Source organism: Dendrobates tinctorius, unplaced genomic scaffold (genome assembly GCF_039654945.1).
Source record: "Dendrobates tinctorius isolate UK_male_01 unplaced genomic scaffold, ASM3965494v1 ptg000455l, whole genome shotgun sequence".
NCBI lineage: Eukaryota > Metazoa > Chordata > Amphibia > Anura > Dendrobatidae > Dendrobates > Dendrobates tinctorius.
The window spans coordinates 1,398,492-1,470,580 of NW_027362117.1; the positions used below are offsets into that span (position 1 = coordinate 1,398,492).

Below are 72,089 nucleotides of genomic sequence, written 5' to 3' on the forward strand. Positions count from 1 at the left end.
GACAGACACAGGAGGGGGCAGATTGTGACAGTGAGACACAGGAGGGGGCAGAATGGACACGGGGCAGAATATGACAGTGAGGCACGAGGGCAGACTGTGACAGTAAGACACGGGGGGGCAGAATGTGACAGACAAAGGAGGGGGCAGAATGTAACAGTAAGGCACAGGAGGGGCAGAATGGACACAGGGCAGAATGTGACAGAAAGACACAGGAGGGGGCAGGATGGGAGACACATGTTGCAGGATCATGGGGCAGGATGGATTCGATGGAGACAGATGGAGAGATCATATAGGGCACAATGGAAATTCATGAGGGCGGGACCGGAGAACATATGGCTGAAGCCAGGAATGAGACACACGGGGGGCCAGGATGGGGAATATTATTACCATAGGGGCTAATTAAGGGATATTATTACTGCAGTGATGTATTTATTTCATTTTTTGAGTATACTGTTTTAAAGGGAATCTGTCACCCCTTTTTTCGAATGAGCTGCCAGCACCACCATTAGGGGCGATGTGAAGAACTTGTGGCATCGTTCCCAAGAAGAAGACTCATGGCTGTACTACCTCAAAAGGTGTGTCTACTCAATACAGAGCAAAGGGTCTGAATACTTATGACCATGTGATATTTCAGTTTTTCTTTTTTCATAAATTTGCAAAAATGTCTACATTTCTGCTTGTTTTTTTCAGTCAAGATTGGGGCGCAGAGTGTACATTAATGAGAAAAAAATGAACTTTTTTGAATTTACCAAATGAATGAAACAAAGAGTGAAAAATTTAAAGTGGTCTGAATACTTTCCATACCCACTGTATAAATATGTATATAGTATCATGGTCTCACTGCCACATATATATTATTAGCCAATAATATGAAAAAAAAAACCAATAAGGATAAAACCTGATCCTGATACCCAGCACAATAGCCTCCGTCTCTTATGCCGACTTCTATGGCGGGTCTGCCGAGGCAGTACGATGCAATGACATAGGTTTGTTGACATCTCATAAACCGTAGGTCTACAGCAGTCTGCTGCTTATGAGACGGATAGTGATCGAGAAAGATTGAACTGTATCAGCGTCATGTTGAAGCTGACACAGATCAGTGTGGTGGTTGCCAGCGATCCAGGGCTCCGGACAAGTAATTTTGGGTCTGGAGCCCTGAATCTTTGATGCTAGGGACGCCCCAGATCCTCACCGACACGTTGTGAGAAGCGTCTGGTTGTTTCCTATCTGTTAAGGGAACAGTTATGCGAATTGCTCATGAAATCCTTCTTGCCGGCATCTTGGAGAACAAAAAAATGAAGATTGTTTGACATATAACCTTTATTGGCACAATATTGGGACTGACAGCCAATTATTGTTGATCTTGCAAAATTTCGAGAGTTGGAAAGACTGGGAAGATTCATATGTCCCATAGATACCGCAACCAGTGATTGATGAGCCTTTCCAGTGAGTGGCTGTTGATATTCTCTGGACACTTGCAATATCTGGCAGCTCTGGCAAACACTTTATTCTCACATTTGTCGACCATTGCTACGCGATATCCAGAATCTGTGGTGTTGTCTTCCATATGAGCTGATAAGGTGGTCGATGATATACTGACTATATTTTCTCTTGAGGGGTTTCTGAGGGAGATGTTGACTGACCAGGAGACCAAATTCATGTCTAATCAGATGAAAAGTCTCTGCATTAAAATACAACTGCAGCATCTTGTAGCCAGTTCCTGTCATTCTCAGACCATCGGGCCATGGGAATATTTTAATAGAATTCTAAAATAAATGCAACCTGGCTCATAAGAATGTGATCCAGGTCCAAACCAACCAGATACTCTGGTTTGACAGTAATTCCAGATGGAAGGTCTATGAAGTGGGGCAGAAGGTTTGGGTGTTGGTTCCTATCTGCAGAACAAGTTACAGGCGGATTGGGAGGGTCCCTACACTATGAACATGCATTTAAATTATGCTAACTATGTTGTGACCCTGGATAATCAGGGAGGCCTGTGTCTTTCCCATCTGTAGTATGCCTGAGGAGGGGGAGGGCGTCATTGTTGGACTTGGTGACTGCTGGCACTCAGAGTACAGTCCCTGGAGTCAGCAAATTTTAACCCTCAACGATCCCACAGTCAGAGGCGGAAGGTAGAGAAGTGCTTGGAAGATGGCAAGTAAGCTAATATCCCATGCACCATCAAAAAATTTGAAAATGACAACATTAGAAAAATTTTTCCATTCACTTGATTGACACTACACAAAAAGCATAAGCTCTAAGCAATCTTATTACAGAAACTCAGAACCAATGGTAGTATTACTGGGACCACATTACTGGTGAGCTCGAGCTTCAAAGCTAAGCAAATGGTCCTTTGTGGCCTGGCTGGACGTTGCCTATTTACTGTAGGGGTGGGGGGGAACAAAGGATATTTAATATGCAATGTGCTCGCTCCTAATTAGCCCACGGTCCAGTTACAGACTTGCGATTTCAATATTACAATCTACTCCGTTCTGGAAACGTGAGCCCCGGACCAGGCATATAAAATATGGACAACACAATGGAAAGGTCTTTGCATGTGGGGGTCAACCTGAGCTGGATGTGATCCGTAAACCCTTTCTCCTTCCCTCAAGGAAACAGAAGAAAAACTTTAGACGGAAACATTAGATATTTCTGTTGCCACTCCTTTTTTATTTCATAACTGTTTTGCATATTTGTACATCGCTTTATTTTTCTCTTTTTATACCTTTTCTTGTAAGTTCTTCATTTGTTATATTACAGCTTAAAACTTTAATAAGTTTGGTCCTTGTTTCCTCTAAAGAATCCCAAGCCTTTCAGAGTGTGTGACCTTTTGACTGTCAGAGTGTAATACATAATTTGGGAACTAATCACCCCGTGTGATTGATGAGTGGTGGCGCGTGCTGTGTATCTGGGGTGTGTAGATTGTGTCAGGATGTGGTTTATTCTCACTTTGAAGCCTATGACATATGACAGAGATTGAGTGCAAGACTGAGCCGAGAGGAGATAAATTAACTCTTGAAGTCACACCCCATGTCACGTGCTAAAAAGTGTGTATGTGACATTAAGCAATAAGCCAATAAATGTGCCCCAAATTATTCATCCAGCACGAGCCACTGTGATAAATTTGGTGTATTTACTGACTAGTTTAATGTTATGCTGTTTTTATACTAGAAATGATCAGTAAATCTGAAATGGTCCTCACTTATACTCTTATTTAAGGAAATCTGTCAGCAGGTTTTTGCAATGTAATCTGACATCAGCATAATGTAGGGTCAGAGAGCCTGATTCCAGCAATGTATCACTTTGTTTACTGGGTGCAGCAGTTGTGATAAAATCACAGTTTTCTCATCTGCGGATCTAGCAGAACTCAAATGTTGAGCTCTGTATGACCCCCCCACACACACCACAGCTTTCTGTGTACATTGTATAGTGATATTGAGCTGCTAATCAGTGCTGAGGGTTTTATTGGACTAGGAGGCACAAGGCCAGTTGTCCTGTAGTGATAATCTCCTGCTGATAAAACACTGAAATAAGCCCAGAAATCTAAGATCACATAGCAAAACCCTGCTGGCAGATTCCCTTTAAAAAAAGGATAATTCCAGGAAGGGAAGTGCTGATCATGATGGTGGTGATGATGATAGTACTGTGATGGTAATGGTATTGCTGCTGCTGATAGTTTTGTGAGCTGCTGCTGGTGGTGTGCTGCTGCTGGTGGTGGTATGCTGCTGCTGGTAGCGGTTGTGATGTCACGAGTGACTGGATACACCGCCTCCAGCAGGGCGAATTTCTATAACACCCGTGAACCTGGATACACCGCCTCCAGCAGGGCGAATTTCTATAACACCCGTGAACCTGGATACACCGCCTCCAGCAGGGCGAATTTAAACAGAGTTAAGGGAAACACCAGGGAAACCGTTAAAATGGAGGGCCCTGCAATATGGAGCGGGGACGTGGAGACTTCCTGCACTCCCCTGAGTCAGTGTCCCTACACTCCTGACGATCCCTAGGCAGGTTTCTTCACCTGGTGACGAGCTGGATACCTCAAATCCCAAGCTCGCCCTGCACCTATCCCTTTCTAGTGACTTGGACGGTGCAGAAACTAATCCCACCACTGCACTAATACACACACAAGGAAAGTAACAAACAGGGAAAAACACCACTTAGCTTTGCTCTGTTGCTATTGCTCCCAGCAACAGAGTATAACACAAAAGTTCAGCTTTACCCCTGAAGCTCGACACCTGAATTCAGCTTCCGCCTGAAGCTATTACACCAGAGCTCCCCTGAGCTGCCAGGAACTCCTCTCTGTAGTTCCTTCCTTCACCAGACTTGGTTGGAAATGAGCAATATCACCAACAGTGAGTGAGACCACCTGCTACTCCTTTATAGGTAGCAGCCAAGGAATCACACCTGCTTCATTATCACATGCAATAACACTAGCGGCCACCGGGGGCAACTAAACTAAAGTAACCAGAGTGCAATGACCCTAACGGCCACCGGGGGCAAAACTAGAGATAAAACAACCACAGTGTAATGACCCTAATGGCCACCGGGGGCAAAACTAACTTTAAGCAAACAGCTTAAAGGAAAAAAAAAGGTTACTTGTGAAAAATCTGTCATAATCCAACCTGGATCATGACAGTGGTGTGCTGATGCTGATGGTGGTTAGCTCATGATGATGGTGGACTGATATTGATGATGTTTTTCCTCTTGCTCTGTACCTGTATAGACATCAGTAATGTCTCTTCCTTTCCATTTTTGAGCTCAGTGCGATTTGTTTTCTTATCGCTCTTCTTTGTCTCTTGAACCTGATAAACATTTTATTGGAACACAGAAAAAACGCAGTATAACAAACGTGTAAAAATACTGTTGTAAAAAATATGTAACCGTAAATAGCAAGTACCAGTAAAAAAATGACAACAAAAACAGGGTATTTAGTTGATACGTTGTTTGCAAAAAATGTATACTAAGCCACTTGCTATTTACTGTTACGTATTTTTTACAACAGAGTATTTTTACACGTTTGTTATACTGCGTTTTTTCTGTGTTTCAGTCTTTGGGTGGTGTGAACACTGTCCTACCGACTTGTTCATTTTTTGTGCATTATTATTATTATTTATTATTATAGTACCATTTATTCCATGGCGCTTTACATGTGAGGAGGGGTGTACATAATACATACAAGTACAGTAATCTAAGGGTATGTGCACACGCTGCGGATCTGCAGCGGATTTGGCCGCTGCGGATCCGCAGCAGTTTTTGTGGCGGTGTACAGTAGCATTCTAACCTATGTAAAAAAAAAACGCTGGGCAGACGCAGCGGAATATTCCGTGGTTTCCAAACCGCAGAAAGAATTGACATGTCAATTCTTTCTGCGGATTCCCATCTCCATTGTGGAGATGAAAAATCGCAGAGCAAAACCGCAGGCTAATCCGCAGGTAAAACCGCAGGTCTTTTGACCTGCAGATTTACCTGCAGATTTTACAAAATCCGCGCTGCCAAATCCGCAGAGCATTCCGCAGCGTGTGCACATACCCTTAAACAATACAAGTCACGACTGGTCCAGGATGAGAGAGGACCCTGCCCGCGAGGGCTCACAATCTACAAGGGATGGGTGAGGATACAGTAGGCGAGGGTAGAGCTGGTCGTGCAGCGGTTTGGTGGATCGGTGTTTGATATCACAGACTTGACCCTATCTTGGATTGCATCATTCCTAACAGACCGGACATTCAGCGTCTCCCACACCACCTCCTCACCGCGCCCCCTATCCATCGGAGTCCCGCAAGGTTCAGTCCTAGGGCCCCTGCTCTTCTCCATTTACACCTTCGGCCTCAGACAGCTCATAGAATCTCATGGCTTTCAGTATCACCTCTATGCTGATGACACACAGATCTACATCTCTGGACCAGATATCACCTCTCTACTAAACAGAATCCCTCAATGTCTGTCCGCTATTTCGTCCTTCTGCTCCGCTAGATTTCTAAAACTCAGTATGGACAAAACAGAATTAAACATCTTTCCCCCATCTCATGCGAGCCCCCCAACGGACCTATCCATTAAAGTAAACGGCTGCCCAGTCCCACAAGCTCGCTGCCTCGAGGTTATCCTTGACACTGATCTCTCTTTCAAACCCCATATCCAAGCCCTTTCCACTTCATGCCGACTTCAACTCAAAAATATTTCACGGATCCGTACATTCCTCAACCAAGAATCTGCAAAAACCCTAGTCCATGCCCTCATCATCTCCCGCCTTGACTACTGCAACCTCCTGCTCTGTGGCCTCCCCTCTAACAATCTTGCACCCCTCCAGTCTATTCTAAACTGCTGCCCGACTAATCCACCTGTCCCCCCGCTATTCCCCGGCCTCCTCCCTCTGTCAATCCCTGCACTGGCTCCCCATTACCCAAAGACTCCAGTTCAAAACCCTAACCATGACATACAAAGCCATCCACAACCTGAGTCCTCCATACATCTGTGACCTCGTCTCCCAGTACTTACCTGCACGCAACCTCCGATCCTCACAAGATCTACTTCTGTACTCCCCTCTTATTTCCCACAATCGCATACAAGATTTCTCCTGCGCATCCCCCCTACTCTGGAACGCTCTACCACAACATATCAGACTCTCTCCTACCATGGAACCTTCAAAAAGAATCTGAAGAACTACCTCTTCCGACAAGCCTACAACCTGCAGTAACCTGATGAGAGGGTCTGTAGCAATAGGGAATGGTCCACTGTGTCAAAGGCAGAGGACAGGTCCAGGAGGAGGAGGACAGTAGTGTCGCTTGGCCTTGGCGGCTAGTAGGTTATTGGTGACCTTAGGGCAGTTTGAGTGGAGTGGCGTGGCCGGAAGCCACATTGTAAGTGGTCAAGGAGGGAGCAAGAAGAGAGGTGGCAGGACAGTTCAAGATGGACGTGTTGTTCCAGTAGTTTTGAGGCATAGGGGAGAAGTGATATAGGGCGATAGCTAGATACAGAGGATGGGTCAAGAGAGGGCTTTTTGAGGATAGGTGTGTTGAGGCATGTTTAAAGTTTGAGGGGAAAACACCAGTTGTTAGTAATGGGTTGAAGAGGTGGGTTAGGGTTGGGATGAAGACTGTGGTGAGGTTTGGGATGAAGTGGGATGGGATCGGGTCAAGAGCACAGGTAGTGAGATGTGATCTTGAGAGTAGAGTGGAGAGATGGCTCATGTGCATTTTTAATCTATTAGTTTCTTGCTTTTGCAAGCTTTGGGAGATCCCCACCCCTCTCTTGTGAGCCATGCACATAAAAAGCTGTCTTTCACAGCGTATCCACATCAAGCATTGCCTTTATGAATCCTGCTCATGTAGGTACTATTCACATGATCAGGTTTTAAATACTTTGGTTAGGGACTGCTCTAAGATGGGTATACCTTGACGTTGGTGGAGTGGCTTAGTATACATTTTTTACAAAAAACGTATCAACTAAATATCCTGTTTTTGTTATTTTTTTTTTACTGGCACTTGATATTTACTGTTACATATTTTTTACAACAGAGTATTTTTACACGTTTGTTATGCTGCGTTTTTTCTGTGTTTCAGTCTTTGGGTGGTGTGAACACTGTCCTACCGACTTGTTCATTTTTTGTACATGACTCGTGTGTTTTTAAACATTTTATTGGGTAGAAATGTCGGGAACTTTGCACTGTAGACAGCGTACATAGTGACGTTGGGTAAATAAGAAAACATTTTAGGATGTAGAAGAAGTAAAACTTGAGGCACTCAACACATTATAAAATCTTCTCTATTAATATTAAAAGTAGATACATTTAAAGTGCACCTGTCACCTGTTTTGGCCGCTATAAGATGCGGCCGCTGCCTTTTAAGTCTTATCTAAAGCATTCTATAATGCTGTATATCTGCCCCTGGTTTGACCTGTAAGATAAGAAAGTAAGTTTTATTATACTCAACCGGGGGGGAGGCGGTCCAGTCTGATGGGTATCGCAGGTCCGGGTCCGGTGCCTCCCATCTTCTGCGACGCCGTCCTCCTCCTTGCTTCTTGGCCCCCGGCATTGCACTACTGCGTGGGTGTACCTATCTGTCCTGTTGATGGCAGAGGAAAGTCCTGCAGTGCGCAGGTACCAGGAAAGGTCAGAGAGGCCCAGCGCCTGCGCACTGCAGTACTTTCCTCTGTCCTCAACAGAGCAGATAAGTACGCCTGCACAGGAGCGCAATTCTGGGAGACATGAAGCAAGCAGGAGGATGGCTTCACAAGAAGATGGGAGGCGCCGGACCCAGACCTGCGACACCCATCGGACCCAACTGCATCGGACCGCCCCCCAGGTGAGTATAATGAAAGTTATTTTCTTATCTCTCAGGCAGGACCGGAGACTTATCTACAGCATTATAGAACGCTGTATATAAGTCCTGACAGGCAGAAGCCGCATCTTATAGCGGCCAAAACAGGTGACAGGTGTTCTTTAAGCGTAAAGAGGTGAGACACTTTGCAAACGACGGCCGTGTTTATGGTCTTTACCAAGGGGAGCAGCGAGAGTAAAAGAAGAGCAAAAACTGACATTTTTGTCCTGGAGACAAGTCCCTGAAACTAAAAAAAAAAAGACGCCCCTGATGGCGTACATATACTGTGTAGTATACTTTTAGTTGTTTGTATTTGCAAATCTATCACTACAAACGGCAGAAAATTGACTTTTATTCACAGGACAACAAGAGTGACATTCAATGGTAAGACTCACATAATGAAGAAGATTCATTATATCCAGCTTACAACCATCACATGTAGCCCTGTCCTCACTGTCTCCTGCAAGATCATCACCTGCTGCTGAAATACTCTGTGCAGCTGGCACCCCAGCTAATTCCACTTTGTAGCCCTCAGGCTGTAACCTTCCTGTAGATCAGCACACTGCTTTCCTGACTCTTCACTTGTTGCTGCAGTCTTATTGGATGTTAGTTGCTCCTCAAATTCCCATTATATAGAACACAGATGAAAAAAAAAATCAGTAATTTATATAAGAAGGTTATTGATCACTCTGGTTTCTTGCTATGGTAGGGTCTGGGAGATTCCCAATGCTTGTCGTGTTGGTGCCACATGATTACTGCACCTCTCTGCGATTTGCTCCCATCAGGATCCCTGCTGTCTATCCAGTGACGGCTTCACTGAGCTCCTGATCTTCTGCTGCTTCTTCTTTTTTCTGACACTTGCAAAGAACAGCGATAACAAATATAAGGGTGAAACCAAGGCCGACCATCTGCAAGAGAGAAGAAAAGGCTCAGATGCCGAGATAGAAAAGTGCAGAGAATAACAATGACCAGTCACCCAGAGATCAGCAAATCTCTGCAAATTCATATTTGTCAGATTTGTAAATTTTTTCCAGGAAATTTGATTTGCAGCAAATCAAAAATACTTCAAAGCTTACTACCGTATGCAAATACGTATATTGTACATTTTGTTTTGAGGTTAAATAAATAATAAAAAAAAAACACTTCAAAGCCTCTGGTTACCCTGTAAAGACACGTGTGTGTGATTGACATGCACCAGCGCTACAATCACTCTGATTCAGACTGGCTGGCTATGTGTTTTCCCTGCCCCGGCCTCACACAGTCTCTCCTATCGATTAATGCTGTATACTCTATTTCTCCCTCACTAATCTTCTTTGTTGTGCTGTCACACTATATGTATTTTTCAGTGCTTTTTGTCTTTCTTTTCGTATCTCTATTTCTGAGCTGTGAAGTCCTCTCACTATCCAGGTTCGCTCAACATTGTCTGCTGCATTCCCTGCGTTATTTATATTGACATCCACCAATCAGCCGTAACATTAGAACCTTGTGCAGTGAATAACACTATTAATAATAATATTATTATTATCCGGTTATGACAGCACCTGTCAGCGAGGGCAGGGATATATGCTCGGCAGTGATGAGTTTAAAAGGGGAATAATGGATAAAGGTAAGGATCTGAGAGCTACCACGAGTGCCATATAGTAAACATGACTCGGACAGAGCATCTAAAAACCAGAGCAAAAACGTCTTGTGTGGTGTTCCCAGTATACCAGTATACGGTGAGTCTTGTGGGATGTTCCCGGTATACAGTGGGTCTTGTGGGGTGTTCCCGGTATACGGTGGGTCTTGTGGGGTGTTCCTGGTTTACGGTGGGTCTTGTGTGGTGTTCCCAGTATACAGGTATACGGTGAGTCTTGTGGGGTGTTCCCAGTATACTGTGGGTCTTGTGGGATGTTCCCAGTATACAGTGGGTCTTGTAGGGTGTTCCCGGTATACGGTGGGTCTTGTGGGGTGTTCCTGGTTTACGGTGGGTCTTGTGTGGTGTTCCCAGTATACAGGTATACGGTGAGTCTTGTGGGGTGTTCCCAGTATACTGTGGGTCTTGTGGGATGTTCCCAGTATACAGTGGGTCTTGTGGGGTGTTCCCGGTATACAGTGGGTCTTGTGGGGTGTTCCTGGTTTACGGTGGGTCTTGTGGGGTGTTCCCAGTATACGGCAGATCTTGTGGGGTGTTCCTGGTTTACGGCGGGTCTTGTGGGGTGTTCCCGGTATATGGTGGGTCTTGTGATGTATTCCCTGTTATTGCAGGGTATTGTAGGGTGTCATCAGTATACGCTGGGTTTTGTGGGGTGTTGCTGTTATATGGTGGGGCTTGTATATTGTCATCATTATATGGTGGGTCTTGTGGGATGTTCCTGGAAAAAGACTGTTCCTGTTGGGGTTTCACCTTTCAAAAGTGATCCAAGCAAGGACACATGGGTAATCAGTGAGAGGGATACAGGCACCCAAGGCTGACTGATGTATGGAGAGTGACAGAAAAAACTGACGGCACATCCTAGTCTGAATAGGTGCATACCAAAAAACAACTTGCATATCAAAATAAGGAAATGGTTGCACTCAATTTCATTTAGGCATATCAAATATGAAATATATGAAATGTGAATAGCATAATGGCTTTTGGAATTTAGAAAAAACATATGAGATACTTAGCACAAAATGTGGCCAAAAGATGTGAGCCCATTCACCAACGTCAAGGTGATCTCATTGAACGGGTCCCTGTTCTAACTGCCTAATGTGAACTACTGGCTAATAACAAGATAAAGCCTATATTCATAGGAGAACAGGGATCCTTTCAATGAGATCACCTTGACGTTGGTGAATGGGGAGTGACAGCTGTCCGGTCTGATCCCACAGAAAAGCAACTGTAGCTCTATTACTGATAAATTGTCACGGGGCAGGTGTGGGAAAACAGGTGACGAGGAACATGGGCTCCTGAACTGCCCCTCAGGCTAAGGGGGTGCCCTGACTTTCCTTAACTTGGGGGTACACTTGATGTAGTGAGGCCGACCTGTCCCTATCTCCTGTTTAGCCCTGAGCTAAACCCCCTCCCCAGGAGGTGATAATGGAAATAGGTGAACTGCACCAGTATAACAAAAGGAAAGATACGACAGACACCTCAGGGTTAAATCAACTAAAAAACAAAACTTAGCTTTCTCTGCTGTAATGCACCGAACAGCAGAGTAAGGCACCAGATGAAGGTAATAGCTGAAGTTCCCTGCACTCAGCCAGCTCCTGACTCCAGCTTGGTTGGTCTCCAAAGAGGAAGAGTATCACCAACAGTTAGCTGAAGCATAAGGTGACCTTTTAAAGGAAGGTGGGAGTGGTCACCACCTGCATCAGCAAAACTCACCTAGCAATGCAATGTAATTACGCCAGCGACCACCGGGGGAAAAAACTGATGTTAACCCCCGATGGCCGGAAAGGAAAAAAGTTTATATATGAGGATCCAGATCTGACATCGATCCAAAAATGGATCGTGACCTAAATGTTCTGCTGGGTGTGATAGAGCGGTGTGAGATCATGTGTCCTGCAACACTACAAACACACAGGACACATCTCTGTTTGATCCGTGGCTGGCCTCAACTATGTGCAACCAGGGGGCTTGCACAGGGCTACGGCCACTGGACATCAGAGGGGGGCGCAGCAGGGAGAGATCACTTAACTTGCTGCTCGGCACTGGGCTTCAGGCAGCAGGTGCTTGGGGATACAGTCCCCTTATTCTGTGCTTTCTGTCCTGTCTTTCTGGCCATCTGCTGAAGCTGCTGCCAATCACCCAGTGCTCTCCTGGAGCCCCAGGGCGGAAAAGTCTTCCACTTAGGTGAGAATAATGCGTAGTGTATAAAGTGTAGTATAGTCTATTATGTGCAATCTGTGTCATGTCTAGCATGTAATATAATATAGAACATTACACTCTGTACATAACATACACATATCTATAGATAAATATATTACTCCCTATACGTGTGTGTGTGTCATGTATACAGTGTAATATGATATATTATACCCTACCGAATGCATGACGCACACATCTATTATCCTATCTATCTATCTAAAAAGAGATTTTATAACAGCACCATTTAAATTACTTACAGGTGGGTGCCAAGCCTCCAGACAAATATCCAGTTTGTTTCAAAGCAATAAAACAATAAAAGGCAGCTGTCATGGGTGTGTCAGATGCTGCAAACAGTCGCCCTGCATCTGGCTGCAGAAGGTCTCTGCGTTTGGCATTGTAGACACCTTCTTAATCCTTTTGAATTTTGGACCCAGTGGCAACCTCCCTCCAGCTCTAATTGACAAACCTGGACCTGGGTGTTTATAGACTGTCTTCTATAGGGAGTCACCAGTCAGATTCACATTTACCCTTGTGAAGGCTTGGAGTTTTAGCAGTCGGCTTACTTCCTCTCTGGTGCTAGTGGAGGTTTTTTGGTGTTACCTTGCTGGAGTCTGGTCAAGTTGAGTTTCTCCCCTGGTTTGTCTCTCCTTTTGTCTTTAGTGTACAGTGGGGATTGACGAGTGCTGATTCCCCCCTAGCTCTAGGGAATCTAGGGCTTAAGATTCCTGCTCGGCAATTGGTGTGGAACCAGTATAGGGGCGGAAGGGTAGGCAGGGTGCTATTAGATCTGCCTACGGGTCTCCACTCCCCCATTCCCTAGCGTTTGGGCTTCTTTCCCCTTATCCCTTCATGTTGCAATAAGTCTTCCCACACTGTGCGTTACAACAGCACTCCAAGCAAGACAAATAAATTGGGAACAAAAACTTTATTGAGCCCAAATGGCAGCGTTTCGGTTCATAGAACCTTCCTCAAGCCATCTACCTACCTACCTATCTATATTTCTATCTCTTATCTTTTATTTATTATCCATCTATTATCTAGCTATCTATCAATCATCTATTAGACTGGTTTCACACTTGTGTTTTTTAACGCTGCACCTCGTGCGCTATCGTGCGCATGCGCATTGCTCCCCTATATTTAACATGGGTGCGCATGGTCTAGCGCATGCACGTGTTCGTATGTGTTTTCGTGCACATGCGTTTTTTGTAGTGCACGCCGGACGCAACCTGTTGCATTTTTGGTCCGTCCGACCTGTCTCAAAAAAACGCATGCGCACGGAATGCGCAAAAAAACAGCATTACAGTCTATGGGAATGCACGCGTGCGCTAGGACATGCGCATGCATGCGTTTAAAATCGCATGCGTTTTTTGCGTTAACATGGTGACAAACTGGTTAAATCGCATGCACAAAAAAACAGCAAAAGCATGCAAAACACATGATGCGTTTTTTGCATGCGTTTGGTATGCGCACGAGGCGCAGCCCCAAAAAAACGCTAGTGTGAAACTAGCCATAGCTATATTTTATCTATAATAATAATGATTTTTATTTTTATAGCACCAACATATACCACAGCACTTTACATTTCAGAGGGGACTTGTACAGAAAATAAAGACATTCACCAGTTACAGGAGCAGTGAGGGTCCCGCTATAATCTATGATGAAATGGAGGAGACACAAAAGGGTGAATGGTAAAATGTGCTCATATTGTACAATGCAGCCAGAGTATACTAACTAGGGTCTGCACTTAATCTGCACGAACCAGTCACCAGCCAGTCTGTGTACAGACACATAGGGCTATTAAGTGCATAGAGGATGAGAACAGATGCTATGAAGGTCATGATTTTGAAGAAAATTTTGCATGTGCCAAACGGGAATAGTAAGATAAGTGAGGTGGGGCGATAGGCCAGTCTAAAGATATGCACTTTTAGGCCATGTTTAAAACTGTGGGTATTGGAGATTAATCAAAGTGTCCTGGGTAATGTATTCCAGAGAATTGGCGCAGCATGCTAGAAGTCTTGAAGATGAGAATGCGAGGTTCGGATTATTGAGGATTTTAGTTTTAAATCATTAGCCGAATGGAAGGCACAAGTAGGGTGGTAGATGAGACGTGGGAGATGTAGAGAGGTGCTGAATCGTGGAGAGGATGGGTAGGGTGGTAGACTGAGACATGGGAGGAGATGTAGAGTGGTGCTTAATCGTGGAGAACTTTGTGGGTGAGAGTGATAAGTTTATATTGAACTCTTGGATGGTCAGCCAGTGCAACCCCTGGCACAATGTGGAATTGCAATGGTTGGTGAGGAATATGATCCTGGCTGCTGCATTCAGGACAGATTGGAGAGGGGAGAATTTAGTAAGAGAGAGACTGATCAGTAAATATCAGTGAATAGTCCAGAAGAGAATGAATAAGAGCGTCAGGAAGAGTTTTTGCAGAGTCAAAGGTAAGAAAAGGTCTAATTCTAGAAATGTTTTTGAGGTGTAGGTGACGTGAGTAATTGACTGTGAGGAGTGAAGGAAATATCAGAATCGAGGGTGACAACAAGACAGCGGGAGTAATGGTGAAGCCACACGTGGAAATGCCGATATCGGGAATAGATAGATAAGTGAATGGAGGAAACACAAGGAGTTTGCGGCTGCTGGTGGTAGTATCAGGGTGCATAGCTGCTGGTGGTAATAGCAGGGTGCATGGCTGCTGGTGGTGGTAGTGTCAGGGTGCGCGGCTGCTGGTGGTGGTAGTGTCAGGGTGCGCGGCTGCTGGTGGTGGTAGTGTCAGGGTGCGCGGCTGCTGGTGGTTGTGGTAGTGTCAGGGTGCGCGGCTGGTGGTGGTGGTAGTGTCAGGGTGCGCGGCTGGTGGTGGTGGTAGTGTCAGGGTGCGTGGCTGCTGGTGGTGGTGGTAGTGTCAGGGTGCGCGGCTGGTGGTGGTGGTAGTGTCAGGGTGCGCAGCTGCTGGTGGTGGTGGTGTCAGGGTGCGCGGCTGCTGGTGGTGGTGGTAGTGTCAGGGTGCGCGGGTGGTGGTGGTAGTGTCAGGGTGCGCGGCTGCTGGTGGTGGTGGTAGTGTCAGGGTGCGCTGCTGCTGGTGGTAGTGTCAGAGTGCGCTGCTGGTGGTGGTAGTGTCAGGGTGCGCGGCTGCTGGTGGTGGTAGTGTCAGGGTGCGCGGCTGCTGGTGGTGGTGGTAGTGTCAGGGTGCGCGGCTGCTGGTGGTGGTAGTGTCAGGGTGCGCGGCTGCTGGTGGTGGTAGTGTCAGGGTGCGCGGCTGCTGGTGGTGGTGGTAGTGCCAGGGTGCGCGGCTGGTGGTGGTGGTAGTGTCAGGGTGCGTGGCTGCTGGTGGTGGTGGTAGTGTCAGGGTGTATGGCTGCTGGTGGTGGTGGTAGTGTCAGGGTGCGTGGCTGCTGGTGGTAGTGTCAGGGTGTATGGCTGCTGGTGGTAGTGTCAGGGTGCATGGCTGCTGGTGGTAGTGTCAGGGTGCACGGCTGCTGATGGTGGTAGTGTCAGGGTGCACGGCTGCTGGTGGTGGTAGTGTCAGGGTGCGCGGCTGCTGGTGGTTGTGGTAGTGTCAGGGTGCGCGGCTGGTGGTGGTAGTGTCAGGGTGCGCGGCTGCTGGTGGTGGTGGTGGTAGTGTCAGGGTGCGCGGCTGCTGGTGGTGGTGGTAGTGTCAGGGTGCGCGGGTGGTGGTGGTAGTGTCAGGGTGCGCTGCTGCTGGTGGTGGTGGTAGTGTCAGAGTGCGCGGCTGCTGGTGGTGGTAGTGTCAGGGTGCGCGGCTGCTGGTGGTGGTAGTGTCAGGGTGCGCGGCTGCTGGTGGTGGTAGTGTCAGGGTGCGCGGCTGCTGGTGGTGGTGGTAGTGTCAGGGTGCGTGGCTGCTGGTGGTGGTGGTAGTGTCAGGGTGTATGGCTGCTGGTGGTGGTGGTAGTGTCAGGGTGCGCGGCTGCTGGTGGTAGTGTCAGGGTGTATGGCTGCTGGTGGTGGTAGTGTCAGGGTGCGCGGCTGCTGGTGGTGGTAGTGTCAGGGTGTATGGCTGCTGGTGGTGGTGGTAGTGTCAGGGTGCGTGGCTGCTGGTGGTGGTGGTAGTGTCAGGGTGCGTGGCTGCTTTGCTTCTCTTTTCTAACGGGTGATATAGCTGTTTGAAAAACTTCAGTAAACAGAAGCCAAATTTTGTGTTTTCTTCTATCCTTATATGAAAATTAGTTGGATGATGTCATAAATGATATTTACATGAGAAAATTAGCAAACTCTAAACATGTAAATGCATCTCAGCCCATGGAGGATAACAATAGAAAGGTAACACCTGTATACAGAACACACAGTATCCCCAATAATCATCCGGCTGGTGCCACATTCTCATTGTGACATGATGTGACGCCGGGCCAGGCTGGCTAACCAAAAGAAGATCCAAGGATGCTGGGAGGTAAGAGGCGCTTCTCAGGTTAAGTATTCGACATACCTTCCAACCTATGCCGGAGAGAAAGCACGCTGTGGCATATTTTGACCTCACCCCTTAGCTACACTCCAAGCCACATGCATTTACCATATCTTAAAAAAAAAAAAAAACCCTTATTTTTTTTTTCATTTTTTTTTTAGACTTCACATAGAAACCTCTAGAAAAAAAAATAAAATGCACAGTTCAGCAGTGTCTTTAGACCACAGGGAGCGCAGTTCTAATGAAATCACATCCACTTTGCTTGGATGGATAAACAGCATAATTTATGTGCAAATAAAATCTGCATAAAAAAACTCGTGTGAACGCAGCCGAAATGTCCAAAGTGGAATTGATTTATGTAAACTCCATCTACTGTGTGTCTACAGACGCTGCTGAACGGTGCTGTTTTGGTGCATTTTTTCTCTATAAGCTTCTATATAGAGCCTGAAAAATGCATGTAAAAATGTTTTTAAGTGTAGAATCAAAATTTTCTGTACTATTAACAAAACGTTAAAAATGCAGCTTCACATCTGCACCAAAAATGCATCAAATAAAGGCAAAAAAGAAACTGCAAATACGCAATAATCAGATATATTGTTATGGTGTTGTGTGATGTGGACACCTGTAGAAAATGTGCAGAAAAAGTACAAAAATAGCAGTATTTACGCTACATGTAAACACAGCCTCAGTGTTACATTTTTTTACTTTTGTATAGTTTTAGTGGAGAAAACAAATCGGTCACGCCATTTTTTACGCTATTTACTAATCACTACAAATAATCTGATCGCTATGGTGTGTTGGTCACTGCGATTACAGGGATGCCAGATATGTCCATGTTATTTGCTGTTTTGTGATGTTTTGTTTTTTTTAAAGCAAATTAAAAATTACATTATTGTGATTGTTTTTCATCATTTTTTAGCAATTTTGTATTAAGAAAAAAAATCTGATTTCTATTTTTCTTCTAGAATACAGGGACAAAAGAAAAATACACTACCGTTCAAAATTTTGGGGTCACACAGACAATTTTGTGTTTTCCATGATACTTTTATTAATCAAATGAGTTGCCAAATGAAATCAAAATCTCGTCCAGACATTGACAAGGTTTGAAAAAAAAAAAAGATTTGAAATAATAATTTTCTCCTTCACACTTTGCTTTCGTCACAGAATGCTCCTTTGCAGCAATTCCAGCATTGCAGACCTTTGGCATTCTAGCAGTTAATTTGCTGAGGTAATCTGGAGAAATTTCCCCCCCATGCTTCCAGAAGCCCCTCCCACATGTCGGTTTGGCTTGATGGGCACTTTTTGCGTAACATACGGTCAAGCTGCTCCCACAACAGCTCAATGGGGTTGAGATCTGGTGACGGCGCTGGCCACTCCATTACAGATAGAATACCAGCTGCCTGCTCCTTCCCTAAATAGTTCTGGCATAATTTGGAGGTGTGCTTTGGGTCACTGTCCTGTTGTGGGATGAAACTGGCTCCAGTCAAGCGCTGTCCACAGGGTATGGCATGGCATTGCAAAATGGAGTGATAGCCTTCCTTATTCAAAATCCCTTTTACCTTGTACAAATCTCCCACTTTACCAGCACCAAAGCAACTCCAGACCATCACATTACCTCCACCATGCTTGACAGATGGCGTCAGGCACTCTTCCAGCATCTTTTCAGTTGTTCTATGTCTCACAAATGTTCTGTGTGATCCAAACACCTCACACTTGGGTTCATCTGTCCATAACACTTTTTTCCAATCTTCCTCTGTCCAATGTCTGTGTTCCTTTCTCCATATTAATCTTTTCCTTTTATTAGCCAGTCTCAGATATGGCTTTTTCTTTTCCACTCTGCCCTGAAGGCCAGCATCCCGGAGTCGCCTCTTCACTGTAGACGTTGACACTGGTGTTTTGCGTGTACTATTTAATGAAGCTGCCAGTTGAGGACCTGTGAGACGTCAATTTCTCAAACTGCAGACTCTAATATACTTGTCTTATTGCTCAGTTGGGCAGCGGGGCCTCCCACTTCTCTTTGTACTCTGGTTAGAGCCTGTTTGTGCTCTCCTCTGAAGGGAGTAGTACACACCGTTGTAGGAAATCTTCAGTTTCTTGGCAATTTCTCACATGGAATAGCCTTCATTTCTAAGAACGAGAGTAGACTGTCGAGTTTCACATGAAAGTTCTTTTTTTCTGGCCATTTTGAGAGTTTAATGGAACCAACAAATGTAATGCTCCAGATTCTCAACTAGCTCAAAGGAAGGTCAGGTTTATAGCTTCTCTAATCAGCCAAACTGTTTTCAGCTCTGCTGACATACTTGCACAAGGGTTTTCAGGGTATTCTTACCATCCATTAGCCTTCTTACACAGTTAGCAAACACAAAGCACCATAAGAACACTGGAGTGATGGTTGTTGGAAATGGGCTTCTATACGCCTATGAAGATATTGCCTTATATACCAGACGTATGCGGCTACAATAGTCATTTACCACATTAACAATATAAACAGTGTATTTCTGATTCATTTAATGTTAGCTTCATTGGAAAAAACTCTGCTTTTCTTTCAAAAATAAGGAAATTTCTAAGTGACTGTAAACTTTTGTATGGTAGTGTACATTGCTATGTGAAGATGCATCTCTTTGTACCAGTATGCCACAAACTGGATTGTGAAGTACAAAAAACTCTTCAGGTCAAAAAGATCTGTTTAATACAGCATGCAGTTTATATTGTGAAATTTCATGACAAATCTACCTTAATGAACATCTCCAGACTACAGAACTCTTAGGCTATGTGCACACGGTGCAGAATCACCTGCGGGTTTTTCCGTGCGGAACCGCAGGTAAAGTGACCTGCGGTTTCACACCTCTACTATGTTAAAGGTGTGAAACCGCTGCGGAAACCGCCCAAACAATTGACAACCGCAGCAAAACCACGCGGAAAAAACTGCACTGTGAGCACAGCGTTTTTGAAAACCTATAGGGTTTCATTGTACTGTACTTGGTCTGCGGAACTGCTGCATTTCCGCAGGGCCAAAACCGCTGTGGAAACGCAGCAGAATCCGCTACATGTTCACACAGCCTTATGGCCATAAAGAAATCTCTAACTGCTATTGAGAAAAGCGCTAGCAAAATGTCCTCCATAATAAAGTACTGAAAATAAAAAGAGCTCAACAAGTATCTAGTTTAAAGTAGTAAAACATCAGAGGAGTACATTCTCTGTAATCCCTGCCCACTTGTCAGTGTAATAGTGCGAGGTCAGAGAATCGCAGAGTTTGTGCTTTTATCACCCCTCAATCAAAGCATCTATAATAATAAATGCGCTAAGCAGCTTCCGGGTTGTAACAACTTCCGTCCAGTTGTAACTGGTGACGTCACGGCACACCTCTTGCCATTTTAACCCTCAACACACCACTCCTCTCACCTTTCACCATCTCCACTCACGTCCACTCACTCTTTCACTCCACATACGACCCTTTCTCTCACTCCGTCTCATACTCACGCCGTCATCGCCGCTGCTCCACGATACCCAACATCTTCCGCTGGCGCCATCCTGGATCCAGACGTTGTCCACGCCAGTAACATGTTCTTGTGGCGATGCCATCTTGAGTATCGTGAAATCCCGAGATACTCAAGATGGCATCTCAAGAACATGTCGCCGGCGTGGATGACGTCTGGATCCAGGATGGCGCCGGCCGAAGAAGATGTCGGGGATCGTGGAGCAGCGGCGATGACGGCGTCAGTATGAGAGACTGAGTGAGAGAAAGGGTCGTATAGGCCGGTGAGTCTGACTTCTATACCAGGAAAGATCTTTGAACAAATTATTAAACAACATGTATGTCAGTACCTGGATAAGAATGAAGTGATTAAACAGTCAGCATGGGTTTGTAACTAATAAGTCATGTCAGACTAGCTTAATTTCCTTCTATGACGGAATCACTGATTGGGTGGATCAAGGAAATGCTGTAGATATAGTATATCTTGACTTCAGCAAAGCATTTGACAAAGTATCTCATACAATCCTTATTGAAAAAATGACTAAGTATGGAATGGACAAGGCAACTGTTAGGTGGATTCATAACTGGCTTAGTGATCGGACCCAAAGAGTGGTCGTAAATGGCTGCACATCCAGTTGGAAGAATGTCTCAAGTGGGGTACCACAGGGCTCTGTCCTGGGCCCTGTATTGTTCAACATCTTTATCAACGATTTAGATGAAGGAATTGAGGGTAAACTGATTAAATTTACTGATGACACAAAGCTAGGAGGGATAGCTAATACTAGAGAAGAGAGAGAGAGGATTCAAAAAGATATAAATAAACTGGAGAAGTGGGCAGCAACTAACAGAATGGTTTTTAACGGAAAAATGCAAAGTACTACATCTGGGCAACAAAAATGAAAAAAGCATATATAGAATGGGAGGAATAGGGCTAAGCAACAGCACATGTGAAAAAGACTTGGGTATACTAATAGATCACAGACTGAATATGAGTCAACAGTGTGATGCAGCAGCAAAAAAGGCAAATGCAATTCTAGGATGTATTAACAGAAGCATACAGTCTACATCAAGTGAAGTCATTATTTCCCTCTACTCCTCTTTGGTCAGACCTCATCTGGAATATTGTGTCCAGTTTTGGGCACCACATTTTAAAAAAGACATCAACAAACTGGAGCAAGTTCAGAAAAGAGCGACCAGAATGGTGACCGGTCTGCAAACCCTGTCTTATGAGGAAAGGTTGCAGGATTTGGGAATGTTTAGTTTGCAAAAGAGAAGACTGAGAGGAGACTTAATAGCTGTCTACAAATATCTAAAGGGCTGTCACATTGTAGAAGGAGCAACTTTATTCTCATTTGCACAAGGAAAGACTAGAAGCAATGGGATGAAACTGAATGGGAGGAGACACAGATTAGATATTAGAAAAAACTTTTTGACAGAGTGATCAATGAGTGGAACAGGCTGCCACGAGAAGTGGTGATTTCTCCTTCAATGGAAGTCTTCAAACAGAGGCTGGACAGACATCTGACTGGGATGATTTAGCGAATCCTGCTTTGAGCAGGGGGTTGGACCAGATGGCCCAGGAGGTCCCTTCCATCTCTACGATTCTATGATTCTATGAGGAGTGAAAGAGTGAGTGGACGTGAGTGGAGGTGGTGAAAGGTGAGAGGAGTGTGTGTTGAAGGTTAACATGGCAAGAGGTGTGTCACTATCCTCCCGATGCGATAGCATCAGGCCTTAATCTAGTTCTAAAGATAATCCTTAACCCTAAGTCAGGGGCAATATGTTTCATAACGAGTTTAGGGGCATTGCGCCTGTCCAGCACAGGCTAGAAAATTGGCTATATTTTCCTCTTTTAAAAATTTCAATGCTCTAAAAGTGATCAGTTACCTTAATAGGAATGTAATAAGTGACAATACACATAATCAGGTGGAAAAAAAAATGTTTACTAACCAGAAAAGTAATATCTTTCAAAGTGCACACATTTTGCTACTTTCAAAAAAAACCTGACAGTTCTCTTCAAAAACTATTAGTAAACATAAAATTTAGATAAGCAAAATAAATTATAACATTGCTGAAATAGTACTGTACTCAAAATCACAATTCTATGTCTTGAACATCCTCTCACTCTCTCCATCTTGATCTGTATCAGACACATCTGGACATTCTTCCACATCATCTTCTGAATCAATGTCACTTTCTTTCCCTAATTCTTCTAGGTGTAAGGGGTCTGTCTCATCATTAAGCAGTATATTTTGCACTTGCTCAACATGAAGGGCATTTGACAAGTCAAATATTCTCCTCGCCATTTCAGAAGAAAAGCTGGAGCAAGAGAGAGAATATGTGTTAGGGCGCAATGTGCCTGAGAAGCACACTCTTATTTCTAACAAAACCTTCTATGACAAATCCACAAATTTAGCACTAGCTATTCATAAAACAAGCTAAATAAAAAATTGGAATGAATAAAAACAGCAAATACTAACCGTCAAAGGTGTGACGCATTCAGGGGCAATGAACCGGAGAAGCCAAAACACTGATATCTGATCTCCTGCAGCACAAGAGGCTTCTCAGGGTTCACACAGCCTTTAAAGTTAGGAAGGTACTGGGAGGAGGGTGTTTCCCAGACAAACCAATTAAAATAGAGAAATTAAACTAAGTGAGCTGCACCTGTCAGATGTTGCCCCTGACGGAGGGTTAAATTATATGTACACAAAAATGCAGGGCCGGCGTCAGCACCCAGCGTACCTGGGCAAATGCCGGGGCCCTGGCGAGACAAGGGGACCCACTCACGCAGTCTGGGAATCGATACCCCCGGCCGCCGCCACGCCCCCCCATGTACCGACCTCATCCTCACCCTGCCAGAGACCCCACCGGCCACCGCAGCCCAGATAAATCCCAGCAATGACAACGCTCCTGCTGGGCTTCTCTGCAGCACAGGACCTGCGATGAGGTCACATGATCAGGGCCCTCTGTGTATGCAGGACTTGTCTGTGCTGGTTGTCATGCTGCTGGATGAGGTAAAATTTATTATGTGTGGGGTCAGGAGGGGTTTACAGGGGGGATGTAGCAGAGCTGTGTGTGTATACGAGGTCGGGAGCGGAGGTATGGGGAGCAGAGCTGCTTGTGTACGAGGTGTATGGAGCGGAGCCACATGTACGAGGTGTGGGGAGCAGAGCCATGTGTGTACGAGGTGTACAGAGCGGAGCCGCGTATGTACAAGGTGAAGAGTGGAGCAGGGTATACAGAGCGGAGCCGCGTGTGTGTGAGGTGTGGGGAGCGGAGCCGAAAGTGTACTGAGCGGAGCTGTGCGTGTACGAGGTGTTAGATGGGGAGCATTCATACCTCTCAACCGTCCCAGGTCCAGCCGGACAGTCCCGATTTTGAGAGAGACTGCCCCAGCCGGGAGTTTACTTTTCCCATGGACACAGGAGTACACAGCGGAGCCCCGAGGAGCACTTTAAAACTCGCACGTGACTTTCTACCGGAAGTGTCGTGCTGGAAGCTGACCGGAAAAGGGGTAATTTTGGGAGGAGATTGTGACGGAACCATGGAGGCACTTCAGGGAATGCTTCAGATCCATCATCGTGTCCTCCGACAGCGTGAACAGCGGGATCGCCTTGGACTCGGGGATGGTGGCCATGTGAGCGGATCATGATATGTCCTGCATTGGGAGGCTCAGGTGGGAACTACAATGGGAGCCGGGCTGCTATGGTGTCTCTATAGAATCTTTCTTTCTCTCAGTTTCTCTCTCTGTTCTTTCTTTCTCTGTTCTTTCTCTCTAATCTTTTTTTTCCTTCTCTCTTTCTTTCCCCTTTTTACTTCTCTGTTCTTTCTTTCTCTCTGTTCTCTTTCTTTCTCTCTTTCTCCGTTCTTTCTCTTTCTTTCCTCTCTTTCTCTCTCTCTGTTCTTTTTCTCTCTCTGTTCTTTCTTTGCCATCTTTCTTTCCCATCTTTCTTTCTCTCTCTGTTCTTTCTTTCTCCCTCTGTTCTTTTTCTTTCTCTCTGGTCTTTCTTTCCCCTCTTTCTCTCTGTTCTTTCTTTCTTTCCCCTCTTTCTTTCTCTTTCTCTGTTCTTTCTTTTCCCTCTTTCTCTCTGTTCTTTCTTTCTCTTTCCCCTCTTTCTTTCTTTCTCTGTTCTTTTTCTCTCTCTTTCTTTTCTTTCTTTCTCTCTCTGTTCTTTGTTTCTGTTTTTTCTTTCTTTCCCCTCTTTCTTTTTTTCTCTCTGTTCTTTTTTTCTGTCCACTCTTTCTTTCTCTCATCTTTATTTCTCTCTGTTCTTCCCTCTGTTCTCTTTTCTCTCTCTGTTCTTCCTCTGTGTTCTTACTCTCGTTCTCTGTTCTTACTCTCGTTCTCTGTTCTTTCTTTCCCCTCTTTCTCTCTGTTCTTTCTTTCTCTCTCTCTTTGTTCTTCCTTTCTTTCTCTCTCTCTCTGTTCTTCCTTTCTTTCTCATCTTTCCTTCATACGCACACTACCTTCACATGAACGTGTTTTGCCACAGAGCATGTGTCTGTGTGGATCACGTGTGTCCGTGTGATCCACACGGAGACAAGTCCGTTTTTTGGCCAGCACCACGGATGCTACACGGCATGAATCGTGGTATGTGTTGAAGGGGGGGCCCACTGAGACTCTTTCGCCCGGGGCCCTCAAAAACCTGGAGCCGGCCCTGCAAAAATGGATGGTCACATGCATACAACTTGTCCTACAAGAACACACCCAATAAATTTCCGTTGATGGAAAGTAGTTGTTACAGTGTTACAAAGTTCTTCATAGTTCCTGGGACTCCATCTTATTGCTGGATCCTAGCGAGATCCTGTCTTACCTGAATGATCTGCAGGATGTGTTGGTTCACTCGTCGTGATCGCATCAGATTCAAATATACAATTAATGTATCTTCCATCAGTGATCAATATGAGGATCCAGAAGATGGGAACTCTGAGTCTCATTACAACCTTATAATGATCCTCGGAACAGCAGGAGCAGCACTTTATGCCACAGCATTTGCAGTCCATGCAATCCTGGTAGGTGCAGGGACCTTGTTCAATGTCTGAAATAATTCTTCTTGTTCCACACTGATTACAGCACCTGCAGGAACAGACAAAGATGCAGAGGATGACCGTGGTACCAAAAATAAACGTCAGACTGTACAAAATTTGAAGCCATTTGATATTGGGGCAGATAAACTCCGTTTCCATGAGTTTCTCTAAGCCAAGAAGTATCAAAGCAAGGAGAGGAGCTCCGGCCAGGTCAACGTTAGATTGGATGATCTTGACGAGGTCTTTTGGTTTCTGCATTTCATTAGGTAACGCTCAAACTTCTGTGCCTGAAACCATAATATGCCAAGGTTATAAAGTTTAGTTTCATTTTACTGAAGCTGATTGTTTCTTTATTGGGTGTAACAGACTGTACAAACACGAATACAAAGGAGTATCGGAGCAACTGGAACATAACAATACCATCCATTACAATTCTTTGTTTACCAGTGCCTTTCAGAATGAACATTCAAAGTGACCAGTGATAAAGTATCGATTATTCCACAAAACTGTAAAAAGATTTTTAGTTCAAGTAAATGAAAAGATCCAGCCCACCCTTTCCAAAATTAATCCAGTTAGTGGGGAAGCACAGAAAGCACGCAACTGCATGGCGGTTTAGGTAGATATGTCCAAGAAAGGTAAAAGACCCAGCTTCCAGTATATTTTAAAAAACACCAAATTTTATTTAATGCATTAAAAAAGCAAAAAAAAAATATACATACTTTGCAAAAGGTTGAAGCTAATACCCACCATAAAACGATATGCCCCCTGATGAAGAGGACGAAACGCGCTTCGGGGTGAGGGATGTGGCACAAGGCACTATATATGTGAGTTTTCATTGCATTTGTAAATGCGGTTACTGGGTCCTTGTAGTGGGGAAATATAACAAGAATACTTCATCATCTTTGGTGTGTAATAGCTATGGCTTGCCGGGCTTAAATACATCTATTGGAGATTTGATGAACTCTTTAACCCCTTATGGTCAATATTAAAGGGCCAGTACCGGTTAATTATATATTCATGATCATATATTTAAAGTGGTCTGTAGCCTCTTTTTGTCCTGCCACAGAGGTTATTTTAGCTTGTACTATTTTTTTCTGTTTGTGATGATTAAAAAATATTTTTTCCATGTGGAATAATAAAATAATTTTTTATATTTTGTTTAAACATTGTGCTTGTTTCTGTTCAACAAATAATTATATGGAACAGATGGGTTTGTTAATAATACTTTGCAAAAGGTTGAAGCTAATGCCCACCATAAAACCAATGTGTTTCGAACACTACAGCATTCTTAGTCCTGATATATGGGGAGTGAATGAAGTTTAGAGGTTTTATCCTGTCACTTGTTCACAAGAGGTCGATCCAGCACAGGTGGAACATGCATCATTAAGGCTGTATTCACACAACCGGAATTCCCGCGGATTTTATGCGTTTTTGCGGCATCTTTTCGCTGCGAAAACGTGGTGAAGACGCTGCACAAACACAAAATAAGCAAGTCATTGTATTCAATGGTATTCCGCACATGCTGTGCTAATGCTGCGATTTCTTTCCCCGACAAAATCGCATTACGGAAAAATAAGCAGCATGCTCATTCTTTGTGTGGAATCGCGGGAATTCCGCACACATAGGAATGCATTGTTCCGCTTACTTTCCGCATGTGGCTATGGCCACCATGCGCAAAGTAAGCGGAAAATGTGCCGATGGCACCCAGGGATTGGAGGAGAGGAGACTGTCCTCCAGGCCCTGGGTACCATATCCCTGTAAAAAAAGAATTAAAATAAAAAATGGTGTTCCCCCCCCCCGCAGCGTCGCCAGGCCTCAGCGATGCTCCTGCCAAATTCCGTTCCCAGCGATGCCTTGCGACAATGACCCCAGATGAACTCGCGGTCTCGGGAGACCGCTACATCATGAATGGTCATTGTTGCAAGGCATCGCTGGGAACGGGACCTGCCGGGAGCATCGCGAGGATCGGGGACACTGCGCGGGACGCCGGAAGGTGAGAAAAACACCTTTTTTTTAAAAAAATTTTTTAACTTTATATCTTTTTACTACTGATGCTGCATAGGCAGCCTCAATAGTAAAAAGTTGGTCACACTCGTCAAACACTATGTATGACGAGTGTGACCAACCTGTCAGTTTTCCAAGCGATGCTACATTCTGCAAGCTGATTACGCTTGCAAAACGCTAGTTAAAACGCGGGAAATACACAGGAATTACACATGCAGAATTCTAGCGTATTTCCCGCGGCAGGGGGCAAATTCCGCAACATGTGCACATAGCCTAAGTATACTGCTGACCACCTAGTGTAGTTAGCATATTCTTAGGAAGTAACATTGTTAATAACAAACAAAAAAGAATAAAACGCAAATATATAAATATACAAACAGGGAAATAAAGAATCAATAATAATACAAACATTTCCTTCCTTAGATTTAACCCCATAAGGAATCATGTATTTAAGTAGTAGAACAAAAAAAGCTTCCCTATCATTCCCAATTATCTCTTGAAAACATGGAGTAATGTATTCAATGGCATGAATAATAAAGTTTAATATGTTTCAATTAAGGACTGAAATAGAATGTTTTAGATGCATTTGATATAATGGATGCACAGTATGATAGAGATGTACTCTCACTCCGATTTTGGGTTTTCTCTTGTAGATTCTATATATTTTAAGTTGCATCCAATAATATCATAGAGAAAACTTAAAATACACAAAGACATCTCTGGTGTAGGGACAAATCAGCCTCACATTGAACATATGGGATTAATTATAACTGAGGAAAAGAGAAACTAATTCTAACTGAGAAAGTGAGAGTTTGCTGACACTTCAACCTTCATTGAAGTAGGGACCTTCTGCAGTGACTAGGTAATTACTGTGATGCTAGTCACTTCTCACGGTCAAGCTGTCTGTCAGAGTGGTCAAGGAGTCCAAGGTCTGAAGCCAGGAGGGTACATCATAAACAGAAGGAAGAGACAAAAGCGTAGTCAGGTAACGTTCCGAGGTCAGAGTACCGGGAGAGTAACGGACCAGAGCTGAAGGGGTTAAACAGGCGGATGGTCGGAACGAAGTCCAAGGTCAGGCAACAGATCAAGCATATAGAACTCAAGGCACAGGGAGCACAAATCTCACAGGTGAATGTATGTTTGGTAGAGTTCTGGGAGACAAAGCTCAATTAAGAAACATGGTGATTACCTGGAATAAAAACACCTAGAGACAGCCGACGCCTCACCGTCTCAGACTGGATAGTAGAGCTGTCAATCAATACAATGACAGCTTACGCACACCCATATACCAGATTGGATGGTCAAGCTGTGAATCAAAGTAGTGACAGCTTAACCACACTCTTATACCAGATTGGACAGCCGAGGTGTCAGTAACTGCATCCCAGACACCCTGATGGGTGGATCTGTCACAATTACAACATGAGATTTGCTCTGCGAAAGAGTCACCAGGTTGTGGATTAATTTACGCAGAGGCGGGGGAAGTACACTTCCCGGGGATAAGGGTTCCTTTGGTCAAAGGACTGTTCTGAGACATTTTGGAGCCAGTGCAGATAGTAGAAAAGACAGCACCTCAAACGTTGCTGGAAAAGAATTCACATTTTTTTCTGCCTCCTGTGGCAATGTTTCGATCCAAAAGATCTTTCTCAAGTGCTTGAGCGGCGGCCGCGGGTCTCAGCGGGCAGGCCGGGGCAGTGGTATGGAGCGGGGCAGTGGCGGCCGCGGGTCTCGCTGTGTCTCTTCCTCGCAATGCTCGGTACTGTCCTCACCCCGGGTTAGGCGGGACCTCGTCTCTCTGGCAGACACTGGCTTGCTCTTGCTCTCCAGCGCCACCTAGATTCCTCCTTCCTGTCTCTCGTCTCCTCGCCAAGTGCCAACTACTGGTCTCCTGTCCTCCTTTTAAAGCCGAATAGAAAAAAGTTGATTCAGCTCACCCTTATAGTGATGTCCACACCACACATGAGTAGTTCTATCCGAGCAAGGAAGCGTCTCTGCTTGACATCAGGTACTTGTGAAAAAAGAAGGTATCCAGCTCCGGAGATAAAATCCAAAATCTTTATTGAAACAAATTAAAAGGTAATAAGCTGCTTGATAACCAGTATATACTGGAGGAAGGAATGTCCTAGATAACGACACGTTTCGAACACGTATAGTGCTCTTAGTCCTCAGTTTCTACTGGTCTCCTGTCCTTTTAAAGCCGCCCTGCCCCCACAGTTTCTAGAAGAGCCTCTGTCCCGGCCTGTAACCCCTTCACCTGGGAACATACCCTCCGGGAACCTAAGTGACAGGTAGGTAGAAGAGGGGTTGTGAACATTGTGCTCAAAACATTCCTCCCACCATGCCATAACCAGGTTGGCGACAGATGGAGAGAATTTAGCGCCCATAGAAATTCCACTGTTCTGGAGAATTTTTTTTTAATCTAATATAAAATAATTGTGTGTTAACAAAAAAGCCAAAACAGATTTAATAAAAATTTGTAAATCTTGGGAATATGGGCTGTAATTGTTTAATTGATGATTAATGGCTGAGATGGTTATATGATGGGAAATGCTAGTGTACAATGTAATCACATAAGCCATGATCAAGAATTGGACCAACTGATGTCTTTTAACCCCTTACTGGCCACAGACGGAATAGTACGTCAGCTGGCAGTATCCCCTGCTTTCAGGTGGGCTCTAGTGGTGAGCCCACCTCAAACCGGAACATGTCAGCTGTTTTAAACAGCTGTCATGTGCCCTCAATAATCGTGAGTGGAATCGCGATCCACCCATGCTTATTAACTAGTTAAATTCCGCTGTCAAACGCCGACAGCCAGCATTTAACTAGAGCTTCCGGCGCTCTGCCGGAAATACGCGCACCGACGACCCCCATCACGGGATCGGGGGTCATCGGTACGTTGCCATAACAATCTGAGGTCTCCTCGAGACCGCTATGGTTGTTGATGGCAGATTGCTATGAGTGCCACTCTGTGGTCGGTGTTCATAGCAATGCTGTAATTCAACTACATAGAGGTGATCTATGCATCACCTCTATGTAGCAGAGGTGATCACGCTATGGCAGCTTCTAGTCTCCTATGGAGGCTATTGAAGCATGCCAAAAGTAAAAAAACAAGTGTTTGAAAATGTAAAAAAAAAATAAAGAAAACATAAAAGTTTAAATCACCTCCCTTTCGCCCCAATCAAAATAAAACAATTAAAAAAAATCAAACCTACACATATTTGGTATCGCCACATTCAGAATCGCCCGATCTATTAGTAAGGAAAAGGATTAACCTGATCGCTAAACGGCGTAGCGAGAAAAAAAATCAAAACGCCAGAATTAGTCTCTGTGACGACATTGAATTAAAAAGCAATAGCGGGTGATCAAAAGATCGTATCTGCACAAAAATGGTATCATTAAAGACGTCAGATCGGCACACAAAAAATAAGCCCTCAGCCAACCCGAGATCACGACAAATGGAGACGCTACGGGTCTCGGAATATGACGCTTTTTTTTTTTAAAGCAAACTTTGGAATTTGTTTTCACCACTTGGATAAAAGAGAACCTAGACATGTTTGGTGTCTATGAACTCATAATGGCATGGAGAATCATAATCGCAGGTCAGTTTTAGCATTTAGTGAACCTAGCAAAAAAGCCAAACAAAAAACAAGTGTGGGATTGCACTTTTTTGGCAATTTCACCGCATTTGGAATTTTTTTCCCGTTTTCAAGCACACGAAATGCTAAAACCTTGGGTGTTTTTCAAAATCTTTCAAAAGTACAACTCGTCCCGCAAAAAATAAGCCCTCACATGGCCATATTGATGGAAAAATAAAAAAGTTATGGCTCATTAAAGAAGGGGAGACAAAAACTAAAACGCAAAACAGAAAAAAAGCTGAGGTCATGAAGGGGTTAAAATTTCCAAGATGTCCCATGAGGTGTGTATATAACCTGGGATCCGATGTACAAGGGGTTGCAAAGCATAGTCTAGCCACTGACCAAGAAGTTCCTCAAGAGACCCAATGCCTGATACAATGGGGCACATGGACAATGGTGTCACAGATTTATGGGTTTTAGGTAAACTATGCATAATGGGTATTAGGCTGTGTGCACACGCTGCGGATTCTGCAGATTCATCCGCGCGGATTTTGCAAAATCCGCAGATAAATCCGCAGGTCTTACAGTTAAAAAAAACATTTTTGGTCAGATGAGATTTCTTCCAATTCCGATTTACCTGGTGAATAGATGAAGATTCTCAAAGGAAAAAATTTTTTGGAACAGACAAGTTTAACCTGTCTCATGGATTTGCACTCTGATGATGCGTTCTCTCAACATACTCAATCTATCCGCAATTTTATTACAAATAATCCTTCATTTTATCTGAAAAAAATAAAAAAACTAATACAAGAAGAACGTTTCACTGGGTATCTTTGCAAAAAAAGAATAAGAGTATTCAACTTTGGACCATCCTGTAAGGCTGTGTGCACACGCTGCGGATTCTGCAGCGGATTTGGTCCTGCGGTGTACAGTAGCATTGCAACCTATGGAAATCAAAAACTGCTGTGCAGATGCTGCGGAATTTTCCGCGTGGTTTTTGCTGCGGTTTCAAATCCACAGAAAGAATTGCATGTCAATTCTTTCTGCGGATTCCGCAGCGGTTTGCCATCTCCTCCATTGTGGAGATGATAAACCGCAGGGAAAAACCACAGGCTAATCCGCAGTGACACCATCTGCAGCAAGATGATGCAGCAGGTCTTTGGAGGTGGTCTGTGGATTGTCCTTGACTGTTCTCACCATTCTTCTTCTCTGCCTTTCTGATATTTTTCTTGGACTGCCTCTTCTGGGCTTAACAAGAACTGTACGGCTGAGTTCACAAGTGGCGTTTTTTTCGCGTTTCTGCGGCGGTTTTAACCGCACGATTTCGCCGCGAAAAATAAGCACCCCATGCATTCCTATGGGATTCCGCAATGCTGTGCTAATGCTGCGGTTTTTACTGCGGCGGAAACACTTCGCGGTAAAAAACCGCAGCATGCTCATTAATTTTGCGGAATCGCAGCGATCCCGCACCCATAGGAATGCATTGTTCCGATTACTTCCCGCATGTGGCTGTGCCCACCAAAGAACATTTGTGGATGGTACCCACAGTCTTTGGGTACCATATCCCTGTAAAAAATAGAATTAAAATAAAAAATATTGTTATTCTCACCTTCCGACGTCCCGCGCAGCCTTCCCGCTTCTCTCCACGCTCTCGTTTCCAGTAAGCCTTTGCGAAAATGCCCGCGATGACGTCCGTTCTCGCGGGATCGCGAAGTCTCGCGGTCATTCGAGCGACGTCATCGCGAATGACCGCGAGACATCGCGATCCCGCGAGAACGGACGTCATCGCGGGCATTTTCGCAAAGGATTACTGGGAACGGCTGCACGGGACGTCGGAAGGTGAGAATAACACCATTTTTTATTTTTATTTTTACATTTTATCTTTTACTACTGATGCTGCATAGGCGGCCTCAGTAGTAAAAAGTTGGTCACACTTGTCAAACACTATGTATGACGAGTGTGACCAACCTGTCAGTCAGTTCTCCAAGCGATGCTACAGATCGCTTGCAAAATGCTAGTTTTTCCGCAGGAAAATCGTGGGAATTTAAAATGTGATTTTTCCGGCGGAATGGAATTCCGGAATTCTCGCGGTAATTTCCGCAAGAGTTCCGGTACGTGTGCACATAGCCTACCTGTGTTCTTCCATTTCCTTAGGGTGTGTGCAGACGCTGCGGAATCCGCTGCGGATTAATCCGCACAGATTTTGCAAAAACCGCAGCTAAACCGCAGGTCAAAAGACCTGCGGATTATCTGCGGTTTTGTCTGCGGATTGGTCATGCGGATTCACCATCTCCACAATGGTGGAGATAGGAACCCGCTGCGGATTCCGCAGAAAGAATTGACATGTCACTTCTTTCTGCGGTTTCAAAACCGCAGCAAATCCGCGTGGATTTTTCCGCAACGTCTACACAGCGGTTTTTTTTTTTTACCATTCATTTGAATGGTACTGTACACCGCATCTAAAACTGCTGCAGGTCCGCAGCGGCCGGAACCGCAGCGTAATCCGCAGCGTGTGCACATACCCTAACTATGTTCCTCACAGTGGAAACTGACAGGTTAAATCTCTGAGACAACTTTTTGTATCCTTCCCCTGAAAAGCTATGTTGAATAATCTTTGTTTTCAGATCATTTGAGAGTTGTTTTGAGGAGCCCATGATGCCACTCTTCATAGGAGAATCAAATAGGAGAACTACTTGCAAGTGGCCACTTTAAATACCTTTTCTCATGATTTGATACACCTGGCTATGAAGTTCAAAGCTTAATAAGGTTACAAAACCAATTTAGGCTAGTTTCACATTAGCGTTTTTTTGCGCAGCGCATCGGGCGCATAAAAAACGCAAAGAAAAACGCAAAACAAACGTGCGTTTTTTTAACGTCATGCGCACGCTGATGCGTCAAAAAAACGCAGCGTTGCTTGCGTTTCACATGCGTTTTTGCATGCGTTTGCGGTTTTTTATGCGCATGCGTTTTTAGGTGTGTCATTTTTTCCATTGTCTAGAGAACATTGTAGACTTGTTTAACTCAAAAACGCATGCGCAAAAAAACGCAACCGTGCGCAAGACCATGCGCACGCATGCGTTCCCATAGACTTCAATGTGTTGTTTTTGCGCGTTCCGTGCACAAGCGTGCGCATGCGTTTTTTTGCCGAGACAGGGCGCACCAAAAAATGCAACATGTTGCGCCTGGCGCGCCTGGCGCGAAAGACAAAAAAACGCATGCGCACAAAAACGCAAGTGTGCGCAAGACCATGCGCACGTCATGTTAAACATAAGTGCGCATGCGCACGGGTGCGCACGATGCGCTGCGCACAAAAGCGCAAATGTGAAACCAGCCTTAGTGCTTCAGGAAGTCAGTAAAAAGTAGTTAGGAGTGTTCAAATCAAGAAAAAGATAAGGGTGCCCATACTTTTGCAGCGGTCAAATTTTGTTTAAATGCAGATTGCACATTTTCTGTTAGTACAATAAACCTCATTTGAATCCAGAAATATAACTGAGTCCATCAGTTATTAGATATATGAAACTGAAATAGCTGTTGCAAAAAAACAAAATTGTCATAAAGAAAAAAGGTTAACATTAATAGGGGTGCCCAAACTTTAACATTTGACTGTATAATGTTTTTTGTTGGTCATTGTCTCTTATAATAATAATTCTGAGATCTTCCTGTGTCTTTATCACCATCGGAAAATTAATTAGAAATATCTGAGGAATCTATATCAGAAGAGGAAAAAGTGACTTGATCACGTTGAGTGTTGTCCTGTCTAACACCTTTGCGTGTTTTTAAAATAGATTTTAATGTAGTACGTTTCTAGTCCCAGGGACCCCATACATACTTGTTGGCTCTTATAGGCCATAGTGTCCCGAATAATTGTTTTCTTTTTATTCCGAATGATAGACTCCTCAAGATCCTGACTTTTGTAGGTTAATTTTTTTAGGCTATGTGCACACGGTGCAGATTCTGCTGTGGAATTTTCCGTGCAGATTTTGCTAAATCTGCAGGTAAAATGACCTGCGTTTTACTTGCAGTTTTTGTGTGGATTTCCCCTGCAGTTTTCACCTGCAGATTTCTATAATGGATCTGGTGGAAAACTGCAGCAAAACCGCACAAAAGAAGTGACATGCTGCTTCTTTTATTCCGCACCAAATCTGCGCTGAAAAATCTGCAGCATGTGCACAGCGTTTTTTGTTTTACATAGCCTTAAGGCTAAGTGCACACGTAGCAGAAATTTTCTGCTGAAAAACAGGACTCCCTTCCCAGAAACCACGCGGTTTTTTTTCTGCACGTTTTCCGTGCGTTTTTACAGCGATTTGTGTGTTTTTTTATGTTTTTTTTCCGTGTGGTTTCTAGACACATGGAAAAAGCCAGAAATGCGGGAAAAACGCGAAACTAATGAGCATGCTGCGTTTTTTACCGCGATGCATTTTTTTCGCTGAAATTAAAAACATGTCTCAAATTACTATAAAAAAGCTGATATGGGTGGCCTGACTGTTGTAATGGATACGGAAGCATATCAACAACAAATTGAAAGCCTGTTAAAAGATGATGCTACCTATGTACGATTAGCCGCAGATCCTACAAATAAATTCCAGCAGGAATTATTTAGATTTGTTGATGAAGGATTTGCACTTGGGGCATTAATTAAAAGTCAATCTGAATACATTTAAGTTGAACATCCAGTGGTTCCAATTTTGTACGTTTGCCAAAAGTACATAAAAATGTGAATCCTCCCCCAATGCGCCCAATAGTATTGGGCATTGGTTCCCTTATGGAACATTTAAGTCATTGGCTTGACTCCCTTTTACAGCCCCTGTGCATTCGCACAGCAGGTTTTCTGAGGGATTCAAAAGAAGTTTTGAATCAACTGTCTAAAATCATATGGGAAAAAAAACTTTCACAGGTTAGGATGTGACGTTATTTCTTTGTACACATCCATACCGGAATATATCATGATCGAAGTGGTTCAATTCCATCTGGATAAATATAGTGATTATTCCAAGGACTGAAGTGAATATATCATTTTGGCAAATTGTTTTATTTCAAAGCACAATTATTTTTTGTTCAACCATCATTATTATCTCCAGTGTAAGGGAGTATCAATGGGGGGGAAACACTCACCTTCCATTGCCAATTTGGTTATGGCATATTGGGAAGAAAGATTTTTATATACTGTAGAGAATGTGTTTGTGCCCGACATTTTCTGGTATGGCAGATACATTGATGACGCCCTCTTTATTTGGGGGCGATGTGTCTGCCATACCGGAATTTGTCGGGTATTTAATCAATAATGATTGCATCTTGCGCTTTACTTATCAGTTGGATTCCACCTGTATTTCTTTTTTAGATTTGAAATTACAAAGGATTCCAGGCTCTCCCATCATTACATCTACACATTGTAATTGAAAACCAAAAGCGGGGGCACCACGGTTAAATACAGAAAGCAGGATCCAACCCAGGCCTATATATGAAGACTATAACAAAAAGATAGGCCATAAAAGGGGGATCACCACAAACCAGGAGATAGCGTTTAGAAGCAAATTTTATTGGACATGAATGCACCAACACAAACATTTAAAAACATTTAAAAGTCATCCATGTGACATAGCTATAACAACCCTAGGCTCATAATACAGCCTGCAACCTATAGCAATACTCCAAAAAAGATTGTGCAAGTGTCAGCCAAATGATCATAAAAACAGCATACCAAATAGTGGTTAACAGTATAAAATGCCCTACCAAGGATACAAAAAACCATATATTATATCTGATCTGAACCTCTGAACCCTGCAAGGCAAAAGTCAGCAAGATGACAAATAATCACAAGAGCCATACACACTAGAAATATATATGAACAGTGACAAAATGGAACAATGAGTCACTGAGATCACAAAGATACATGCAGATGGAGTGCATATGGGTTCAGGAATGAGGTCATGATAGTTAGTTACCACTAGGATAGCTGTTCAGATATACAGGTGTTAGAACCACAGGCTAGAAAAAACACTCATGTGTGTTGGTGCATTCATGTCCAATAAAATTTGCTTCTAAACGCTATCTCCTGGTTTGTGGTGATCCCCCTTTTATGGCCTATCTTTTTCTTTGTTTTTGTTATAATCTACACATTGTAAGCCACTTGCGGGGAATACTATCTTACATGCCAGGAGTAGTCATCCCCAGCATACTATAAAAGCAATCCCGGTGGGGGAACTCACCAGAATTACCAGAAACTGTAGTGACACACTGATGCTTACACAAGAAATTCATTCTTGTTGTGATAGCCTCAAAAAAAGAGGTTATCCTCATTGGGCATTGGATCGAGCTAAAAAAAATGTGAAAAATAAAAATAGAGAGGATTTATTGAGTTCGCAAAAAATATGTGGTCATAATAGTATGGATAATACAAAAAATAAAAAATTGGTGTGTTCCATTAATTTTAGTCCACAATTTAATGCCATTAAATTAATTATTCATAAAAATATAGGAATTTTACATGAGGATGATACTCTGTCAGCTATTTTGTCAGAGGGTTGCCATATAGTGGCTAAAAAAGCAGCCACATTAGGTAATATAATTTCTGCCAGTCTTTCAGACGTCCAAAGCAATAAACGCACCTGGCTACAACATGAAGGATGTTACCGATGTGGTGAAGCCAGTTGCAGGACCTGTACACATTCTCAGGTAATAAAAAAATTTTTCCGCTAGTAAAAATGTGCAGCAATTTAAAATTCGTCAATTTATCAACTGCAATACTAAGAATGTTGTATATATGATCATGTGCACAGATTGCACACTGAATTATGTGGGTTGTACCATGAGAAAGTTAAAAATAAGAATTTCTGAACACATAACTGACATAATTTCTCTTGGCAGCTCCAATCGGAATATATCTTTTGCCTCCAAACATTTTATTTCCCAACATCAAAGAAATATATCTTCGTTTCAAGTGATGGGTATTGAGAAAGTGTGTGTTCCGTTGAGAGGCCGTGATATTAAAAGACGCCTTATGATGAGAGAAGCTTTCTGGATGTTTCAGCTTAAAACCTGTGTCACAAATGGATTGAATGCACGCAAAGAGATTATGTTTCAGTATTGATATCTACAAAAAAATGTTTGTTTTTTTTTCCTTTGCTACACATTGGAACTGTTTATGTATATACTTTGCCATACCTGGTAATACATCTTGCATTAGATTGTTTTTAACTATTGTCTGTTTTTTGTTTTTTTGGTATGTAATTTTATTGTGATTATACACCGTGTGTGTTGTAATTTAATTGGTGGGTGGTAGTATATATCTCCCATTATGTTCACCCCAAAGCAGCTTGAAAAACAACATTTTGTTCGATACGCGTTGCTGTGTCATTCCGCTATGATGGGGCATGTCCGTTTATCCTTGTTCTTAAGCCTTGAATAAATTTTTGTATATTTGGAAGCTGGAAACTTTTTTCATTTCTGGGATATGACCTGCCGGTGGGGTTTGTTGATTGGCTTAAGAAATTGTACAGTGAGGCAGAGAGTTTCTCGCTTGTGAATGGTTGGATTGGCAGCTTTTTTGAGGTTGGATCTGGTGTTCGCCAGGGTTGTCCGTTGTGCCCGCTGCTGTACGTGTTTGCGATTGACCCACTCCTTAGGAGGGTGGAGTGAGGACCGTTGGCCGAGATTGGGATGGACCGGGCAGGCCCGGGAAGCATCGGAAGCCACTCTGAGGGTGGTGGCGTATGCCAATGATGTCACTGTTTTTGTTTCCTCTCACGAGGAGGCAGGGTGGCTGATGTCAGAGGTAGATCGCTACTCAGAGGCATCCGGGTCCAAGATCAACCGGGTTAAGGCCGGTTTCACATTTGCGTTTAGGGCCGCAGCGTCGGCCTGCGCACGGCCGCCGCTAAGCCCCGCCCCTGCTGCACCTCCACCGGTAGCTCCGCCTCTGGGCACATGACGCTGCATGCATCATGCGTCCCCTATCTTTATCACTGAGGGTGCAGGCCGTGCGCAGTATGCGTTTGGCGGCGCCTGCGTCCTTTTGACGGTGCGCCGAGCGCAACCAAATTGCAACAGGTTGCGTTTGGCGCTGGTCGGCGCACTGTCAAAAGGACGCAGGCGCCACCAAAACGCATACTGCGCACAGCCTGCGTCCTCAGTGATAAAGATAGGGGGCGCATGCAGCGTCATGCGCCCGGAGGCGGAGCTACTGGCGGAGGCGCTGCAGGGGGCGGGGCTTAGTGGCGGTCGTGCGCAGGCCGACGCTGCGGCCCTAAACACAAATGTGAAACCGGCCTAAGTGTGAGAGTCTCTGGCTGGGAGGAGGAGAGCCTGGTTTTGTTATTTTGGACACCCTTCCAGGACCCAAAGTCTCCACAAAAGTCCTTGGCATCAAATTTTGTCAGGGAGATTACCTCAAATAAAATTAGGACAGCAGGCTTAAGATCGCCACTCAGAAAGTGAACCAATGGAAGGGTTGGTCTTTTACCCTAAGGGAAAGGGTAAACCTGATCAAAACTTACCTGCTCCTGTTACTGTTTTATCTGGGCAGTGATTGCATATTGCTTTACCTTGGTTCTGAAGGTAATTCGCCGGTGGGGTCTGGGAATGTGGGAGATCAGGACTCTGCCAAGGAAGCCCATTAACTAAAGGCCACTGGCGCTCAGGGATTGCCCAAGTCGGGATCTTGGGGTGGGTTTGCATCTTTTGCGTTCTATCAGGATCCCCTCGAAGTTTTGGGACTTGGCTTGGTGCTGCTTCTATGGGAAACTGTGTGCGAGGGACAGTCTGAAGTGTAGGAGCTCTGAGGACAGGAACTGTCCTCAGGAGCATTGGGGTACCGTGCTGGAAAGCATGGACCATTTCCTGCTTCATTGTCCCTTCAACACAGAGGTGTACAACCGGGTGGGCGCCTCCATTGGCTGGTCACGGCTTTCCGGTCTCTCCTTTGTGGAATGGGCCTATGGAGCATTCGGAAACCTTGGTGGTCGGGACCGCTGCACCTTATTTCTAGTTAGCGCAGTGGTTAGGTATCACACGTAGAACGCACGGTGCTTAGTATCGATGCAATGGAAAATCCTCCCAGTGGTCGATGTGTTTAGGACCATACTCGGTGACCTGGTGAAGGTGCGCTCTCTGGAGTATGAGAGACTGGGCACACGTAGGGCCGCTCTCCTCTGGAGGGGCTTTTCTTTTAGTGTGCCCTAGTCTGGTCATCTCCTTTCCTGGTGGTGGGCTGCCGCTGACACTGTAGATTTTTGTTTTGATCAGTATACAGTGATGTAGGGCAGCAGGCGCCGAACTTGGGCCTTATTAGTTGTTGTTATTGTAGTGTTTGTTTCTGTACGTACAGTGGGGAAAATAAGTATTTGATCCACTGCCGATTTTGCAAGTTTCCCCACTTAAGAGTGGCAAAGTCTGTAATTTTTGTTGTAGGTACACTTCAACTGTGAGATAAAAAAAAATCACATTGTATGATAATTACGTAATTAATTTATATTTTAATGCATGAAATAACTTTTTGATACAATAGTAAAATAGAACTTAATATTTGGTACAGAAACCTTTGTTTGCAATTACAGAGGTCAGATGTTTCCTGTAGTTCTTGACCAGGTTTGCACACACTGCAGCAGGGATTTTGGCCCCCTCCTCCATACAGATCTTTAAGATTTTAGAGCGGAAGAGTGACTGCAGCTCTGAAGTATAATACAGAATATAACTCCGGATCACTAATGTAAGGTATGTACACAGTGACTGCACCAGCAGAATAGTGAGTGCAGCTCTGGGGTATAATACAGGATGTAACTCAGGATCAGTAATGTAATGTATGTACATAGTGACTGCACCAGCAGAATAGTGAGTGCAGCTCTGGAGTATAATACAGGATGTAACTCAGGATCAGTAATGTAATGTATGTACACAGTGACTGCACCAGCAGAATAGTGAGTGAAGCTCTGGAGTATAATATAGGATGTAACTCGGGAACAGTAATGTATGTACACAGTGACTGCACCAGCAGAATAGTGAGTGCAGCTCTGGGGTATAATACAGGATGTAACTCAGGATCAGTAATGTAATGTATGTACACAGTGACTGCACCAGCAGAATAGTAAGTTCAGCTCTGGGGTATAAAGACGCCTATGCACATAAGGCCCTTTTCACACATCACTATTTTGCCATCAGTCGAAATCCATCATTTTTGGAAAAAACGGATCCAGCAAATACCACTGGATCCGTTTTTTTTCTCATATACTTGTATTAGTGACGGATTGTAATGGATGGCCTTATGTTTCGTCCGTCGTTCACTGTATCCATTGGAAATTGTTTGTCCGTCAGCTGGAGACGATGGACAAAGTAACGTTTTTTTGTCTGCGTCGAAAAGACGGACAGCGACGGATCCAGCGCTGTCCGTCGTTGGCTATAATGGAAACCTATGGGCGCAGGATCCATCGCTGTCCGTCAAATTAAGGAATCCAGCGACGGATTCCGTTTTTTTATCTGAGCATGCTACAAGTATTATTACCAGGTAGGGCAGTCGGATCCAGCAAAAAAAAAAACGGATCCGTCGCATCAGTTATTCACAATCTGCAACGGATCTGTCAAGCTGACGGATTGTGACTGATGGAAAAAACTGAAGTGTGAAAGAGGTAAACTTTACTGGACTGGCTGTCTAGTGTGTATGGGATGTCCTGACTCTCTGCTGATATCAGCTGATGGTTTGGGTATGTTTCTTTTTTCTTGTCCTTCTGTTATCTCAGGAGGTGAGCCAATCTCTCCCCATGCAAAATATTTGCACGCTGAACCAGACTCACATGTGGCATCAGATGTGATAGCTACAGCATGTTCAGTGCTTCTTCTCGAGATGAAAGTTCAGGTAAATGAAAATGTTATTTTGTCTTTGAAACAAACTACAGTAAAATAAAAACCAGACGTTAATTTAAAAACAAAGTCCGTTCACCTCTATTTCCCAGTCATAGGAAGAGATGAGATTCAGCAGGAGGACTCGTGACCTGTTGGGTTATGTTCACATGTCCAGCAGTGATCAGTGAGTTGTGCAGACACAACTTTTTAGTCCGTTTATAAAGAACTGATCTTTGCTGAATCCGTTTTTTTAATATTGAAGTCTATGTAGTGGATCCACTACACAAAGAATTGATCGTTTTCATATGAAAGACAAACTGATGGCTATTAAAGGGAATCTGTCACCCTTTTTTTCGCTTTGCAGCTGCCGGCATAGACATCGAGGGCTTATCTACAGCATTCTGTAATGCATTCTGTAATGCTGTAGATAAGCCTCCGATGTAACCTGAAAGAGAAGAAAAACCCGTTATATTCACCAAGGTGGGCGGTCCGGTCCGATGGGTGTCGCCGTCCAGTCCGACGCCTCCCTTCTTCATGCGATGACGTCCTCTTCTCCCGTCCTGTAATGGCTCCGGCGCAGGCGCACTGCTCTGCCCTGTTGAGGGCAGAGCAGAGTCCTGCAGTGCGCAGGCGTCGGGAGAGGTCTGGCGCCTGCGCACTGCAGAATTCTGCTCTGCCCTCAACAGGGCAGAGCCATTTCAGGACGGGAGAAGAGGACGTCATCGCATGAAGAAGGGAGGCGCCGGACCGGACCGCGACACCCATCGGTCCGGACCGCCCACCTCGGTGAGTATAATATAACGTGTTTTTCTTCTCTTTCAGGTTACATCGGGGGCTTATCTACAGCATTACAGAGTGCATTACAGAATGCTGTAGATAAGCCCCCGATGTCTATGCCGGCAGCTAATAGGGGATAAAAAGGGTGACAGATCCCCTTTAACTGATCAGTGAGCCATAGACTTTAAAGTTGAAAAAATGGATCCAGCTGAAGCAAATTTTTTGTCTAGCTAAAAAAAAATCTGAACAACTCACTGATTGCTGCTGGATCTGTTCTAACTGATGACACTGGACATGTGAACATCACCTTAAGGACGACATCACACTAGCGAGAAATACGGACAAGTGCTATGTGCTAAAACTACGCATTGCACTCGGAACAATGTTAATCTATGGGGCAGCTCCCATCAGCCAATTTTTTTCTCGGCCGCATTATACGGGCTGAGAAAATCGCAGCATGCTGCGATTGTCACCGTATTACACCAGTAATGCGCCAATGCAAGTCTATGGGGGCGAGAAAACTACGTATTACACACGGACCAGACATGTGACTTGCGAGAAATACACACCGATGTCCTTTAACAAAATCCGGCAATTCATTTTGCGATTCAGTGAAATCACACTGACATGTTTATTAAAGAATAAATATATACACATGTAGATATATACACTCACTGGCCACTTTATTAGGTACACCATGCTAGTAAGGGGTTGGACCCCCTTTTGCCTTCAGAACTGCCTCAATTCTTCGTGGCAGAGATTCAACAAGGTGCTGGAAGCATTCCTCAGAGATTTTGGACCATATTGACATGATGGCATCACACAGTTGGCGCAGATTTGTCGGCTGCACATCCCTGATGCGAATCTCCCGTTCCACCACATCCCAAAGATGCTCTATTGGATTGAGATCTGGTGACTGAGGAGGCCATTTGAGTACAGTAAACTCATTGTCATGTTCAAGAAACCAATCTGAGATGATTCGAGCTTTATGACATGGCGCATTATCCTGCTGAAAGTAGCCATCAGATGTTGGGTACATTGTGGTCATAAAGGGATGGACATGGTCAGCAACAATACTCAGGTAGGCTGTGGCGTTGCAACGATGCTCAATTGGTACCAAGGGGCCCAAAGAGTGCCCAGAAAAAATTCCCCACACCATGACACCACCACCACCAGCCTGAACCGTTGATACAAGGCAGGATGGATCCATGCTTTCATGTTGTTTACGCCAAATTCTGACCCTACCATCCGAATGTCGCAGCAGAAATCGAGACTCATCAGACCAGGCAACGTTTTTCCAATCTTCTACTGTCCAATTTCGATGAGCTTGTGCAAATTGTAGCCTCAGTTTCCTGTTCTTAGCTGAGAGGAGTGGTACCCAGTGTGGTCTTCTGCTGCTGTAGCCCATCTGCCTCAAAGTTCGACGCACTGTGCGTTCAGAGATGCTCTTCTGCCTACCTTGGTTGTAACGGGTGGCAATTTGAGTCACTGTTGCCTTTCTATCAGCTCGAACCAGTCTGCCCATTCTCCTCTGACCTCTGGCATCAACATGGCATTTCCGGCCACAGAACTGCCGCTCACTGGATTTTTTTTCTTTTTCGGACCATTCTCTGTAAACCCTAGAGATGGTTGTGCGTGAAAATCCCAGTAGATCAGCAGTTTCTGAAATTCTCAGACCAGCCCTTCTGGCACCAACAATCATGCCACGTTCAAAGACACTCAAATCACCTTTCTTCCCCATACTGATGCTCGGTTTGAACTGCAGGAGATTGTCTTGACTATGTCTACATGCCTAAATGCACTGAGTTGCCGCCATGTGATTGGCTGATTAGAAATTAAGTCTTAACACACAGTTGGACAGGTGTACCTAATAAAGTGGCCAGTGAGTGTATATTTATATATTCTATGTCACTGAGACATATATATATACACTGCTCAAAAAAATACGTGAGCACAACCCCCATCTGTGGACGTCGGGCCCTCAGACCATCCTCATGGAGTCGGTTTCTAACCATTTGTGCAGACACATGAACATTTGAGGCCTGCTGGAGGTCATTTTGCAGGGCTCTGGCAGTGCTCCTCCTGTTCCTCCTAGCACAAAGGTTGAGGTAGCGGTCCTGCTGCTGGATTGTTGCCCTCCTACGGCCCACTCTATGTCTCCTGGTGTACTGGCCTGTCTCCTGGTAGTGCCTCCAGCCTCTGGACACTACGCTGACAGACACAGCAAACAGTCTTGCCAAAGCTCGCATTGATGTGCCATCCTGGATGAGCTGCACTACCTGAGCCACTTGTGTGGGTTGTAGAGTCCATCTCATGTTACCACGAGTGTGAAAGCACAACCAACATTCAAAAGTGACCAAAGCATCAGCCAGAAAGCATTGGTACTGAGATGTGGTCTGTGCTCCTCACCTGCAGAACCACTCCTTTATTGAGGGTGTCTTGATAATAACTAATAATTTCCATCTGTTGTCTATTCCATTTGCAGAACAGCATGTGAAATTGTATCTTCAATATCCCACAACCCAAAACAACTGTTCAGCACATTCACCTCTCCTCCGCCCACCATTGCCACCTCCAACTCCCCTCATCTCTGCTGAGGACTTTGCCACCTACTTCAAAAACAAGATTGACCAAAGCAAACCTTTACAGTTCCACCACCCCAACCGCTCCACATACCAGACCTCTGCCCTTCCCTAATAACCTCCCTCTCCAACATCACTGAAGGAGAGCTTACTCATCTCCTTTCCAAATCACGCCTCACCACCTGTGCACTTGACCCCATCCTTTCCCACCTGCTCCCCAACCTCACTAACATGATCATCCCAGCCCTAACCCATCTCTTCAACCTATCCCTAACTTCTGGTACCTTCCCCTCTGCCTTCAAACATGCCACCATAACACCCATCCTCAAAAATCAAACCTTGACCCAACTGCTCTGCCCAGCTATCGCCCCATATCACTGCTCCCGTTTGCTACCAAACTCCTTGAACAGCATGTCCATGCTCAACTTTCCTCCCACCTCTCATCTAACTCCCTCCTTGACATCCTGCAATCTGGCTTCCGCCCCCACCACTCCACTGAAACTGCCCTGACCAAAATTACTAATGACTTACTCACAGCCAAAGCCAACAGACAGTTCTCCATCCTCCTCCTTCTTGACCTGTCCTCTGCCTTTGACACAGCTGACCACTGCCTACTGCTCCAGATTCTTTCTTCCCTTGGCATAAAAGACCTCGCCCTGTCCTGGATTTCCTCATACCTTTCTGACCGCACATTCAGCATTTCCCACTCCCACACTACCTTCTCATCCCGCCCCCTCTCTGTTGGAGTCCCGCAAGGCTCTGTCCTGGGGCCCCTACTATTTTCCATCTATACTCTTGGCCTAGGACAACTCATAAAGTCCCATGGCTTCCTGTACCACCTGTATGCAGATGACACTCAGATCTACCTCTCTGGCCCAGATGTCACCTCTCTGCTGTCCAGAATCCCGGAGTGTCTATCAGCCATATCCTCCTTTTTCACATCTCGCTTCCTAAAACTCAACGTAGACAAAACTGAACTCATTATCTTTCCTCCATCTCACGTATCTTCCATACATGATCGATCTATTATGGTAAATGGCATCATGCTCTCTCCCGCACCTGAAATCCGCTGCCTTGAAGTAACTCTCGACTCTGCCCTGTCCTTCAAACCGCACGTCCAATCTCTTGCCACCTCCTGTCGTCTCCAACTCAAAAATATTTCCAGAATCCGTCCCTTCCTCAGTCCTCAATCTACTAAAACTCTTGTACATGCCCTCATCATCTCCCGCCTTGACTACTGCAACACTCTCCTCTGTGGCCTCCCTGCTAACTCTCTTGCACGACTCCAGCCTGTCCTCAATTCTGCTGCCCGACTAATCCACCTCTCTCCTCGCTACTCCCCTGTCTCCCCCTCTGCAAATCCCTCTATTGGCTCCCAATTCCCCAACGAATCCAGTTCAAACTACTAACACTGACCTACAAAGCCATCCACAACCTGTCCCCTCCCTATATCTCTGAACTAATCTCCCAATATCTTCCCTCACGTAATCTTCGATCCTCCCAAGACCTCCTACTTTCCTCCACACTTATTCGTTCCCCACACAACCGCCTCCAAGATTTCTCCCGAATATAACCTATCCTCTGGAATACCATGCCTCAACACATCTGGTTATCCACCACCCTCGGATCCTTCAAACGGAACCTGAAAACCCATCTTACAGACTGCAATAACCATTCTGCCACCTCACTGCCGCCTGAGCTGCCGCCTCATCACCACCAGAGCTGCTGCACCCCCGACCTGTCTTTTCCCTGCTATCCCGTAGAATGTAAGTCCGCAAGGACAGGGTCCTCTCCCCTCTGTAATAATAAATTTTATTTCTAAAGCGCCGACATATTCTGCAGCACTTTACATTTCAGAGAGGACTTGTACAGACAATAGACATTACAGCATAACAATAATCACATAGATCATAACAGATACCAAGTGGAATGAAGGCCCTGCTCGCAAGCTTACAATTTAGGAAGAAAAAAGGGAGACACGAAATTTGGGTGGTAACAGTTGCCCTGATTGTTTGGACCAGCCATAATGTTAAGTGTATAACAGTTCAGACACAGAGGGCTAATGGATGTATAAAGCATGTGGGAACATGATGCGGGGAACCTGGTTATGGTAAAAACTTTTGGCTGTGCCACACAGGGATAGATTAGGTTAATGTGTTGAGGCAGTAGGCCAGTCTGAATAAATGAGTTTTCAGGGCACGCTGAAAATTATGGGGATTGGGGACTAATCGTATTGACCTGGGAAGTGCATTCCAAAGAATTGGCGCAGCACGTGTATAGTCTTGGAGACGGGAGTGGGAGGTTCTGAGTATTGTGGATGCTAACCTCAGGTCATCAGCAGAACGGAGGGCGCGGGTAGGATGGTATACTGAAACAAGGGAGGAGATGTAGGGTGGTGCTGAGCCATGGAGGGCTTTGTGGGTGAGGGTAATAAGTTTATACTGAATTCTGGAGTGGATGGGTAGCCAGTGTAATGACTGGCACAAAGTAGAGGCATCGGTGTAATGATTGGCAAGGAATATGATCCTGGCTGCAGCATTCAAGACAGATTGGAGAGGGGAGAGTTTGGTAAGAGGGAGACCGATTAGAAGAGAGTTACAATAGTCGAGATGAGAATGAATAAGAGAAACAGTAAGTTTTTGCGGAGTCAAAAGTAAGAAAAGGTCGAATTCTAGAACTGTTTTTGAGGTGCAGATAAGAGCGAGCCAGTGATCGAATGTGGGGGGCAAAGGAAAGCTCGGAGTCAAGAATGACCCCAAGACAGCGGGCATGTTACTGGGGAGTAATAGTGGAACCACACACGGAAATGGCAATGTCGGGTATAGGTACATTAGTAGCGGGAGGAAACACAAGGAGTTCAGTCTTTGACAGGTTCAGTTTCAGATATAGTGAGGACATGATGTTAGACACAGCGTTTAGACAAATCGCTGGTGTTTTCTAGAAAGGCAGGCGTGATGTCAGGAGAAGAAGCGTATAATTGGGTGTCATCAGCAAAGAGATGGTACTGGAAACAAAGTCTACTGATTGTTTGACCAATAGGGGCAGTGTACAAGGAAAAGAGGAGAGGGCCTAGAACCGATCCTTGAGGAACCCCAACAGTAAGGGGAAGATGAGAGGAGGAGGAACCAGCAAAAGATACAGTAAAGGAGCGGTCAGAGAGATAGGAGGAGAACCAGGAGAGAGCGGTGTCCTTGAGGCCAATGGAATGGAGCATAGTGAGGAGGAGCTGATGATCCACAGTGTTGAATGCTGCAGAGAGATCCAAGAGAATTAGCATGGAGTAATGACCATTAGATTTAGCTGTTAGTAGATCATTAGAGACTTTAGTGAGGGCAGTTTCAGTAGAGTGTAAAGAGCGGAAACCGGATTGGAGAAGGTCGAGAAGAGAGTTATCAAAGAGATAGCGGATAAGAAGGGAGTGAATCAGGCGTTCCAGGAGATTAGAGATGAAGGGAAGATTAGAGACAGGTCTATAGTTAGTGGTACAGTTTTGGTCAAGGGATGGTTTTTTAAGTAGTGGATGCATGATGGCATGCTTAAATGAGGAGGGAAAGATACCAGAAGAGAGACAGAGGTTAAATATTTTAGTTAGGTGAGGGGTGACAGCAGGCGAAAGGGACTGGAGGAGATGTGACGGAAATGGGTCACTGGTGCAAGTGGTTGGGCGAGAAGATGCAAGGAGCCTGCTTACTTCTTCTGTGACTGGTTCAAAATCAGAGAGTGAGCTAGATGCAGTGGGGGAGGGAGGACAGTGCATGGTATGAGGTGATTGGGAGATAATTTCCTGTCGGATCTGGTCAATTTTTTATTTGAAGCTCCGTGGTTGGGGCCTGTACTCTTTGGTTGAGTAGAGAATGAAAAGTGTCAAAGAGACATTTCGGGTTATTGGACAGTGAGGTGATGAGGGTGTTGAAATAGGTTTGTTTTGAGAGGTGAAGGGCAGTGTTGTATGTTCGAAGCATGAACTTATAATGGATGAAATCTTCGTGTAGATTGGATTTTCTCCACAGATGTTCGGCGCACCTGGAGCACCGCTGCAGGAAACGTGTTTGCACCGTGTGTCAGGGTTGTCGCCGTCTGTGTTGTGGTGTTCTATGTATAGGAGGTGCAGATTCATCCAGGGCACTTTGAAGTGTTTCATTGTAATGCTTCAGTGCAGAATCCGGACATGAGAGGGAGGAGATAGGGGCCAATGAAGACTGCAAGTTCTTCATAAGTTTCTGGGTGTTAATGGCCTGTATGTTTCTATAAATATGGACAGTGGGGGTGACCTGAGCAGCCTGGCAGTTCTTGATAGAGAAGGAAAGAAGGTTGTGGTCAGAGAGCGGGAGAGGGGAGTTTGCAAAATCATCCACTGCACAAAGCCGAGAGAAGACCAAGTCGAGGGAGTTTCCGTCTTCACGCGTTGGAGAATTAGTAAGCTGCAAAAGGCCAAACGAGGAGGTTAGAGATAAAAGGTGAGTAGCAGATGGGGAGAGGGGAAGAGCAATCGGGATGTTGAAATCTCCCATGATGAGCTTAGGGATGTCACAGGAGAGAAAATGTGGAAGCCAAGTAGCAAAACGATCCAGGAACTGATGGGAGGGGCCGGGAGGACGATATACCACCGCCAGTCGCATGGAGAAGGGGGTGTAGAGTCTGACGGCATGGACCTCAAAAGAAGGGAAGACAATTGAGGGTACTTGAGGGATAACCTGAAAGGTACATTTTGGTGATAGGAGCAGACCAACGCCTCCACCTGCTCTATTGTCTAATCTTGGGGAATGAGAGAAGTGTAGTCCCCCGTATGAAAGAGCAGCAGCAGCGGTAGTGTCTGACTGCTGGATCCAGGTTTCAGTAAGAGCCAGAAGGTTAAGAGAATTAGAAAGGAAAAAGTCATGTTTGAAGGAGAGTTTGTTACACACTGAGCGAGAATTCCAAAGGGCTCAATTAAGAGAGACAGATGGCATGCAGGGAATATTAATAAGATTAGAGGGGTTTCTGAGTGTAGCAGTTGGGGGGTTTGACTTTCTATAACATGGGGGACCAGGGTTGGGAGCAATGTCTCCTGCGACTAGGAGGAGGATAGAAAGAGTGAGCAGATGGTTAAGTGATTTGTGAAAGCGTCTCTGATGTTGAATGGTGGGGCTGAATGGATCTGTGCTGTGTAGCAATGTGAAACGAGCGTGAGTGCTATACATAGGAGAGGAAAGGAGTGAGGGGCCGATATGGATGGAGTGTAGAGAGTTAATGCCAGGGCGGTGGATGTGTGTAAATGCAGCGGCCAGGATATAAGTTATACAAATGCATATGGTAAATATTTGTGGCAGTCCAAATGTACAGGGAGTAGATTTATTTATTTGTCTTACCTGTCTCCTGCCCTGTCTAACTGCCATGTTATAACTGCCAGCGTACTTTGATACATGTACTTCGATTACATGTATATAAATGCCCCCCTGCATAAATGCATCCCCAGGCTAGCTCTGAACCAGTCTGTCATTGTAAATTTGTTTACTGTTAACGATATCTATAACTTTGTATGTAACCCCCCTTCTCATGTACAGCACCATGGAACCAATGACGCTATATAAATCAATAATAATAATAATTGATTGTCAATCAGTGTTGCTTCCTAAGTGGAGAGTTTGATTTCACAGAAGTTTGATTTACTTGGAGTTATATTTTGTTGTTTAAGTGTTACCTTTTTTTTTGAGCAGTGTATGTAAGCCAAAAAAAACTGATCAGCACCTCCTAATGTGAACACGTGCAAGCTGCAAAAACTGCACTATATAGACAAAAAAGAACACAGCAGCACATGTGCATGAATCTAGGCCATGTGAAAACACAGAAAAACATTAAAAACATTTAATTTAGCAACATTTTCCAAAAAATTTTTCATAAATTTTTTTTTACTTACAGTAATAGATGAAAAAATGAAGGTTCTTAGCTCACAAATTGGCTAATACATGTATGCCCATCAACCATGGCAAGGTGACCTCCCTCTGATGGGTCCCTGCTCTACACTACAAGCTACTTCCGGGCCACCAGCCTACAACTTTGGACAAACATGTCACTACTGGCTCAGCCTACAATTTACAGCTCTACCAGCCCATAAATTGTGGGCTGAGCCCAGTAGTGACATTTTTATCCAAAGTGAACACTAGGTAAAGTAATAAGTGTGAGACCAATATGGCATAAGTACTATAGGTAGTATGGTATATGAACAACCATAGTCAGACACCCATCATTGACAAGATATACATGGCCACAAAAAAATATATAAAAGTACCTGAAAGAGATAATGGCAGACCAGAGGTTGTGCGGAGCACACCCTGACGCGTATTTTGGATCGACGTCCTTCGTCAGGGGTATGCTGGATGAAAACCTCTTCCAGAGTGCTCTGGACCTCAGACTTGGCTGAAGGTTCACCTTCCAACAAGACAATGACCCTAAGCACACAGCTAAAATAACAAACGAGTGGCTTCACAGCAACTCTGAGCAAAGGGGCTGAATACTTATGACCATGTGATATTTCAGTTTTTCTTTTTTAATAAATTTGCAAAAATGTCTACATTTCTGTTTTTTTCAGTCAAGATGGGGTGCAGAGTGCACATGAATGAGAAAAACAATGAACTTTATAGAATTTACCAAATGCCTGCAATGAAACAAAGAGTGAAAAATGTAAAGGGGTCTGAATACTTTCCGCACCCACTGTATATAGGCTTGAACTGTGTTACTTTTGTTTGTAATTACTGAAGGGAAAGAATTATTCACCGGAACTCAGTCACAGCATCTGCATTTACTGTGGCCACAATTAAAAAATCCCTCAGTGTTTATTTCCTAACGTATGATGTACTGGCTACCACACATGCTGGCCCCTTGACTTTAATGCAAGCTGAACCTACATCTTTGCAGGCAGTTGATGCCTGTGATAATCAGCCATGATCTGCCTCTAACAGCCGCAGGTGGAGCAGACCTCCGCCCATGCCTGTTAACCTGTGCATATAAGATCAGATGATCGCAGGTTCAAGTCCCCTAAAGAGACTAACAAAAACAATGCAGAGTAAAATAATGTTTGAAAAAATATAAACGTTCAAATTGCCCCCTTTTCTCCTATTTACAAATTAAGCAATATTAAAAATAAACATTTGTTAATACTAATAAAATTAAATTAATTTGATCGGTAAATGGCGTAAAAAATAAAAAACACCAGAATTTTGGTTTTACAGCTGTCGCAGCAATACAACATATTGTAATAAGGGGTGATCAAAACATTGTATCTACCCCAAAATGGTATCAATAAAAACATTGTCTTGAGGTGCAAAAACAATCCTTCACACTGCTCCATATCCCGAAAATTGAAAACATTACGGCTCTGAGAAAATGGCGTCACAAGTTAAATTCTTACAAATTTCTCAAGATAAAAACTGATGGTGTAATTCAAAATTATAATTCACCCTTCAAAAAACAAGTCGTCACACGGGTACGTGGACAGAAAAATAAAAAAGTTATGGAATAAGGGAAGGAAAAAACAAAAGTAGAAAAATGAAAAATGGCTCCATCCTAAAGGGGTTACCCAAGTATTTTGTACTGTATCGTCATTAATAATATAGAGGTGAGTGGAAAGGACGGAGCCCAATGTGGCCGCTCTTCCTGCTACAAAATTGATAGGTTTATCCAAAAGATCTTTCAAGTGTTTGTCTTGATACAACTTAGGCTGGTTTCACATTAGCGCTTTTGTGCGCAGCGCATTTGGCGCACCAGTGCGCATGCGCACTGCGCACCTATATTTTACATGATGTGCGCATGGTCTTGCGCATATTTGCGCTTTCGTGCGCATGCGTTTTTTTGTCTTTTGCGCCAGGCGCGTCAGACGCAACATGTTGCATTTTTGGTTCCGCCCTGTCTCGTTAAAACAACGCATGCGCACGGAATGCGCACGGAATGCGCAAAAACACCACATTGGAGCCTATGGGAGCGCAATACTTGCGCATGGTCTTGCGTTTTTATGCGCATGCGTTTTTTACATAAACATGACTGAAATTTGGTCTAGACAGTAAAAAAAAAAAATTGAACCAAGGTGATAAAATGGTGTGGGCACTGGGATTCCACAATACTTTAAGGATTGCTCACTAGTGGACACACAGCACAAGCTGCACCAATGTAAGTATGAAAAACCTAATGTCTGGCTGAAATTTCAATACATTTCTATGTACTTATGTCTCTTTTTTTTTTTATTGCAGCATGTCTTCATCTGGTGAAGAATATGTCCCCGGGACAGGGCAAGAGGCAGAAGAAGTGAGTACTATGCTTCCGTATGGATTTGAAAAAATAAACACATGTGATTAATTTTTTTGGTTTAATTTTCAGAGCTCATCCTCCATCACGCCACCACCACCGGAGGAACGGCAGGAGCAGCAAGGCCAAGTGCGGGCGGGTAGACGTGATGTAAGTACAGACGGACTGTTTTTTTTTTTTTTTTACTTATTTTCTAGTCTGGTTTATTTTTTTATTTTTTTTTTTGGTATTTTTTAGTTTTTTTTTTTTAAATTTTCATGGTTGTTTTTTCCGATGTTTGTTGCTTTTTTTGCATTTATTTTCATTTAAAACAAATAATTTTTTCATGGATTGTTTATCAATATCTAAAGCTCAAAGTGTGTATGTGTGTGTGTGTTTGTGTGTGTGTGTGTGTGTATGTTTGTTTGGGTATATGGGCACGGGACTATGGGATGGAGGATATATATGATGGGTATATGGGCATGGGATAGAGGATATGTATGATGGTATATGGGCACGGGACTATGGGATGGCGAACATGTATCATGTGTATATGGGCACAGGCATATGAGATGGCGAATATGTATGATGGGTATATGGGCACAGGACTATGGGATGGAGGATATGTATGATGGAATATGGGCACGGGACTATGGGATGGAGGATATATATGATGGGTATATGGGCATGGGATGGAGGATATGTATGATGGTATATGGGCACGGGACTATGGGATGGCGAATATGTATGATGGGTATATGGGCACAGGCATATGGGATGGCGAATATGTATGATGGGTATATGGGCACAGGACTATGGGATGGAGGATATGTATGATGGAATATGGGCACGGGACTATGGGATGGAGGATAATTTTAAATTTATATAACTAACCACAGTTAGTTACTATGCCCGGGCAGCGCCGGGCTCTTCAGCTAGTTATCGATATTTTTTTTTTAAAAATCTTTCAAAGATTAATGTTTGTCTTTCTTTTCTAGGCTCCACAGCGGGAGGAGGACCTCGCCCTGGACAACGACGAGCTCATCCGTCTAGTCCAGGAGCGAGTCCCGTTGTGGGACACCCGTCACCAACTGCACTCGGACAACGTGGTGATCCGGCGGCTCTGGAACGAGGTGGCCGCATCGCTGATGGATGGCTGGGACAACGCCTCTCCCCGGGTCCGCAAGGATTTTCGTAAGTATTTAAATGCAGTGTGATGCAGCAGTGATCATGGCCGGGATCACCCAACTGTGTGTGATGCTATTAACTCCATGGAGTTTCTATCATCACACACAGTTGGATGATCACAGCCTCCAGTGCATAGTCTTACTTTTTTCTTTTTTTTTTTTTTTCCATCACAGTGAACAAAGTCAGAACCCGTTGGCGCTCGATGAAGGACCGCTTCAACAGGGATATCCGTCAGGAGAATAAGGTTCGCAGTGGTGCTGCGGCAAGGACCGGCACGAAGTACCGATACCATCGTGCCTTGGCATTTTTAAGACCGGTCCTTGCCTCCCGAACGTAAGTATTTTCTAGTTGTATTGTGTTTTATTCTGTGCTTTTCTATTCCACAGGAGTTGGCGATTGTTAATTTATGGTAGTAATTTCTTTCTTTTCTTTTCACAGCACCTGGAGCAGCACCCTGCAACCTGGTCCCGAAGCGGTCCTTCATCAAGCTGCCCCGGACCCCTCCCAGCCATCCATCAGCGAGGAAGCACCTTGCAGGTCTGCACCACAGTCATCTGGAGACCAGGAAGCTGGTCGCTCAGGTGTTCCCCTGTCCCAGGTCTCTGCCACTGGTTTTGCGGGCACTTCCCGCCAGCAGCGGCAGAGGACCTTGGACAGGCCTCTCATGCCCGAGTTCGTTGAATTGAGCTCGGTCTTTCAGAGTAGCCTCAAGGCACTCTCCGATAGACTTGAGAGTGGTTTCCTCCTTTTGGACCAACGCTACAAGTCTATCGAGGGTCACCTTGAGCGCCTGGAAGTCGACCTCGCCAGACCAGCGCATCATTTTTATACCCAAATAGCTCGGGACACGGCGGAACACCTTACCCCTGACCTCCAGTTGACTGTCATGCAGGCCTGCAACAATGCTTTTATGCAGGCTATGCAGCAGAGTAGGATTATGCAGCAGTCAGTGGTGGCATTTCCACCGGTGCCACCACTGACTCGTTTTACAGCATTACCTACTTCTGCTGCATATCACTGCACAGCCACCACACTTCCAAGCCTCGCCGGACACCAATATACCGCCCCAAGTCCGAGTGCAGCTGGACACTTACCCGCCAACACCATGCCAAGCGCTGCTCCTGCCTGGCCCACCACTGCTGCCGCCACCACCACTGGATGGCCCGTCGTCACCACCCCTGCCTTGAGCGCCGCAACCACCACCACCAGCGGGAGGACCACCCCGGTATGGACCGCCACAGCCACCACGCCTGCATGGACCGCCACCACCACCACCACCACCTCGGAGCAGCATCAGCTGGGGGACCCGCATTCAATATTTACGGCCCCTGCCAGGACATCCACCACCTCCAGCATGCCACAGCTGGAACAAGATCCTGGCAGGCGGTCAACAAGTGCCAGGCGGTCCCCCAGCTCCAGCCAGTCCCCAGCCTCCAGGCGTTCCAGAGGCTCAAGGCAGTCCAGAGGCTCAAGGCGGTCCAGAGGCTCAAGGCGGTCCCCGGGGTCTAGCCAGTCCTCAGGCTCAAGCGAGGACAGCAGGAAGACGACGGGCCACCGTCCTAAAAAAACAAAGAGGAGGACTCTTACCCTCCCTCCTCCCTCACCTCCCACTTCACAACTTTCCTTGCCTCAGCTCCCTTCCCCCACTTCTTTGGTTCCTCCTTCCCCTAGAACCCCTTACTCCACCCAAAGCCGTTCCTCATCCCTCCACACCCCCCAGTTTCCAGCAACTAAAAAATAATTTAAATAAATGTTATATTTTTTTTTCAAAATAATGTTTGGTTATTGTGTCTTTCGCCGCCTGCACACACTGCGCCCTACACTATGGTTTGTTTTTCTTTACTTTATACCGGATGGTCAGCCATCCAACTCTGAAAGGGATACTATATTTCTTTTTTTTTTTTTTTTTATATATATATATATATATATATATATATATAAATAAAAAAAAAATGAAATATAGTATCCCTTTCAGAGTTGGATGGCTGACCATCCGGTATAAAGTAAAGAAAGGGAAACCACCAAAAAAAAAAAAAAAATTATATATATTTATATTTATATTTTATATAAATATATGTATAAATAGATATATATTTATATAAATATATAATATATATTTATATAAATATATATATTTATATAAATATATATTTATATATACAGTGGGGCAAAAAAGTATTTAGTCAGTCAGCAATAGTGCAAGTTCCACCACTTAAAAAGATGAGAGGCGTCTGTAATTTACATCATAGGTAGACCTCAACTTTGGGAGACAAACTGAGAAAAAAAAATCCAGAAAATCACATTGTCTGTTTTTTTTTCATTTTATTTGCATATTATGGTGGAAAATAAGTATTTGGTCAGAAACAAGCAATCAAGATTTCTGGCTCTCACAGACCTGTAACTTCTTCTTTAAGAGTCTCCTCTTTCCTCCACTCATTACCTGTAGTAATGGCACCTGTTTAAACTTGTTATCAGTATAAAAAGACACCTGTGCACACCCTCAAACAGTCTGACTCCAAACTCCACTATGGTGAAGACCAAAGAGCTGTCAAAGGACACCAGAAACAAAATTGTAGCCCTGCACCAGGCTGGGAAGACTGAATCTGCAATAGCCAACCAGCTTGGAGTGAAGACATCAACTGTGGGAGCAATAATTAGAAAATGGAAGACATACAAGACCACTGATAATCTCCCTCGATCTGGTGCTCCACGCAAAATCCCACCCCGTGGGGTCAGAATGATCACAAGAACGGTGAGAAAAAATACCAGAACCACGCGGGGGGACCTAGTGAATGAACTGCAGAGAGCTGGGACCAATGTAACAAGGTCTACCATAAGTAACACACTACGCCACCATGGACTCAGATCCTGCAGTGCCAGACGTGTCCCACTGCTTAAGCCTGTACATGTCCGGGCCCGTCTGAAGTTTGCTAGAGAGCATTTGGATGATCCAGAGGAGTTTTGGGAGAATGTCCTATGGTCTGATGAAACCAAACTGGAACTGTTTGGTAGAAACACAACTTGTCGTGTTTGGAGGAAAAAGAATACTGAGTTGCATCCATCAAACACCATACCTACTGTAAAGCATGGTGGTGGAAACATCATGCTTTGGGGCTGTTTCTCTGCAAAGGGGCCAGGACGACTGATCCGGGTACATGAAAGAATGAATGGGGCCATGTATCGTGAGATTTTGAGTGAAAACCTCCTTCCATCAGCAAGGGCATTGAAGATGAAACATGGCTGGGTCTTTCAACATGACAATGATCCAAAGCACACCGCCAGGGCAACGAAGGAGTGGCTTCGTAAGAAGCATTTCAAGGTCCTGGAGTGGCCTAGCCAGTCTCCAGATCTCAACCCTATAGAAAACCTTTGGAGGGAGTTGAAAGTCCGTGTTGCCAAGCGAAAAGCCAAAAACATCACTGCTCTAGAGGAGATCTGCATGGAGGAATGGGCCAACATACCAACAACAGTGTGTGGCAACCTTGTGAAGACTTACAGAAAACGTTTGACCTCTGTCATTGCCAACAAAGGATATATCACAAAGTATTGAGATGAAATTTTGTTTCTGACCAAATACTTATTTTCCACCATAATATGCAAATAAAATTAAAAAAAAACAGACAATGTGATTTTCTGGATTTTTTTTTCTCAGTTTGTCTCCCATAGTTGAGGTCTACCTATGATGTAAATTACAGACACCTCTCATCTTTTTAAGTGGTGGAACTTGCACTATTGCTGACTGACTAAATACTTTTTTGCCCCACTGTATATATATATATATATATATATATAAATATATATTTATATAGATATATAAATATATATTTATATAGATATATATTTATATAAATATATATATATATATATATATATATAGATATATAAATATATATTTATATAGATATATATATATATATATATTTATATATATATATATATTTTTATATATATATATATATATATATATATATATATTTATATATATATATTTATATATATATTTATATATATATATTTATATATATATATATATATATATATATTTTTTTTTTTTTATGGTGGTTTCCCTTTCTTCAATTTAACCTGGGCAGATGAGTAGTGGAGTTTATTAAGACACAGTACACTGGGTACAGGTATAAAAAACCATGTATTTTATTTTTAACAAACAACAAAACTATTAAACCATTTGATCCTGCCATGCTACACGACCAACATCGGATAAAAAGTAGTCCGCAAATTGGTCCCTCATTTGGGCAACTTCGACTGAGGACCGAAGAGGGTGCTGAGTAAAATCTGGCAAAGGGTTGGCAGCAGGCTCATCCATGTCAAAGTTCGGCCGCTCCTTTGCCATAACAAAATTGTGGAGAACCACGCATGCCTTCACGACCTCATCAACTGTTTCCATTTTGAGATTGATGGCGGTGCTGAGAATTCGCCATCTGGACACTAGAATGCCAAAGGCGCACTCTACAGTCCTGCGAGCCCTCGTAAGCCTGTAGTTGAAAATTTTCTTGCAGTGGTCCAAGTCACGGCTGGAGTACGGCTTCAGCAGGTTTGGGCACATCTGAAATGCCTCATCCCCAACCACTACAAATGGCAGTGGTGGAGTTTGGGTTTGGGGAAGAGGCCGTGCCAGTGGAAAATTGAAATGGTTGCCGTACAACCTCCAGCCCATATCAGAGTTCTTAAAAGTCTGTGAATCGTTGCCCCGTCCGAATGCCCCTATGTCCACCGCCACAAACCGGCAGTCTGCATCCGCAATGGCCATTAGGACTGTGGAAAAGTACTTCTTGTAGTTGTAGTACTCGGAGCCACTTCTTGCGGGTTTTGTGATGCGGATGTGCTTCCCGTCCACCGCTCCTAGGCAGTTCGGGAAATTGCAGACTGCCCAGAATTTCTCCGATATTTGAAGCCACTTTTCGGCAGTGGGCAATGGCAGAAACTCCGGACACAGAACATCCCACAGAGCCCTGCAGGTGTCGGCAACAATCCCAGATAAAGTAGAGATTCCCAGCCGGTACTGGAAATGCAGGGATGAAAGACTCTCTCCAGTTGCCAGGAACCTGCCAAACATAAAAAGAAAAAATAATTATATTTCTGTCTTGGGTATTACTAAAAACACTGAAAATAAAAAAGTACATGGCCTAACTATTTTGCATGTTTTTTTAATACAACATAGCAAAAAAACATTTTATAAAGGCTTGGGATTAGTACATGCCAGAAGAAAAACCATTATGCAAAAAAGCAATTTCACAAAAATAATGTTAAAATTCAATAGCCAAAAAAAACCTAATTTTTTGGACCAAAAAAAAAAAAAAAAGCCAAAAAAATTATGCAAACATAACAACATACATACCGTAAGGTGACAAGGAGCCTTTCTTCGGGAGGAATGGCACGCCGGAGCTGAGTGTCCCTTCTCCGGATGTTTCCTTCAACCATACCCAGCAAGTCAAGGAAGCTTTCCTGGGACATCCGTGTATAGTCAGCAAATTTCTCCGGGTTTTCCTGTAGCTCGCTGTACAGCGTGTGATATGCTCCACGGCTTGGCCGGAGTTCGATGATTGGATGCCTCCAAAACCGACGCCGCTGCCGTCTCTGCTGTCTCTCCCTCTCCCTTTCTTGCTGGCAACAAAAGACATACGCCTGAGACAGCGCAATGTCAAGATCCAGCTTGAAGCGGAAATTATCCAGACGCAGGTCCATCTTGACACCGGAAACAGCAGCAAAATCTGATGAATTCAGCAGTACAGGGTCTATAAAACATTCCAATGAAACACGCCCACTGGTGACCCATTGGTGGTCAAGGATTTTGCTATTGTGAAATGTCACACCTAAAAACGCATGCGCATAAAAAACGCAACCGCATGCAAAAACGCATGTAAAACGCAAGTAACACTGCGTTATTTTGACGCATTGTCGTGCGCATGAAGAAAAAAAAACGCACATTTGTTTTGCGTTTTTCTTTGCGTTTTTTATGCGCACGATGCGCTGCGCAAAAAAACGCTAATGTGAAACTAGCCTTAGGAATGTATTTGTTAATTATTTCCTGGATGAGGGTGAAATGTTGTAACAAAGGTAAATTAGACAATTGTTTTGGAGTCCTATTTGTCTGGTTATTCTCACTGATGATAGTGTTTTTATCCATGTTGTCACAATTTTATTTTTTCTCAGTATGGTCCAGCCGATTATTTTCTTTGTTTTAGACTATGACTTAGGAAAGTCTGACTGACTGCTTCACAGTAATGACCCCTCCCAAAACCCACACCTTCTTAACTTAAATAAGACACGACTGCGTGACATTGGATGTAAAAGGCCACAGCAGCCCCGTTTATTAACACCAAACAAGCAATAACATTTTATCCATAAACGTAGAAATATTCCATAAACATAACCACCAGCAAAGGAGGGGGGGTAAATGAAGAGTCCATTGTACATGATTGCAACACCAGCTCCACCACGTGCCCTCAGCCGCACCACACCGGCTCGAGGACACCCAGCCGAGTGTTGCCCAACCAATGTCCTGCTGGGACCCAGCACAGCAGGGTCCCACGTTAACATGTCCCGCTGTGACCCAGCACAGCTGGGACCCACCTTAACCAAGTATACCATTGCACCACCAGGGGTAACCCGCTCCTGCACTGGGTTCACCCCCCCACTCTTTGTGCAATCCACCGACTTCAAATACCCCCCTCCTTTCCGCCGACTGCTGAGACAACGTCAAACCTCTTCTTCTCTTCACCATGTCGATCTCCAGAAGATCCTAAAATTAGGGCGGGAGGGCGGGACGATTCCGGACGTCTGCAAGTTAAGGAATGACCATCCCCCCACAGTTCTGCCCTATATATCCATCCCACAACTGACCACTCCCTGCCAACTCACATTGCACCATAAGCCCCATAGCTCCAACCCACACCTTCCCCACAAACACAAAAGCACTACACCTTAACCCTTCACTAACACTCAGGCCTAGCATCCCTCCTTAGTCATGTGCGCTCTCCCTGTAGCCCCTTTGGGGCAGGCGTCCGGGCTTGCCTTGACTTAGGAAAGTCTGACTGACGGCTTCACTGTAATGACCCCTCCCAAAACCCACACCTTCTTAACTTAAATAAGACACGACTGCGTGACATTGGATGTAAAAGGCCACAGCAGCCCCGTTTATTAACACCAAACAAGCAATAACATTTTATCCATAAACGTAGAAATATTCCATAAACATAACCACCAACAAAGGAGGGGGGGTAAATGAAGAGTCCATTGTACATGATTGCAACACCAGCTCCACCACGTGCCCTCAGCCGCACCACACCGGCTCGAGGACACCCAGCCGAGTGTTGCCCAACCAATGTCCTGCTGGGACCCAGCCCAGCAGGGACCCACGTTAACATGCCCCGCTGTGACCCAGCACAGCAGGGTCCCACGTTAACATGTCCCGCTGTGACCCAGCACAGCTGGGACCCACCTTAACCAAGTATACCATTGCACCACCAGGGGTAACCCGCTCCTGCACTGGGTTCACCCCCCCGCTCTTTGTGCAATCCACCGACTTCAAATACCCCCCTCCTTTCCGCCACCGCGAGCACGTATGACACCTTGTACGTGCGAGTACCACCACCAAAAAACCCAACCCGAGCCGACTCTGCGGCTCGAGTAACCAATGCTTCTGTACCAAGACCAATCGATCAAAACTGATCCCCATTAGACCTCACAATGCCAACCTACACCAAACAACCAGTACAAAAAGGTCAGCCACACCCAAGACCTGCAACTAGCCAACCGCATCGTCCAATCCTATGCACCGCCTGCACAACCAGTCCCCAACCTGAGCCGCCGCCTCTGCCTCGTTGAGACCGCAACATTGCAGGCGCCTCCAAAAATTGCACTTCACCTAATAATTAATCAAAGCCAACCATTATTGCCGTGAACAAAAGAACCTACATTGGTTCCCCAAACCTCCAATAGATTCTTGAAAATGTGCCCAGTAAAACCCACTATGTAGTCATTCCAAACAGGAGCCCCTATGAACAACAACACGAGCACGGCTCCCAGGCAGAAAATTGCACTCCACCTGATAATAATCAAAGCCAACCATTATTGACGTAACAAAAGAACCTACACTGGTTCCCCAACCTCTGACAGATTCTTGAAAAACGTGCCCAGTAAAACCCACTATATAGTCATGAACAACAACACGAGCATGGCTCCCAGGCAGGAAGAAATGAACCACAGCATTCAGGCCCGATGTCTCAGATCAAACCCCTTGATGCCCCAGCGACCAAGTCTCCACCACACACGTGCAGTACCAAAACGCTGTTGGTCCCGTCAACCCTGCGTGATAGCATCTATCTTAAAATATCCACCCAACTAGAAAACATAAACCAATCCACCCCGTAATCACCACGACCCGGAAACGAATTAATTGTGTGCATCACCCGTGCACTTCGAACCCAGAATCACAACACTATTGTTGCCACCCTCTTACCAAAAGTGAGATGTACTCCGCACCCATTCCCCGCTGAACTGCGGACTCGACACTACTCACAAAAGAAAGAAAAGCGACTCCACACCACCTGAAGTCCAGGAAAACTCAGACACACATCACGTCTCCCGAAAACCCCAGACACCATAAACCCGGGCCATCCGTCAAAACGTTGCACTCACCGGTGCCCGATGCTTGTCCACCACTCAGCCTTAAAGCACCGCAAAAAGCACCCCCAAACGGAGCACAGCCCCAGACAATTACCAGGTCCTTAGAATCATTAAAAGTCAATGCACATCGCACTAGCTTCCCCTGCCACGGCGTACCACCAGCCCGACATTAATGAAAGTAATGTTATAGTTGCAACCTGCTCACCCACTACCTAAAGTATGTTTGGAGTTGTATGGAGTTTGTATGTTCTCCCCGTGTTTGCGTGGGTTTCCTCCGGGTACTCCGGTTTCCTCCCACACTCCAAAGACATACTGATAGGGAATTTAGATTGTGAGCCCCATCGGGGACAGTGATGATAATGTGTGCAAACTGTAAAGCGCTGCGGAATATGTTAGCGCTATATAAAAATAAAGATTATTAAAGTACACCTCCCCCGCAGCAGCGCTGCACCACAACCGTGTCCCCATAATACCAGCCGGTCCTGACAAGTGCGCATAACGGAATGAATGACATAGCCATGTATTGCCGGACGGGCTACACCCACGCGGGAGACCATTCACACGGCCATCGAAACAACATGTCCTGCCTCATGCTCTATACAGAATTCCCGACAAATGGAACAACACCCGCTGGATAAACAAACCGTTCACCAACCAGGACCCCCGAGACCAGTAAAGCACACGCTGGGTTACCCAACTCAAATGTTGCATCATCCTTGCGCAACACTTCACCCTAGCCCCCCGTCCGGGGGCACCCAAAAAGAAAAGACTCTAAGGAGAGCTGTATACCCAGAAGGCAAAGCAGGTCCAGCTGCACCCACAATAAACCTCCTAGCCCATCGTAACGAAAAACTATCCACTCTGTATAATAAACTCCTACGTAGCTGCCATCAACGGCTGTAACAAATACCACCCGATACAGTCTGCCAAAAGCACAATCGGCAACCCTAAAGAACCGCAGTGAGAACCCACCAGTCCTTACGCACAAAAGTTGTTAAAACTGCCCTTGGGCAGCCATGACCAGCAAATTACCCCAAGAACGCCATATGACTGCAGATCATGCAAAAGCCCCCAGTGGATCGTAGACCCACGTATTCAATAACCAAACTCAACCCCCAAAACAGCAGCGCGATGTACACGGGAACCTAATAACGGCCACCGACCTGACACGATGTACTCGTTAACCTAAGCTGACTTAGACATAGGGCCCCAGGTGAATCAAACGCGTTGACTTATCCAAACACATGATAACCGCAACTACGCCCTGAGCATGAAGAAACCCTAAGTAGTCAAGGGTTGGACCATGAGCAGAAATAAGCACACCACCTTCCCTAATACCAGATAGTAATCCCAGGTTGGACCATGAACAGAAAATAAGCACTGCACCATCCCTAATACCAGATAATCCCCGACTACCACACAGAAACCAAACCACGGACCTCAACAACCAGACATTGACCAACCATAAAACCCCAGCTCCACGCCATATCTACGTACCCCCAGAAATTAACCAGGAAAACAAATCCGGTAAAAGGTCAACTCCAAGCCCCCCTGGGGAAATGTAATCCATTGCTGCCAGAAAGGCAGGTTCCCAAAAGATCTGCCGTCCCAAGCATCTCGACCTCTCCTGAACGTCTGCCGCAACAAACCATAATGCCCCTAGTGAACCAGAAAACCCTTAGTACACTCAAAGCCCCTATTGGAGAAACGAACCCGGACCGAGGCATATAAATAAAACACACCGTAATGAAAACTCGACCACCTACCCTCTCACCTCTGACCAGCAATAGCACACACCCCACTGTAACGTGAAAGATTAAGCCGCCCGATGCACTCCCCAAACTGCTCACCACATCAGTGAACAGCCATCCAACCCTTATCAAATACTAGGTGCGGCGATAAAACTGCTCACCACATCAGTGAACTACCATCAAACCCTTATCAAATACTAGGCGCGGTGATAAAACTGCTCACCACATCAGCGAACTACCATCAAACCCTTATCAAATACTAGGCGTGGCGATAAAACAGCTCACCACATCAGTGAACTACCATCAAACCCTTATCAAATACTAGGCGCGGCGATAAAACAGCTCACCACATCAGTGAACTACCATCAAACCCTTATCAAATACTAGGCGCGGCGATAAAACTGCTCACCACATCAGTGAACTACCATAAAACCCTTATCAAATACTAGGCGCGGCGATAAAACTGCTCACCACATCAGTGAACTACCATCAAACCCTTATCAAATACTAGGCGCGGCGATAATCCTCCAGCCAAAAGACCCCATGCCTATAACAATAAACCATAAAACCGGCATGGATATGGCTATCCACCACCGCTCTGCCAATATCCGTATCACCACCTGAATTACTCACAAACCGCCATGGAATCACTACAAGTCATACACAAACACCCAGAGAATGCAAGCACAATTATACCAACCAAAATAAAATGATGTCGTCACCTATAGTTATACCCACTATCATAAAAGCAAACTAGCATGAAATTAAAAAATACCTCCCAACACTCCTGAAGTGCACAAAACAGCCTCCTGGGCCACAAAGCAACCATTCCTTCACAGATTTGAACGCTGTCCCCATGGACCAGCCGCGCATCTTTCCGAACCCCCAGACAAAACACTACCACCCTAGTGCACCCGGAACCATACGTAGCAACACCCTTCCCAACCAGTATAATCTAGACATTAATAAAGGTTTAAGTGTGCCTTAGTGAGCCCCACTTACTATAGATATACCCACTATCCTGAAAACAAAATAGCATGAAAATAAAACCACCCAACACTCATGAAGTGCACAAAACGGCCTCCTGGACCACAAAGCAACCATTCCCTCGCAGATTCGAACGCTGGCCACATGGACCAGCCGTGCATAGTTCCGAACCCCCGTGACAAACCAACTACCACCCTAGTGCGAAACCATACGTAGCAACACCCTTCCCAACGAATATAATCTAGACATAATAAAGGTTTAAGTGTGCCTTAGTGAGCCTTACTTACTATAGATATACCCACTATCATGAAAACAAACTAGCATAAAAATAAAACCACCCAACACTCATGAAGTGCACAAAACGGCCTCCTGGACCAAAAGCAACCATTCCCTCACAGATTCGAACGCTGGCTACATGGACCAGCCGTGCATCGTTCCGAAACCCCGTGACAAACCAACTACTACCCTAGTGCGAAACCATACGTAGCAACACCCTTCCCAACCAATATAATCTAGACATTAATAAAGGTTTAAGTGAGCCTTACTTACTAGGCTGACTCCGCGGAACCCCACGGAACAGCCGTCACGTGTCCTCCGCGTCGAGCACCGCAACTGCGATCTTCTCCATGGATCTACGCCAACTGCAGCCCTCCTGGGCCGCAGCGCCAGCGCCCAGACCGTCTGTCCGTTCGGGAACGCATGGCAAAAGTCACCGGCTCGGAGCCTCAAACGGGGGGGGGGGGGGGTTGGCGCTCCAGCCGCAGGCAACACCTCCTGAATCTGGCACCCAACGCCGGGGGAACGCGACGCCGGACCACATGACCTGTGGCCCTTGGCAGCTGAAGGGTGGCCACATGACCGTGCCACCGCCCGCTTCCCCCCAGTGCCGTGAGAAAGGAAATGAGGCCGGTGACGTCACACACCACCTCGCCACCGGGCTCCTTGCCGCGTCACGTCACCCCTGTCCACCGATGTCTATGACCGCGCCGTGTCAGGTGACCACGCCGGGTAACGTGGCCGCGACGTGCGCGTCACCACTGTGTGCCCCGATCCGAAATGGAGGGAGGCCGGTAACGTCACTCACCGCCCCGCTGTCTTGCTGACTGCTTCTCGACTTCTGGCTCCGGCCCCGCGATGTCTTCTGCAACAGGTCTGCTAATGCTATTTAACTATTTATCAAAATGACCCATTGTCTTTGTTTTGTTATCAGTGTCTGGTTGTTCAGACTTTTTAATTGTTTTTAAACAAAGTGTCTGTTTGTTGTGTCCATTAATAAAATTGATACTTTTTGATTATCATATCCTTGTGGTGATCCCTATTTGTGTGCATATACTTTTTTTCTTTATGTGTTTTCATGCCAAATGGAACATTTGTGTCACACGTGCAGGATGGAGTGATGTCACAAGTAGCGTCGAATTTGTTGCTTTAGGTTTTTTTTATTTGAGGCCATTATAACTCCTAGTTTTTTTATTACCAGTCAAAGTAATATCTCAAGAGTTGATGCTAATACTATAAGGATCCTGCATCTGATGGTCTCAGTTATATATCTGAATTGCTTTTCAGTTGCTGCTTTTTCTTGGAGGAGTTAAATTATATTTACATTTCACCCCTTTCTTGATGAATCTGAAAACCATGTCAGTGTTGTTTGTAGTAACCGGTTTGATGATAATTTAGAATATGCGTGTCACGGCACCGCCAGACTCAGGGCCTGCTGTTCCGGCCTCGGCCAGTAGGAGGCGCCGGACTATCACATCACCGTCAGACTCAGGGCCTGCTGTCCCGGCCTCGACCACTAGGAGGCGCCGGACTGTCCTATCACCGTCTGACCCGTGGCCTGCAGTCCCGGCCTTGGTCTCTGGGAGGCGTTGTGCTTCAACCCCGAGTGGTGGCGGCGATAGTCATGAGGCTCCTGCGCAGGCGTCCGCTGGACGCAGGCTTCGCTCCTCGGTCAGTCATGAAGGGGCTGGTGCATTGTCATCCAGCCTGGTCCTGGGGGCGGTCCGGATGACATCATCGGCCCACGGGCCTGTGAGGGATGACCTGATCAGTGGCGGATTAAGTGGACTATGGGCCCGGGGCTGTTCATAAAACCTGGGCCCCTGTACCCCCCTTCCCACCTGAGCGCTGCGGTCCCCGTGCGGGAATTGACAGCCGTACGGACCGCAGCACTTGGTTTGCTGCGGGTCCATACGGAAAACCTGCCACCATTCCACCACGTGTGGACATGGCCTAAAAAGACGTTCAACATAAGCTGTAGGCCTACGGCCAATACGCACAAAATCGCCCAACGTGATCCTGGCCATAGGGGATCCACTTTAATGTCCCCACTTTAATTTGAAGTCCCCTTACTTCATCCATTGCAGTCCCCTATCACCCACTCACTTCATCTGCAGTGCCGCTTCATCATTTGCAGCCCCTTATCCCCCCTTCCATTTTATCATGTGCAGTCCCCTTCCCCCCCAACTTCATGTGCAGCCCCACTCCCCCATCATCATGTGCAGTTAATTTTACCCCCACATCATGTGCAGTCCCCCTTACCCCCAATTCATCATGTGCAGTCCCCCTTACCCCCAATTCATCATGTGCAGTCCCCTTCCCCCCCAACTTCATGTGCAGCCCCACTCCCCCATCATCATGTGCAGTTAATTTTACCCCCACATCATGTGCAGTCCCCCTTACCCCCAATTCATCATGTGCAGTCCCCCTTACCCCCAATTCATCATGTGCAGTCCCCTTCCCCCCCAACTTCATGTGCAGCCCCACTCCCCCATCATCATGTGCAGTTAATTTTACCCCCACATCATGTGCAGTCCCCCTTACCCCCAATTCATCATGTGCAGTCCCCCTTACCCCCAATTCATCATGTGCAGTCCCTCTTACCCCCAATTCATCATGTTCAGTCCCACTTACCCCTTAATTCATCATGTGCAGTTCCCCTTACCCCCAATTCATCATGTGCAGTCCCACTTACCCCTTAATTCATCATGTGCAGTCCCACTTACCCCTTAATTCATCATGTGCAGTCCCCCTTATCCCCCACTTCATCATGTGCAGCCCCACTTATCCCCCACTTCATCATGTGCAGCCCCACTTATCCCCCACTTCATCATGTGCAGCCCCACTCACCCCCCTTCATCATATGCAGCCCCACTCACCCCCCCTTCATCATGTGCAGCCCCACTCACCTCCCCTTCATCTTGTGAAGCCCCCACTCATCCCCCCTTCATCCTGTGAAGCCCCCACTCACCCCCTTCATCCTGTACAACCCCAGTCACCCCCATTCATCATATACAGCCCCCAGTCACCCCCCCGTCATCATATACAGCCCCCAGTCACCCCCCCGTCATCATATACAGCCCCCAGTCACCCCCCTTCATCATATACAGCCCCCAGTCACCCCCCTTCATCTTATACAGCCCCCAGTCACCCCCCCGTCATCATATACAGCCCCCAGTCACCCCCCCGTCATCATATACAGCCCCCAGTCACCCCCCCGTCATCATATACAGCCCCCAGTCACCCCCCCGTCATCATATACAGCCCCCAGTCACCCCCCTTCATCATTTACAGCCCCCAGTCACCCCCCTTCATCATATACAGCCCCCAGTCACCCCCCCTTCATCATATACAGGCCCCAGTCACCCCCCCTTCATCATATACAGGCCCCAGTCACCCCCCTTCATCATATACAGGCCCCAGTCACCCCCCTTCATCATATACAGGCCCCAGTCACCCCCCTTCATCATATACAGGCCCCAGTCACCCCCCCTTCATCATATACAGCCCCCAGTCACCCCCCCTTCATTGTGTACAGCCCCCACTCACCCCCTCCCCCATTTAATTCATTTTATAAATAAAAAAAAATAAAAAAAGTTCCCCATACTTACCTCACAGCCGGCTCGCTCCCCAGCAGCGCCTCTGCTTTCAGCATCCTCCGGGACATGTCGGCACATGCACGATGACGTCATCGCGCACGCCTGACATCTGACCCGGAAGTACAGCCAGAGCTGAGCAGCCGTCAAGGTGACGGCCGTGCACAGCTCCCGGCCCCTCATAGAATGTGACGCGGGTGGCTGTCTGCTGCCGGCGGCGTCACAGCACAGGGCACGGCCGGCCCTGTACAGGTGCTGGGGGAGCGGTCCGGGGGGCATTTGCCTCTCTGCCACCCGGCCCAGCCCGCCCCTGCCCCTGGGCCCCCAAAAAACCTTGGGCCCGGGGCGACCGCCCCATCCGCCCCTATTAAGATCCGCCATTGGACCTGATCCCTCAAATACCTTGGGACTGCTCTTGCAGGCCGCCGGATATATTCTTGGTTCCCCTGCGTGTTACTGTGTGAATTACTGTTGACTGACTCTGACTTTTGCCTGGACTTCTGACCCTTCCTCTGCCTAACGATTCTGTACCTCTGCGACTCTCTTGGTTTATGACACTGACTTCGGCCTGGATTCTGACTCTGCTTCTGCCTCAGGGTATGTGCACACGCTGCGGATTCTGCTGCGTTTCCGGCTCTGCAGAAACGCAGCAGATTTTGCTGCGTTGTACAGTACCTTAATTTCCTATGGAAATAAAAAAAAGCTGTGCACATGCTGCGTTTTTTTCCGCGCGGTTTTGCTGCGGTTTACAATCCGCAGCATGTCAATTGTTTGGTGCAGAAATGCTGCGGTTTTACACCTCATCCATTATGAGGTGTAAAACCGCAGGGCAAAACCGCAGAAAAAACGCAGATAATCCGCAGAAAAACCGCAGCACTTTGTCCTGCGGATTTCCTGTGGTTTTCTCTACAAAATCCGCAGAGACTAAAAACTACGTGGGAACATACCCTCACGATTCGGTACCTCTGCGACTCTCCTGGTTTATGACTCTGGCTTCGACCTGGTATCTGTCTTTGCTGCTGTCTACCATTGTTATACCATTTCTGCCTGACTGGTTTAGTCTCGGATATCATTACCTTTGTGTCCTGTGTTGGAACACCTTTCTGGCGACCGTCCTGCTCTGGTCATTGCTCCTATTCAGACAGCACCTCCTGGGCTCTGCTATAAATCCAGATCCCTGTATAGGGGTAAAGGGTATCAGTGTTTCTCGGGGTGTTGTCTGGCTGCAGCCCAGACCGCAGGCAGACGTCACATTATATCCGACCCAAAAAATAAAACGGCTTTTTGTGTCTATACTTAACACACATAAAAGCAGTTTTCCTCACCTTTTTTTTTTCCTTCCTCCTGACTGAGCTGATTCTGGGCCCAAACACCTGTTATATTGCACAGCCTGGAAGGTCACTCTCAGGCTCAAGCATGCTGCAGCCTGGAAGCTTGAAGGAAAATGCTGGCTGTTGGAAATCCACACTCCGGGATCATCACCCCCTGGACAGCTCTGGGGGTCAGGTGTTGCCCGCAAATGCGGCCAAACTGTTGTTACCAGTTTCCCTTTCTTTTGCTAAGAAACGTCTGTGTGTGAAGGCTTTTGTGGATTGTGGTGCTGCCGGCAACTTTATGGATTTTTTATTTGCTAAGAGCCTTGGTGTACCTCTGTCAAGGCTTAAAGCGCCTATTCAGACTACTGCGATTAATGGTACATCTATATTCCAAGGAGGCGTGGAATTCGTTACTGCCGAAATTTCTATGTCAGTGGGGACATTACATAACGAACAAATGTCATTTTTTGTTATATACAATTTATCAGATCTAGTTGTGTTCGGCCATGCCATGGTTACACCAACATAATCCGGTTATTGACTGGCGCATAGGTGATGTGCGCTGGAGTCCACGGTGTCAGAGTAACTGTATGTCTTTTTCAGTAAACCAGATTGAAATTAAAACACCTTCTATTCCCTATGCGTTTAGGGATTATGAATGATGTTTTCTCTATAGTGGAGTCGGAGAAACTACCTCCTCACAGAGAATACGATTGTCCTATTGAATTGGTCCCTGGTGCCCGTCTCCCTAAGGGGAGAATATTCAACCTCTCTAGTCCTGAGCGTGTAGCCATGAAGGAAAACATAGCAGACAGCCTTCAAAAAGGCTTCATTAGATCTTCCACCTCACCTGCAGGAGCTGGGTTTTTCTTTGTAGAGAAAAAAGATGGTGGACTCAGACCATGCATTGACTACCGTGAGCTGAACGCCATAACCGTAAAAAATCAATACCCGCTGCCACTCATTCCTGATCTGTTTAATCAGTTACTGGGAGCTCGCTGGTTTACTAAGCTTGACCTCCGGGGGGCATATAACCTGGTCCGCATAAGAGATGGGGACGAATGGAAAACGGCCTTTAATACACCCCTTGGCCATTTTGAGTACCTGGTAATGCCCTTCGGACTCAGTAACGCTCCTGCAGTATTTCAGCACTTCGTCAATGATATTTTCAGAGATATTTGTGGGGTGTATGTCGTTGTATATCTGGACGACATTTTGATTTATTCTGCTGACCCGGTTACACATGC

At 45.3% G+C, this 72,089-nt stretch overlaps 1 long non-coding RNA gene across 1 annotated transcript; it reads right to left on the bottom strand.

The window, feature by feature from the left end:
• Positions 1–8,650: 8,650 nt before the first annotated feature.
• LOC141077483 (uncharacterized) lies at positions 8,651–25,435 on the bottom strand. The gene is made up of 2 exons (XR_012227572.1): positions 24,848–25,435; positions 8,651–9,223 (listed from the first exon to the last, which is right to left on the bottom strand). It is a non-coding gene; the product is annotated as an uncharacterized lncRNA (long non-coding RNA).
• Between the last annotated feature and the right edge of the window lie 46,654 nt (positions 25,436–72,089).